The sequence below is a fragment of the Anabrus simplex genome, chromosome 9 (assembly GCF_040414725.1).
Source record: "Anabrus simplex isolate iqAnaSimp1 chromosome 9, ASM4041472v1, whole genome shotgun sequence".
Taxonomy (NCBI): domain Eukaryota; kingdom Metazoa; phylum Arthropoda; class Insecta; order Orthoptera; family Tettigoniidae; genus Anabrus; species Anabrus simplex.
In genome coordinates this window covers 105556904-105628992 of record NC_090273.1, presented here as the reverse complement: position 1 = coordinate 105628992, position 72089 = coordinate 105556904, and the positions used below count along the sequence as shown (strand labels likewise).

Below are 72089 nucleotides of genomic sequence, written 5' to 3'. Positions count from 1 at the left end.
TCTTTGTCAATATACTTGTCGCTACCTGTCCGGCAGAGCTAATCATGTGAACTGGGACTGTTTCTCTGTTCAGGCAGTCAAGCGATCATGGTATGAGGTATCGTCCATCTATTATATTGTAGACAAATACCAGTATTCTGTCTTTACGTTTCATTGTTATTTCTCAGTTAAGTTTTCTTGTGTAGGTCGATCTTTAAGTTATGGATTTAAACTTAGAGTGATAAAATATGCTGAAGAACATAGTAACAGAGCTGCCGGTCGAGAATTCAGTGTGACTGAGTTTAATGTTTTGCTACTTGCATAAACGGAAAGCTGCACTAGAAACCACCAACTGAACACGTGGACTGAAAACTGGTAAGTTTCCTGAGCTGGAAGACAAGTTGCTTCATTACGTTACAGAGTTGCGAAATGATGGCTTTAGTATCTTGCATGAAATACTACATTGCAAGTGCATTAACTAGCGATTAAAGAAGGAATCGCCTGTTCGGATCTCAAAGCGAGCCGGGGTTGGATCCGTAGATTCACGACATGAAAGGGATTGTGCCTCCGAAGGCGAACATCTCTCTGCCAGAGAATACCAAGTGATTTCAGTGACAATTCGTAGATTTTCATCGCCATGTGATAGCAGTACCAATATACTTGGTCCGTTATTGGACATTATAAATTTTCCAGCTAATTCATTCATGGTTGCGAGCATTTTGCCCCAGTGTGCTAAGTTGGACTCATCAGTTGGTAAATAGCACACCTACCAAGACACATGGCTAGTGCATACCGTGGAGGCTACTGCTTAGTCTACTTGGAGCCACCGGCAGTGCCAATGCACTATGAGAGACTTTGTCTCCTTTTCAAATAAGTGTGCTATTTACGGACCAAGTACATTGGTATTATAAATTTATTAATTCGGAACAAATATTTCAGGTTCCCTATGTGAATCAACCTCCATATCATGTGATAGCAATGCGGATGAAAATGAGACAAAGTCTCTCGTAGTGCCTTGGCACAGACAGCCGGTGGCTCCAAATAGCCTACGCAGTGGCGTCCATGGTATACACTAGCCATGCGTCGTGATAGGTGTGCTATTTACCAACTGATGAGCCCAACTTAGCACACTGGGGTAAAACGCTGCCATCCAAGAATGAGTTAGCTGGAAAATTTATAATGTCCAATAATGGGCCAACTGTATTGGTATTATAAATTTACTCATTTAAAACAAATATTTCAGGTTCCCTATGGGAATCAACATCCATATCATGTGATAGCAATGCGGAAGAAAAACAGTTACTTCTTATCTCAAATTGGCAATGCAGATCAAATTCCGATAAACTTCGACACGTCATGCAACACCACCATCAAAAAGAAGGGAGTATCTAGAATGCTTGTATGTACAACTGGGTGTGAAAAATGGATGCACTGTCATGCTAGCAATAACCGCAGATGGAAGAAAATTGCCACCGTACATTATATAAAAAAAAAAAACATGCCTAAAGCGAGGTTTCCCAAAGGGATTCACGCACGAATTCAGGAGAAAGGATGGATGGATACGCTCTTGCCTAGGACTGGGTCTGTACGGTGTGGGGAGCACAGCCAGGGGCACTCTTTCGATGTCCAGCAATGCTAGTATGGGACAGTTTCCGTGGACACTTGGTGGAAGGCACAGAGAAATGTCTTCAGGAAATGAAAATTGATCTTGTTGTAATTCTTGGTGGACTCGCACATTGTCTACAGCCCTTAGATATTTCCATCAACAAGCTCTTGAAGGACAACATACATAAATTGTACATCGAATGGATGGGAGGAGGGGAGCATGAGCTGACGCCAGCAGGCAAAATAAAGAGGCTATCAGTTGAACTCTTGTGTGACTGAGTTATGCGGGCATGGGTTATGGTAAAATTCTTTCTTGAATAAAATTACTGTGTCCACCTATTTAATATAATTATATTTTGTAGTGATTAAAATCTACATATATTATGAACACTGGTTAGGGACATGTTTCACCCTAGTTTTGGGCATCTTCAGCCTAATACTAATCGTAAGGTGAAGTATAAAAACTATGAACATTGGAACTTAATACTAAACTTCTTCAGCCGGTTAAGTTCCAATGTTAATAGTTTTTATACTTGACCTTACCATTAGTATTAGGCTGAAGATGCCCAAAACTAGGACGAAACATGTCCCTAACTAGTGTTTATAATACATGTAGATTTTAATCACTACAAAATATAATTGTATTGAATAGGTGGACACAATAATTTAATTCAAGAAAGAATTTTACTTATTGTATCTTCAATACAGAAAAAAATGAGATTAGTTACTTGTAACAGGGGTTATGGTGTCGACAGACGTTATTGTTTCTTGAAGATGGGCATCACAAATCGTTGGACGGAAGTCAGGATGATGCAGTGTGGGATGGTGACCAGAATGATGCACACGAGAATAGCTCGGAGACTGAAGGCAGTGCCAGTTGTCTTGTTTCAATAGCCTAAAGAAAATTTTACGCTTTTTGGGAATACGATCTTTTGCACACAAATCTCTGCATATATCATGCACCGAAAATGTTCACACTTATTTTTTGTTAAAAGGTGTTATATGCGAGCAAATACGGTAGATTTGTTATTACTTTACTAATGATAATTCTGATACCATCAAGTATTGTAATCAGTGATATAACTCTACATTTTGTGAAATGGCTTATATCGGTTTGTCATTTCTGTGTATATTTATTTTTTGAGTGATTAGGTGATTTTTGAATCTCTTGTTATGTATGTTATAAATGTATCTTGGTGACCTTTGTATAAATTTTTTGTCTCAGATACATGTAAAAACAGTATATTCTTAATAAAGGATTATGTATACTAAAGGAACTAAATGAGTGATTGCATTATCATTCAATGGACAGAAATTGTCAATTAGGTGGAAAACAGCATTTACTTCTATTTTGTTTTATTATGCGATGTTGATTGGAAGCTATTGAACATCTCTATGTAAAAAAATATTAATGCTTGAGACCTATCCATTCCTTGTCATGTCTGTAATGCTTGTAGAAAGGTATATTTTTTTAAAAATACAGCACTTAATAGATGCCTAGTGTTAATGCACAGAATAAGTTCTGCTTGTACTAAGTGGAGCAGTCTTAACCTTTTAAGTGCTGAGTTACGAGTAGACTGTTTGGTACCTCAGTGCTGAGTTTTTTAATTCGTATATAAAAAAATTTGTAGAAGCCTCAATTTTTAACTTACGAGTGGGGTGATTAGCTTAAAATGTGTATAAATGTTGGTTCTTTATAAACCTGAGTCAAATGGAAAATCCTGCACGTATGCTCAATATTATTTTGAGAGAAAACAAAATTACACTTTTTGTGCCCACACGCATATCATCTTTATATAAAGTAAAGAGCCCAAAATAAAAATATTTCTTAAAATCTGTAGGGAACTAATACATTGTAACTCCTTACAAGTACATAAGTTGATATTTTGAAATACTTTTTAAATCTGGAATGTGGTGAGAGCTCAATGTTTTCCAATAGTTGTTTGTGATATCGATTTGTTTCATCAACAACCAGCTGCACCAACTCCACTGGTTCAAAAGTTTTAAGAAATCAATGATTTTGGGGTTGTCATTAAAAATTACGTGGCTCCCAGAGTCTGTCACAGTTAATTGAAAGTCTGGTGGTGAAAAGTCATCTGTCCTCCACGAAAATAGTGATGAAATAGCTTTTGAACTCGCCGTGTTTTTCTTCGTTCATTTAGGAGGCGGCTCTGTTTCTTTCTCACTTACAATATTTTCATTACTCTGTATCAATCTCACTTACAAAATCTCTTATCAATTCATTAAAATCATCATCTTTATCATCACTTTCCACTGTGGTTAATGACTGAAAGATTCTTTGATCCGAAAGAACATCGTTGCGAGAGCAACTAGCTTGCTGTTTCACCATGCTTGTTTACATCACAGATGAGCTCCACACGTCTACAAAAAGCTCTGCAAGTTACTTCCTGAAGCTATAAGCTGCGATCAATTAGTTCTACATAATGCCCAACAGATGAAAAAAGATGCCACAGATTGTATCAGCACTCCAGAGTGAAAACTGACTATTCTCATTTTAAAATCCATATTGAAGATCAAATTAAAGTAAAAACAAATTTCTTATTCCACCTATTCAATACTCAACTAGCTACAAAATTAGGATTTCATCCTTATTTTATTGCTAAATTATTAAAACATGGTACATGTTTTGCTCATTTTCTGAGCATCTCCAGCCACTTTAGAATCTTAAGGCTAATTAGGAATATTGACCTGGAACTTATATGATTGATTTGTCTTTAGCAAGCTCAAAATTAATGCTATTTTTAAGAAAACATGGTTAAATACAATTTTCTTGTATATTGTGTCAAATGGTTATGATGTAAGTTTAACAGTTATTCACATTCAATTAAAACTATTACAGTTTTCTTTTATATAACATCAAAATGGCTGGTCTAAATATAACGGTTATTCACATTCAAATTGAAACTGTTATAGTCATAAAAGTTGTTGTTTACTTAAAATGTTTTAAGTAAAATCTTGAAGAATCATTGTCACTTCTTATAAACTCGAAAAATGACTATATTACACTCTCAAAAACGTTTTATGAGATCAGGCTAAAGAATTACTGTGTTTGCCGTCTAGCTGTCTGCAAACATGAGCTGCAGATAGCAAGGTGACAAACACAATAATTCTTCAGCTTGATCTCATAAAGCGTTTTTGAGAGTGCAATATAGTCATTTTTTGAGTTTATGAGAAGTAACAATGATTCTTCAAGATTTTAGTAAAACATTTTAAGTAAACAACAAACTTTTATGACTATAAGAGTTTCAATTTGAATGTGAATAACTGTTATACTTAGACCAGCCATTTTGACTTATATAAAAGAAAAATGCAATAGTTTTAATTGAATGTGAATACCTGTTAAACTTACATCATAACCATTTGACACAATATACAAGAAAATTGTATTTAACCATGTTTTCTTAAAAATAGCATTAATTTTGAGCTTGCTAATGACAAATCAATCATATAAGTTCTAGGTCAATATTCCTAATTAGCCTTAAGATTCTAAAGTGGCTGAAGATGCTCGGAAAATGAGTGAAACATGTACCATGTTTTAATAATTTAGCATTAAAATAAGGATGAAATCCTAGTTGAGTATTGAATAGGTGAAATAATAAATTTATTGTTTTTACTTTCACTCCAGAGTGAACCGGGAAACTAAACAAAAATAATGTTCTTGTGTATCGTCTATAGACAGGAGTAGCAGTGCTGGACCAGCCGCATCAGCCCGTATGTAGGCGGGCATAGCACTCATCGGGTTAAAGGAATGCTATGTGATGGAAGATTGTCCATAAGAACCAAGAGTAAAATTTGCAAAATGCTGTTTGACTAGGCATGATCTATGGCAGTGAATGCTGAGTGGTTGAGAAAAATACGCCCCAAAAGTTGACACTGTAGAAATGTGTATGCTGCATTGGTCATGGGGAAACAGTATGAGAGACCAAGGAAGAAATAAGTTAGTTGAGAAGTTTCAATGTTGCATTCATCGCTGAAAAGCTAACAGAGATGCATGTAAGGTGATATGGTCATAAACATGCTGATCTAAAGATTAGGTAATAAAAAGGTGTCTCCATTCCCACTCGCAAAAGAGGATGGGAGTAGATCTCTAGCCAGCTGGCTGACAACTGTCTGGAAAGATGTGAAGTCCCTTGGACTGGAAAAATTGGGTTTTTTATGATTAACAAACTCAAAGCAGTACTGAAGAGGATAAACACAATGGCATGTCACTGTGGGAAGAGAGAGCAACAAAGAGACAAGGACAAACAGGAAAACATGAAAGGGCAAGGACAATATCCTTATCTTCCTTTAGAATGGTTCTCTTCCCATCAGTCCCCATTCTTCTACATCCATTTCTTGCCAGCCCTTGCTGAGCTCGTTTCTACTTCCTAGCTTCGTCAGAAAGGCAGACATGAATCTCTCGTTGAGGGGCAATCTTGACAAGATCTTGATGTAGGAAGTGTAGGATGATAAGAAAGCCAGATAAATACAGGAAAAAGGAAGAGATAAATATGAATACAGGCAGAGAAATATTACAAACATTCAACAAACAGCCCAGTGGGTCAATATATGAAGGCCATTCAAAAAAGAAATGAGCCAGAGGCTATAAAATGAGAACCTGTAGTGTTATTTCAAAAGTATTGCTCACCATTGTTGAGGCACTTGGCCCACTGTGGCACAAGGCGGTGATTGGCTGTCTCTTAAAATTCCTGGGGCTGCGTTGTGAACCAGTTCCAAACGTACTGCTTGACGTCATTTGAGATGAATAGTTTGCCTCAGAGCCTTCTTTAGCTCACTAAAAATGGCGTAATCGCAGAGAGACAGGTCCGAACTGTATGGAGGGTCACTGAAGATCTCCCATTTGAATGTCTGAAAGAGCTCCTTGACTGCATTTACTGTATGGGGGCCTTGCATTGTCATGGAGCAAAATGATCCTGCAGGTGAGTTGTCCTTGTCGTTTCAATTTGATCTCTTTGCGAATGGCGGTCAAGGTTTGTGAGTATCCTTATGCATTCACTGTTCTTCCATGCTGCAGAAAGTCCCTAAGAAGGGGGCCCTTTCGGTCAAAGAAAAACCTGAGCATAACCTATCCGGCACTTGTGTGGACAACCTTGGATTTTTTGGGTGGCAGCGACCCTGCACAATTCCACTGGAGACTTGGTCATTTTGACTCGGGTTCGAAGTGACGACACCGTGTCTCTTTTCCAGCGACCACTCTTGACAGGAACTCATTCCCTTCTTGACGTAGCGCAGCGGATGTTCAAGAGAGAGTCCCAATTGATATGCTTCCTGTGCTCTTTGAAGACTGTGAGGCACACATTTTGCAAAATTTCAGTCTGTCCTTAATGATGGTGTGAACACTTCTGACGCTCACTCTGACCTCTGTGGCAATGGCTGTTACCGTAACTCCTGGTCTTGCATAATGAGGGTATCCACCTGCTAGACAATGGCATCGATAATGCGGTGTGACGTTCAAGACCATGCATTATCGACCAACAACATTCGTCCTTCCCTGAATTGCTTGTGCCATGCCTTGACCCTTGCAATGGACATGGAGTGTTCTCCATACACTTGTGCCATTCTTCGATGAATTTCCATCCCCTGCACTCCTGCTGCCAGGAAATGCACACTACCCTTTTACTCTTCTTTCAAAGCCTCCGTTTCACTGTTTTCAGCACAACTGAGTGCAGTGGAGGGTCGATAGGGACATAAATAGGAACACACAGTAGGATATACACATTTACTGGTTAATAATGTGGGAAGATGGAGCGACTGAAATAAGAGATGAGAACAATCTTCTCATCTTCGTTACACTACTGTCTTCACATAGATTGGCTCTGTCCTCATTAATACCTGTTCTTTTACATTAATTTGTTCTCAGCCCCTAATCTGCTCATTTCTGTTTGAGCTTCTTCAGGAGGGTGGGCTTCAACATTAATGCATGCTTTTTGATGCCAACTGAGTTGCTGAGATGATGAAGCACTACCCTTTGGAGCCCAAGTTGGTGGGTTCGATCTCTGCTTAGTCCGGTGGTATTTGAAGGTGCCTATACTCCAGTCTTCTGTCAGTAAATTTATTCAGATATATAGAGTCTCCAGAAATTGGGACTTAAAACCGATATTATTATTGGTTTCATTTAAACCACTTGTTGGTTGTGATTATGTAACCCTCCTGTGGGTGGGGGTGGTAGAGTGACACCCACGGTATCCACTGCATGTCATAAGAGGCAACTAAAAGGGGCCTCAGGGGCACTGAACTTCGGAGTGTGGGTTGGCGATCATGGGGCCCTTAGCTGAGTCCTGGCATTGCTTCCACTTACTTGTGCCAGGCTCCTCACCTTCATCTATCCTATCCGATCTCCCCTGGTCAACTCTTGTTCTTTTCCGACCCCGACGGTATTAGGTTCCCGAGGCCTAGGGAGTTTTTGATTTTTACGCCCTTCGTGGCCCTTGTCTTCCTTTGGTGAATTCCTTCATTTTTCGAAGTGTTGGGCCCCTTCCATTTTTTCTCTCTGATTAGTGTTATATAGAGGAAGGTTGCCTAGTTGTACTTCCTCTTAAAAAAATAATCACCACCACCACCACCACCACCATGGTTATGTAACTTCCATCATTTTCCCAAGTTCTCTATCTCTTTCTTCTTTTCCCAGTACTCCTTCATTTGTTGGTTTACTCATGTTCGTTCTTCTGAGAATATTTTGTTTCTCCGATTCCACACTTTTGTAGATCCTGATGGACTTCTGTCATCCATGGGACTTGCATTTTCCTGTTCTCCTGGAAAGTGAAAATCCTGTTGGTGAGTCTTTCTGGTTCCATCCTGTTAATATGCCCATAGAAAGTCAGTCTCCTTTTCTTGATTGTGGTCGTGATATTTTCAAATTTCTGGGATAGTTCTTGGTTTGTTCTTATGCAGAAAGTAAATTCATCTTTTGGTTTCTGGGTCCAAGGATCTTTCTAAGGGACTTCCTTTCTTTTTTTTTTTACCAAGTCTGCAAGTCTCTTACTGGCTATTGTCTCAGCTGCATTATTATTATTATTATTATTATTATTATTATTATTATTATTATTATTATTATTATTATTATTATTATTATTATTAACTCAAAAGAAGCAGCCTGGCCTGTGGTGTAAGCGTAGCATGCCTGCCTCTTACGTTGAGGCATCAGGTTCAGTTCCAGGCGTGTTTAAGGATTTTAATCCTAATGGCTTGAAGTGCAATCATTCAGCTTCATAAAATCAACCAAGGAGCTGACTGATGTTTGAGGCAAGGAATGTGGTCATGAAAGTTATTATTATTATTTTTTTTTGCTATTGTTATTATTAAATGAAAAGCGCACAATGTGCAAAAACAGTTTTTGTACAGATGGTCAACTATGCTAATGCCATTCTTATTATTGAGGTTGTCCTCATTTTGCAGTTTTGTGCATGGTATCTTTCACAATGATCGTTGCACAGGTTACATATACAGTCTTCGTTCGGCTGGTGGAAGTTTTTGGTTTGGCAGAATCTGTGGTGAAATCCATAAGTGGCGTAACGTGTAATTACGTGCCGTAGCTCGTAATTTGCTTGCTTCCATTCTTCCGTCATTATAGCGTCCGTGGAATAGAAGTCGGACCAAATAGCATTCCTTTTCTCGTTTAAATTTTGGCGCGCATTCTCGTAGGGCTTGGTGTTTGATAGACAAAAACTGTGTTTTGATATCGTCAATGAAATAGTCCTCCTTGGTTAGAACATACGTTAACCTTGAAGGGGCTGACTTCCCAATGCCTAGTATTCTCTTGAGATATCGGGCCTTGACTTTTTCTATTGTCATCAGGTCGCTGAGTGTGAGTTTTTCCCAGGTGATGCTAATCCCATAGGTTGCTATTGGTGATATGGCTGTCCTGAACAGTAGCATTGCTGTACCCAATGATATTTGTTGAGGTTGTTGAATGTTGTAGATGGCTTTTATTGCTGCGGCTGCTCTTTCTTTGACGTGGATATTGTAGGATGTTAGAGTAGTTTGGAGGGTGACTCCAAGGTACTTGAATTTCGGCACTACTTCCAGAGGTTTGTTGTGCATGGTTATTGTATTTTTAGGTGCATGTTTTCCTCCTTTCCTAAAGGTCATTTGTTTAGTTTTGTTGTGGTTTATTTGCAAACCGTTTCTTTCTGCCCATGATGTGAGCCTATTGAGGACCTCTCGGAGCTCTTCTATGTTTTCTGAGCCTATTGCCATATCATCTGCGTAAAGTATAAGCAATGCTGAGGTATCTGTGATTATTTCTGTGATGTCTGCTGTCATGATGTTGAATAAAATTGGGCTGATTGGGTCACCTTGTAGGACTCCGTTTGTTTGGGTTACGTTTTTGGATAGGGTTATGTTGTCTGATATTTGGACATAGTTATATTTGAGGATATTCGAGATTATGATTGCTATCGGATGTGTAGCTATTGGCTTTACGTCGCACCGACACAGATAGGTCTTATGGCGATGATGGGACAGGAAAGGGCTAGAAATGGGAAGGAAGCGGCCATGGCCTTAATTAAGGTACAGCCCCAGCATTTGCCTGGTGTGAAATGGGAAACCACGGAAAACCATCTTCAGGGCTGCCGACAGTGGGGTTCGAACCCACTATCTCCCAAATACTGGATACTGGCCGCACTTAAGCGACTGCAGCTATCGAGCTCAGTGAAAGTTAAGTGATATGTTGTGATGACGGCATACTGACCATGTGATACTCCATTATCTGCTGGCTATCTGGGAAAATTATATGCAAAACTAGGCTTCAGTCATAGCTATAGAATGGAGAATACCATCACTCGTACTTAACAAAAAACTGATTTTACTGAAGAGTGAAGAAAACTCACGATTTGAAAAAAAAAAAAATTGTCAATACAAATTATAAATGAATTTTTATAATGATCATATTGATGTATAAAAAAATTAATTTTTTCTTTTAAGGTTTTCATTTTGAACTTAAAAAGGATCTGTAGACAAAGTACAAAATGGTTATATTGGTTCATTTTAAATAGTTACATAGTATTTACAGAATGATCCAGAGGTTTTGTATTGCCACAACAAAAATTTTTTGGGGGAAAATTGTAGATACGAGGTCTCGGTTCTTAAGTGATGAGTGGATTATTGTTTCACATTACAACTGTCTAATGGCACAGCTGTATTGAAACACTGGATCCTGAGAGTTATAGGCGTAATTTGAGGGTGGCAAGGGTGGCAGTTGCCTCCCCAATATTTTGAAGGAAACCAAATTTTCATAATATTAGACTTAGAAATACATATTTAGAAGTACGTTTTTTGTTACTCTGTTTCATTTAGCTCAATGAAACAAAATAATTATTGCAAAATTTTATAGGCTACCTATATAATTTTGATAGAAATAATTTCTGTTATTGTTCAGTTTTACCTTCGCATATTGTAAAATAAAGAAAAGTTTTATTTTTTGTCCATGTTGTCTGCTTGATATTCTTTACTTCTATGGATAATGACAGGCCAAGTAACAAACGCATTTGAATAAAGTCTACTTTTAAATTCTGTGCTTTACTTTACAGAGAGTTGGTTATTAAATTAAAATGATTAATATAGAATATTAGTAATAATTTTGTGGTTCAAATTGCTCTCAAAAGGGAGAGCCCATGGAACCTCCGGTAATCCCTGCCTTCCCCCAATCAAATTGCTCAAATTACACCCATGCTGAGAGATATCCAATGTTAACATTTTAGGTGGTCACCACTTGGATGGATAGCCCATGTACTGTGAAGGAATGGAAAGGAACCGACTTCCCTACACCAAGTAAATTCTGGCTCAAGATGCCTGATCATTGACCCCTGACGTAGCTGTGTTTTGGGGCATCGACTAGTTTGCCAATGTCCAGTTTTGGAATAAGGCGCATGGTTGATATGACTACAAACTGAAAGTGGAATTACAAATTTCCATAACAGCATTGAAAAAGTATTTCCTTAATTTCATTTATGAACCTGATCTACATAATGGCATACAAATATGAACAGCTTTATTTACCTTCTACATTGCAGAGAAGAGTGTTTATTCTTCCATTTCAGATTTGTGAATGTGAAATATTTCAAAAATGAATTCAAGAAAATGTAACCTTTTACATATTATTACCACTTAGGTCTCTGTGTTGTACAACTGAAATAATAATCTCAAAACCACAAGAGTTTTGAAAATGAGTAGGCCTACTGTTTGTGATTTTGGAAGCAAATTTAGTAACTTTTTGAGAAAGTTTTGATTGGACTTTAGATATGAATATAACCAAATATTAAAACTAAATATATATTTTTTAAAAAATCCCTTTTTTAATATATATAGAATCCTCTACCAGTACTAGCTGTAAATTTTCAGAAGCATAACTCTAAAGTATTGCACTCACACAGCAAATGCTGACCTGAATTTTACTTCATATGAAGGTAGATTTTTCTGGAACTAGGAAATCACTTCATAAATGTTTATTCATAGTTTGGAAAACGATTATTAGATTACCACACTACTAATTTAAGTGGCTTCACAGCTCCTCTTGGTTGCATTCCTGCTTGTTAGGACAATAATTCTTTAATTGCCAATATAATTTAGTTCAAGCACTCTTAATGCAGTGCTGTCAATGGGGAGATCTGAAGATAATTCAAGAGGACGAATTGGAGCAAATATTAGTTTATAAGAAAAGGAATTAGTGATTGGAATAATTTACCAAGGGAGATGTCGGCCTGGTCAACGTACGGTAATAAATATGACAACCGTTAGTTATCAACTTCCGAAATTCAACACGTGAAAATAACGTGTCCATTGGAGAAAATACACTATCGAAATAAATTGTTTACCTGAACAAGTCCAATGTATTCACTTTACGTAATTAACTGTAGATCCTGGCTGATATAATACGTTTTACCTGTAACATAGGACCTACTAACATACGGTAACGTTATTTTGTACAGGGTGTCCCAGTTGTCCTCAGCCCCTGCTTTTCTTTTATAAAAATCAAACTGATGAATTTCTTCCTATAGGGCATGTTGGAAAGGAAGTGTATCGCAAAAAGTCAGTTACGCTACTCTTATGGAATTGAAAGACGATATTCGGCGGGAAATTGACGCTGTGGCTACTGATATGTTGGCGGCTACGGCACCTACCTTCCGTAACTTGGAAGATATTTGTGGAGGTATGCCTTCTTGCTAATGGCGACCGCTTTCAACACTTGTTAGAGGTCACCACACTTCGCATACACTGAGGTATGTCCAAAGCAAATTTTATGAAATTACGGCCATTAGTTTGATTTTTATAAGCGAAAATCTGGGGGCGAGAGTGAGTGGAACACTGTGTATTACAAATCTTATACTCCTATTTTAGGAGACGGTAATTTTTTTTTTGCTAGGGGCTTTACGTCGCACCGACACAGATAGGTCTTATGGCGACGAAGGAGACGGTAATGAGAGAGATCTACTGTATCTTAAAATTGCATTAAAAATGCCTTAAATACAAAATAGACATTGCAGTGTTTCCGAATTACGTGGTAAATTCTCTCCAAACTGCATGGGCTGGCGGTTTGGAAACTTCTGATCTGTGCGACTATTAGATCACGCTTCACAGCCTCATTTTCTGACTCGCACACAAATGAAATTATTTCTTGCTAATTAAAAGATAGCCTAGTTGTGTGGCGTACAGTAAGCTCTCGATTTTCGTGCATCCTAAAAATAAATTTCAAACATAAAAATAAATAAATAGGGTACTGTAGTGTGCATTATTTTTCCTGCTTTTGAATTAGGCTTTCCCTTGATTGAATTGTGAAGATATTTAGCTTTTATGACAGCAATAAATCTCGCCCCGCGTGACAACAGAGTATTATAGTACCATAAAAAAGGGAGAAATTGCAGAAAGGACAGTATCAACTGTCCGTAATAAAAATAAAATCTGGAGGATTATATGCAGAACAATGATAGTGTTGCGGCTTAAAAACGTAAAATTAAAAAAATTAAAAAAAACAAACATAAAAGTTACATGTCGCTCTTCGACAGTGTTCCAACTAAAAAGAGAAGTATGGCAGATGTTTTCATGACATCTACAATATACGGAGAAAGTTCAGTTACCCCACCCCCACATGGGTCTACAGCCCAAATGGGCCTTTCCTACCAAGTGACGGCTGCTCAGCCCGAAGCCATACAAATTGCTTCATGTTTGGGTTAGTGCGATGAATCATCTCGGCGTTATTCTTGGTTTCTAGACCGGGACCGCTAACTCACCGTCAGATACCTTCTCAAGTGTTCTCACATAAACTAAGTGGACCTCGAACCATCCTGCAGATCCAGGTAAAATTCTCTGGATTGATCGGGAATCGAACCCGGGGCCTCGCTACCCCTAGACAACGCGGCCGGCAGAATAAAGTCATTCTAAGGATTTTAACTGAACTGAATTATCCCATATTTTCCCATTTTTCAGCCTGTTCTCCCCATAATTAGCCAGAATAACCGGGAGTTTACTGTAATGCATAGTTGTTGTGGATCTGATATTAATGTCATGGTTAGAATGCAATATTTCAGTTGAAATATAACTTAAATATTTGGCAAATCATACGTGTTATGTCGCTTTTTGCATTTACCTTCTAGTGCTTTTGCAATTTCATCTAATGATTTACCTTTAGTTTCTGGCAGTTGAAATATTATGATTAACATGGCAATAAAGCAGCAGACTGAGAATATCCAGTAAGTACTATACACACCGATTAGATCTGCGATGTTAATGAAGAACTTCGCTCCCAGGAAAGCTAAGAACCATACCAAAGATATACACATAGTGTTCGCTATATACCTCATTTTGGGAGATATTATTTCTGTCAGTACTGTGTATAGTAGTGGTCCCACTCCTATCGATTGAGCTATAACGTATATTGATAAACTTGTAACTGGCAGCCATCCTATACTACTTACATCAGCTTCAATATGTTTGAGATAGAAAAATGCTCCAATGGATATTAAGGAAATCGCCATGATAGAATTAGAAGTTATGAGAAGTATTCGACGTCCTGCACGCTCTACCAAAAATATAGCAATAATATTTCCAAACACAAGAAGGAAACCAACTATTATAGCTGAAAGATTGGGGGAAATATCGCTACCTGATTCTCTAAATATTGTTACAGTATAGCTTAACACTGGGTATATACCGCTGAGCTGCTGATTGGCACCTAATACAAGAACTATAAATAATCCTCGTATTGTAACCTTTGATGTAAACATCTCTTTGAAAGATAATGTAGGTGAAAGAGAATCTTTTGTAGCAAATGAGAGTTTGATTTCATTCAATTCTGCAGTTATATCATACGAATTCCCTCGAAACCACTGAAGACTCTTCTTAGCTTCTTCTATTTTTCCGGAATATACAAGGTATTTTGGTGTTTCTGGTAGCCAAAAGAATAATGCTATAAATATTACTGGTAAAGAAACATTAACGTAGCAAACCTCTTCGTAAGTTAACACTGATCCTAGTACGTACGCGACAGCGATTCCAGAGTTGCAGAGTATGGTTACAAAAGTTCCCAGAACACCTCTGACTTGATCAATAGAAATTTCCACTACATAAATTGGTGCAAAGACAAACACTCCTACAGAACTGATTCCAGAAAGGATTCTTGCTGCATAAAGACTTATAACATTTTCAGCAAATATAATAAGAATCCAACAGATTATCAAGAATGCTGCGATAAGGTAGCCAGTTTTCTTGCGACCGATGCGATCTGGAAGTAACCCAGCGAAAGGTGTTGTGAATGCAGCAGCCAGGCATAATAGAGATGTGACCCAAGATGATTCTTCGGCTGTCAAGGGTATTGGGGAATCTGGACCTTCAAGGTACGGTATCGCTGTGGAGGGCCATCCCATAGAGAAACCACAGGCGAAGGCCATAAGATTCACTGCAACAGATAAAATGTATCACTTACGAGGATGAAAATCCCAAACAGCAACCATCACGGCTTAAAAGCCACATTTTCTAGCCTTACTGGAAATAAAATGGAAGTAATCATAATATTTTTAGTAAAAATAAGGAATGTCAGGAACTCATTGATAATAATGGGAAGGACAGCTGATTCAGAAAGTGATGGAACCAACCAGAGGGAAAAATATCCTGGATGTCGTGCTGATAAAACCAGATGAGCTCTATAGGGAAACCGAAGTAATAGATGGTATTAGTGATCATGAAGCTGTTTTTGTGGTAGTTAAAAATAAATGTGATAGAAAGGAAAGTCTTAAAAGTAGGACTGTTAGGCAGTACCATATGGCTGATAAAGCAGGCATGAGGCAGTTTCTAAAAAGTAACTGTGATCGGTGGAAAACGGTAAATAAAAATGTAAACAGACTCTGGGATGGGTTTAAAGAAATTGTCGAGGAATGCGAAAACAGGTTTGTACCTTTAAGGGTGGTAAGGAATGGTAAAGACCCACCTTATTATAATAGAGAAATAAAGAGACTAAGAAGGAGGTGCAGACTGGAAAGAAATAGAGTTAGAAATGGCTGTGGAAGTAAGGAGAAATTGAAGGAACTTACTAGAAACTTGAATCTAGCAAAGAAGGCAGCTAAGGATAACATGATGGCAAGCATAATTGGCAGTCATACAAATTTTAGGGAAAAATGGAAGGGTATGTATAGGCATTTTAAGGCAGAAACAGGTTCCAAGAAGGACATTCCAGGAATAATTAATGAACAAGGGGAGTGTGTATGTGAGGATCTTCAAAAGGCAGAAGTATTCAGTCAGCAGTATGTAAAGATTGTTGGTTACAAGGATAATGTCGAGATAGAGGAGGAGACTAAGGCCAAAGAAGTAATAAAATTTACATATGATAACAGTGACATTTACAATAAGATACAAAAGTTGAAAACTAGAAAAGCGGCTGGAATTGATAAGATTTCTGGGGATATACTAAAGACAATGGGTTGGGATATAGTACCATATCTGAAGTACTTATTTGATTATTGTCTGGTCGAAGGAGCTATACCAGATGAATGGAGAGTTGCTATAGTAGCCCCTGCGTATAAAGGAAAGGGTGATAGACATAAAGCTGAAAATTACAGGCCAGTAAGTTTGACATGCATTGTATGTAAGCTTTGGGAAGGCATTCTTTCTGATTATATTAGACATGTTTGTGAAATTAATAACTGGTTCGATAGAAGGCAATTCGGTTTTAGGAAAGGTTATTCCACTGAAGCTCAACTTGTAGGATTCCAGCAAGATATAGCAGATATCTTGGATTCTGGAGGTCAAATGGACTGTATTGCGATTGACCTGTCTAAAGCATTTGATAGGGTGGATCATGTCAACCATTTGCCACAGTTGGTCGTCCGTACGAGGCTGGGACAGAGTTTGCAAACGGCGTCCAATGAGATCCCACACGTGTTCGATTGGTGAGAGATCCGGAGAGTACGCTGGCCACGGAAGCATCTGTACACCTCGTAGAGCCTGTTGGGAGATGCGAGCAGTGAGTGGGCGGGCATTATCCTGCTGAAACAGAGCAATGGGCAGCCCCTGAAGGTACGGGAGTGCCACCGGCCGCAGCACATGCTGCACGTAGCGGTGGGCATTTAACGTGCCTTGAATACGCACTAGAGGTGACGTGGAATCATGGAATCATACGCAATAGCGCCCCAAACCATGATGCCGCGTTGTCTAGCGGTAGGGCGCTCCACAGTTACTGCCGGATTTGACCTTTCTCCACGCCGACGCCACACTCGTCTGCGGTGACTATCACTGACAGAACAGAAGCGTGACTCATCGGAGAACACGACGTTCCGCCATTCCCTCATCCAAGTCGCTCTAGCCCGGCACCATGCCAGGCGTGCACGTCTATGCTGTGGAGTCAATGGTAGTCTTCTGAGCGGACGCCGGGAGTGCAGGCCTCCTTCAACCAATCGACGGGAAATTGTTCTGGTCGATATTGGAACAGCCAGGGTGTCTTGCACATGCTGAAAAATGGCGGTTGACGTGGCGTGCGGGGCTGCCACCGCTTGGCGGCGGATGCGCCGATCCTCGCGTGCTGACGTCACTCAGGCTGCGCCTGGACCCCTCGCACGTGCCACATGTCCCTGCGCCAACCATCTTCGCCACAGGCGCTGCACCGTGGACACATCCCTATGGGTATCGGCTACGATTTGACGAAGCGACCAACCTGCCCTTCTCAGCCCGATCACCATACCCTCGTAAAGTCGTCTGTCTGCTGGAAATGCCTCCGTTGACGGCGGCCTGGCATTCTTAGCTATACACGTGTCCTGTGGCACACGACAACACGTTCTACAATGACTGTTGGCTGAGAAATCACGGTACGAAGTGGGCCATTCGCCAACGCCGTGTCCCATTTATCGCACAGCGGCGCATTTCACATCATGAGCATATCTCAGTGACGTCAGTCTACCCTGCAATTGGCATAAAGTTCTGACCACTCTTTCTTGGTGTTGCATTTGCTCTGTCAGTCAGTGTAGATCTCAGAGAGTTAGAGTAGGTGAAGCTTTGTCTGACCCTGTAATAGTTGAGAGGGGAGTTCCTCAGGGCAGTGTAATCGGACCTTTATGTTTTCTTATATATATAAATGATATGAGTAAAGGAGTGGAATCGGAGGTAAGGCTTTTTGCGGATGATGTTATTCTCTATAGAGTGATAAATAAGTTACAAGATTGTGAGCAACTGCAACATGACCTCGAAAATGTTGTGAGATGGACAGCAGGCAATGGTATGTTGATAAACGGGGCTAAAAGTCAGGTTCTGAGTTTCACAAATAGGAAATGTCCTCTCAGTTTTAATTACTGCGTTGATGGGGTGAAAGTTCCTTTTGGGGATCATTGTAAGTATCTAGGTGTTAATATAAGGAAAGATCTTCACTGGGGTAATCACATAAATGGGATTGTAAATAAAGGGTACCGATCTCTGCACATGGTTATGAGGGTGTTTAGGGGTTGTAGTAAGGATGTAAAGGAGAGTGCATATAAGTCTCTGGTAAGACCCCAACTAGAGTATGGTTCCAGTGTATGGGACCCTCACCAGGATTATCTGATTCAAGAACTGGAAAAAATCCAAAGAAAAGCAGCTCGATTTGTTCTGGGTGATTTCCGACAAAAGAGTAGCGTTACAAAAATGTTGCAAAGTTTGGGCTGGGAAGAATTGGGAGAAAGAAGACGAGATGCTCGACTAAGTGGTATGTTCCGAGCTGTCAGCGGAGAGATGGCGTGAAATGACATTAGTAGACGAATAAGTTTGAATGGCGTTTTTAAAAGTAGGAAAGATCACAATATGAAGATAAAGTTGGAATTCAAGAGGACAAACTGGGGCAAATATTCATATATAGGAAGGGGAGTTAGGGATTGGAATAACTTACCAAGGGAGATGTTCAATAAATTTCCAATTTCTTTGAAATCATTTCTGAAAAAGCTAGGAAAACAACAGATAGGGAATCTGCCACCTGGGCGACTGCCCTAAATGCAGATCAGTATTGATTGATTGATAGTAGAGATTTTGTACATTATCAAGAGAAATTCAAAATAAATAATGCTTTATATTAAAAATTTTATTCCCGCTGAAGATAGTTTTCCGTAATTTCTTAATTAAGACCACGGTCGCTTCCTTCCTACTCCTAGTCCATTACAATCCCATCGTCGCCATAATACCTATCTGTGTCTGTACGTCGTAAAGCAAGTTGTAAAAAAAAAAAAAAAAAAAAAAAAAAAAAAGATCAGAGGGCCCCGGTTTAATTGTGTGTGCTTAATTCTTCTGACTAGAGGATAGGGCGTCTGCGTTCGTCTTAATACATTTCTATTCATTTGCACACAACGCATTACAGTAACACGCAATAACAAGTACCTCTCTCCACATAGGGTGGGCGTCATGAAGAGCATCTGGCCGTAAACCTGGACGAAATCCACGTAGAATGCCCACTCCAATAAATTAGAAATATCAGGAAGAAGAAGAAGTAGTATCTACGAACCATTTCTGATACGCCAGTTAACGTCACAACAGGTACTTCCGTTTCCTTTCCCCTCGAGAATAACTATAAAAAAACATATGTCGCATTAGCCCCGAAGGGCCCTGACCTACCAAGCGACCGCTGTTCAGCCCGAAGACCTGCAGATTACGAGGTGTCATATGGTCAGCACGACGAATCATCTCGGCCGTTATTCTTGGCTTTCTGGACCGGGACCGCTGTCTGACCATCAGATAGCTCCTCAATTGTAATCACTTATCACGTAGGCAGAGTGGACCTCGAAACATCTCTCAGATCCAGGTAAAAATCCCTGACCTGGCCGGGAATTGAACCCGGTTCCTCCGGGTAAGAGACAGGTGAGCTACCACTACACCTCGGGGCCGGCTTCGTGAATAACTAACAAGATCAAATAATTTTCATGTATTGGTTCTTACCTATGAAGGCAGCAATGTACTGGGTTGCTCGACTGGGAACTCCTTGATCTTGAACTTTGGCGCTACCCATCTTGAGGCAGTCTCACAGTGTCTCCTTCCTGTTGTCAAGACAATCCTTGTTCGCTCTTTGCATTCCGACTGTTATATATTACAAAAGTGATGTTCTTTATCAGCATATTCTTTGCGTATGTCAGACAAGGCATTCTTTCGTAGTTCTCTATAAATTTTCTATAAGTAAGCCTGTCATCAGAGTTCGCAGTTTGATTTAGGAGTCATACTTCAACATGGTAGCAACTAGTCTTAAAATAGGAGAACTTTCTTTAGTTAACAGCGGTCTTTGTGCTATAACTGTCAGGGGACATACTTCCACAATTATTGTGTTAAATCTTCGAAGGATTAAGAAGCAATTTGCAGTGATGCTTAACTCTATAATATTCTGTGAGAAGTGATTTGTCACTGATTATTTGAAGTTACGGAGGACTTGGTCATGCCCCCTTTTTTCTTACTATCTACTGAGACACTCTTTTGAGTCACTGATGGTAAAGTTATTTTTAACTTCACTGGTAGGTTATTCGCATCAAATTCCTGATGTATGTTAGACGATGTATATAAAAATGAAATAACGCCCGTCTATCTACCAAATCGACATCTAGAATAACTGAATAATAAAGAAACTCTCAAATGACTGTTTCATTTCAAAACATTGACCTGACCGAGCTCGATAGCTGCAGTCGCTTAAGTACGGCCAGTATCTAGTATTCGGGAGATAGTAGGTTCGAATCCCACTGTCGGCAGCCCCGAAAATGGTTTTCCGTGGTTTTCCATTTTCACACCAGGAAAATGCTGGGGCTGTACCTTAATTAAGGCCACGGCCGCTTCCTTCCCACTCCTAGCCCTTTCCTGTCCCATAGTCGCCATAAGACCTATCTGTGTCGGTGCGACGTAAAGCAAAAAACAAAAAAACAAAAAAAAAAAAAACATTGACCTGAAAATATATTATTGGGAACTAGCGAATGTACCCGTGCTTCGCTACGGTATTCTACATTGTATTCGAATATCGAAGTAAATAGTGTACATGCAGTAAATAAGATTGTTTTAAAATTGCATGTCTCTTAGCGTTATCCGAGAAAGAGCATGGGGAGGTCCCCGTACGTTGTTTCCAATGTAAAGTGTTTGTTACGGATTTGTGATATAACGGCAGGCTCACATGCCTACTGGCATTCACAATCGAGTTGGGAAGTTTACATTATAATTGCAGGCCCCATTGCATACTACGCGGACAGAATCGATTTGGGGAGTTTTCGTTAAAATGGCAGCCCCCCTTTCCTACTTCCAGACAGATTACAGTTGAGGAGTTTCCATTATCATGGCAGGCAATTACCCTATCACTCGAAATTGAGTTGCGCAGTTATTATTATAATGCCAGGCCCATTTTCCTACTGCCAGCCAGCTTACTGCAAGTCACATCAAGTTGTTGAGTTTCCATCAAAATAGCAGGCCACTATGCCTAATGCCAGTCACATTTTAGATGAGGACATTTCTTTATAATGGCGGGCACCATTGCCTACTGCCAAACACAATCGGGTAGGGGATTTTTAAACAAAACTGCATGCTTACTTGCCTTCTGCAAGTCAAACCGAGAAGGGAACTATTCATTACAATTGCAGGCCTTCCTTACTAATGACAGTTACACAGGAGTTGGAGAAGGAACCCTTTCCTACTGCCAGTCAAAGTCGGTGTGGGGAGTACTGATTACAATAGCAGACCCACCCTTTCTCGATCGCTAAAAATCGACATCAGTGAATATATATATATATCGACATACGAAAGTATATGGGTGTTTACAATATTGAAGACCTTCATTTACAGATTAACTGCTACTAAACGTACGTCATATCGACAAAGGATTATACCATAAGACACGCCGGATTTAGTGGCCTAAATGGCTGGTCCTATGATATGTCATCTATTCTTGGGTCAGATTGAGTTAGAAACGTGGAACAGGGTAAAGGTTTTGTAAGATTATCTCACATTACATTACTTTTCGGATAATTATGTGACAGCTACATACATAGCATTTGGCTCACATATGGCTACTGGGTGGGCCAATTTTCGTGAAGAGTTTGATGATTCTGTATTTCATATAAGTAATTGAAAGTATGAATTATGCATGTGAAAATTCAAAATTGACTTAACATCGATTAATAGAGAAAAATCAAACATAAAAGGGATACAGATAAGGCAAAAAGTCATAAGACCAAGGTTGTAGATCATTCCAAATTGAACGGAGATTGTGCAATCCGTCATGTGATAGGAATTTCCGAAGGTCTGCACCATCATTAAAATTGCCTGCATATTTCGATATTCTTCGGGGATAAAAAGTGAAAAATTTTATGATCTAGGATGTTTTCCGTTCGTTACAGCCTAAAACGTATAATTGTGTCACATTTCAATTATCTTCTTTTTCTTCTGGCAGATTATGCCGCAATCTGAATTTTGGGCGAGGCGGGTAAAAATTAGGACTTTCAGGAAACTAAACCAAAAGTTATGGAGATGGTCATTATTACCCATTAAACGGAAAGCTGTACGAAAATTACGCCAAAATAGTCAGTGTAGAGGCACACAGTCGTTACGATTTGATTTATATAGATAAGGAATCTGCTCCATGTAAAACACCTTTTGGGCTATGTCCGCTGGACTTAACCTGCAAAAGTGACCATTCATGATATCTCCCTTACTCATCCTCCTGACGAAAAAATGCACATGAAAAAAAATGTTTAGAGGTGGAATTCCATCACGTTTGTTCGATTTCCAGTCAGGTTGGTCTTGTTCTGTATATATTGTGGAAGAGTAAAATCACCATTTCGGTTCCCTATAAACCGCCAGTCCATTCCGGAACATGAAATGTTATTTACGTTTAAAACCTACCTTTGGACAGGTGAATGCTAAATATAAATTTTGGTTCGAATGTCTTCAGTAGTTTTCAAGTTGTAAGGAATACGCTTTACACTCACCCGCTCGTGAGTTAAGTCCGATGGGACTTGCACAGAAAAACGTTCCGTTAATGATATCTCCCTTATTAATCCTCGTATCGAAATGATGCACATGAGAAAAAAGGTTTAGAAATTAATTTCTACCAAGGTAGGTAGATTTCTATTAAGTTTGGTTGTGTATATTTTGTGGAAGTGCAAAATCACTGTTTCGGTTTCGTATAAACCCCCAGTCAGTTCAGGGATTTAGAAACAATATTTGCCCTAAAACCTATCAAGGACAGGTGTATTCTAAATATGAATCTTGGTGGAAATACATCCAGTAGTTTGTAGCACTCGCGTACATACTGCGTAATTAAGGAAGAAAACAATTCAGTTAAGAAAGTTGAAAGTAATAGAAAATGGATTATAACTGAGGACAGCCGGATAACGACAAATATCTAAATGCCAAGTGAATGTATTGGAAAATCAAATGCCCCTCAATAAATTATGCTAGTGTGAGTTATGGATATAATAAAGCGGTAACAGAGGAGAAATTTAGGTCCAGTGATTCTTAGGTAAACAAATAATAAGAAGATGACTAATGGTGTTATTACTTAATCTATTCGAGGGCGGTTATAACATCCAACGATATTCCGCCAATATCCCCCAGATAGGCCGATTGACGCCTCTCTTGCCTTCTACCCAAGGAACAACCACGAATTTAAAAGCATGATGAGGAAAATAGCAATACGTTACTTCCCTGCTGGCATGCAGTCAGAGACGTTGCCATGGTAACCTGTAGGTTCGTTGTCGGTCTGTCGGTCACTCAATGCAGAGCATGATACCAGCGGAAAATTGTAAATTTCTCCGTCATGTGAAGAGTAAGGTAAACTATGAACATAACGAAAGTTGTTTATATTGAAGAGACGTTTCACGTACGGTAAATTAAGTTTACAGAAAATCAATAGTATAAGAGAAAATGGAGGAAAACCATTCTGGTTTTCCTATAAACCCCCCGTCTGTTCAAAGATTTTAAAATAATATGCATATCGAAACCTTCCTCGGGATGAGTATACTCTAAATATGAAGTTTGGTTGAGATATATCCAGCCGTTTCGAAGTGATGGTGGAAAAACCATTGAGGTTTTCCTATAAACCCCCCGTGTATTCAAAGATTTTAAAATGATATCCATATTAAAACCTTCCCCGGGATGAGTATACTCTAAATATGAAGTTTGGTTGAGATCTATCCAGCCGTTTCGACGTGATGGTGGAAAAACCATTGTGGTTTTCCTATAAACCCCCCCGTGTATTCAAATATTTTAAAACGATATGCATATTGAAACCTTCCCTGGGATGAGTATACTCTAAATATGAAGTTTGGTTGAGATCTATCAAGCCGTTTCGACGTGATGGTGGAACAGACAAACAGACAAACAGACACGAAACGTAAAAACCACCAATTCGGTCTTGAGTTGACCTAAAACGGATAAATATCTGAAAAATTGGCAAAACAAAAGAAATTACAGACAGCGGACCCCCTACAGTTTTATTTATATAGATAAGCTTCAAATGAGATCGTATCTGTTGTTTTCTTACTCAGTCACGCCAAAAATGCAGACCCAATTAAGCTGAATGGAATGGCGTATGGCTTTTAGTGGTGGGAGTGTCCGAGGATAAGTTCGGCTCGCCAGGTGCAGGTCTTTTGATTTGACTCCCGTAGGTGACCTGCGCGTCGTGATGGGGATAAAATAATGATAAATACAACACACATACCCAGCCCTCGTGCCAGCGAAATTAACCAGTGATGGTTAAAATTCACGACCCTGCCGAGAATCGAACCCGGGACCCCTGTGACCAAAGGTCAGCATGCTAACCAGTTAGCCATGGAAATTGAGCTGACTGAACTGAAATTTTCTATCATTATATCTCAGATTTATTATTTAATTCGTTTGCCCTCCAGGGTTGGATTTCCCCGCGGACTCAGCCAGGGATTCCACCTCTACCGCCTCAAGTGCAGTGTGCTGAAGCGTGAGACATTTGGCCGGGGATACAACTGGGGAGGAGGACCAGCATCTCGCCCAGGCGGCCTCACCTGCTATTCTGAACAGCGAGCTTGTGGAGGATGGGAAGATTGGAAGGGATAGGCAAGGAAGAGGGAAGGAAGCGGCCGTGGCCTTACGTTAGGTATCATCCCAGCATTTGCCTGTAGAAGAAGTGGGAAACTATGGAAGACCACTTCTAGGATCGCTGAGGTGGGAATCAAGGTCCCCTCTCCTTAGTTGACCTCTCGAGGTTGAGTGGACCCCGTTACAGTCTACGTACCATTTTTCAAATGTCGAGGCAAAGCCGGGAGTCGGACTAGGACCTCCGGGGGTGGCAGCTAATCACATTAACTACTACACCACAGACCCTTAGTACCCAAATCACTTACATCAAATCTATGAAATATGTAATAAATAGGGTTCGGAAGTTTATGAGCTAAAGTAGTATAAAATATGCAAGCAAATATGTCCTAAAAACTAGCTAAATATGACCTAAAATATGGCTTAAACATTTTAAGGTTATGTAATGTTACCGAGTTTTCGTGGATCACAGAGAGGTGAAAGAAGGTGCTGGTTTGAATACGACAGTCAAAGATTGATTTAAAAGTTTAAAAATAAAGGTTATATTTCTTTTCAGATGCTAAATGTAAACAAAACAACAAGATTTTAGGTACAGAGCTAGTTTGGTACAAACTAGAAAAAGAACCCCCAGAAAAACCCAAACGAGGTTAGTTACAATTTGAGCTTCAAGCTCATAATGTACACGGTCCTAACATCACTAATGTTGCGTTTAAACAGATGGTCAAGGAGACGAACCCCCCAATTTCTTTTACAGGATAAAACACAATTTTCCAGAGCACTTTGCTCCAACGATTACAGGTTACGGCCTTCCAATGGCACCACTCAATATTTACATAAATTATAGAAAGAACCTCTATGCTCTACAGTTCTACCAAGGAGACTGCGCTCTCAAACCCTTACAGCCTACTCAAGGCAGCCATTAACTTTTACAATTCCGATTAGAGTGTCTTTGCTCAACAAAATTACACTTTCAGATCTGTCTAGGCACAACCTACAATTTACAAGACCATATCAATTACTTTTTAAATTTACACAGGGGTATCAAGTACCCATTCTTCCGGGCCTTCGTGGCAAATCACAGGTTCAATTACTGGCTCAAAAATATAAATGTATGGAGGCGGACACTTGCTGGTGGCCCGACAATACAGAGGCTAATCCTAAACTACCGAGGTGACTAGATGGAGGAGATTTAAGTTACAAGGCTACGGATAGAAAACGGTTACAAAACTAGGCAATTGGTTTCACCAAGCGTCGACCTAAATTTGGTCATCTAGAGATAGCTGAAAAATAACGTAGCAGTTACTTTGTCCCAGTTACATGCCTGTCACTGTTACAAATGTAACGAGGACGAGAAATAACAGGTTATCGAGTAACGACAACAGAAAAACATACTAGTGAAAACAGTAACTGGGAAGTGGGGACCAGTCACTAGTAGCAGCTTGCACACTAGTAGCACCTTACAGACACAGAATGTGACCTTCAGATAGTACGCATGTCTTCCCAGTGAGAGCGGTTTCGTAGGAGATTGCTTTAAGTTCCTGCTGTCATCTGGTAGTGGTAACTAAAGTGTAAACTGTTATCACACATTCAACTGTTCGTGCAAGGCTACCTACATTATAATATTATAAGTTTCACCCGTATAATTTTTCTTGTACCATAAATAAATTATTATGCTAACTTTCCATACTGAACTGATATTATAGAATGAACGTAGATAAAATGCATTTTGTAATACTATTTCACTTTGACATCATTATAATTGAATAAACCTGACCCCGCCGGGAATCGAGCCCGGGACCGCCAGGTGACAGGCGGGCGCGTTGCCCCCTACACCGTGGAACACAGTGAGCACAATTGTTTGAATATTCATAACAAGTACAATAAACATTTCAGATTGTCATGAATGAAACGAACGTGATAACGTCTCTTCACCCACTTAAGTTTTTATTAATTCATTTCACACAATCCATTATAACAAAATAACACATTATCGGTTCTTCATTTTACTTAAACGATCCTCTTGTACCGGTTTGTGCAAGGTTTGGCAAACAGATCATCATGTTTTCTTGTCTTCCATCCTTAACTGGGGCATTGTCAAACTCACTCGTCTAGATTTCAGCAAAAGATGCTATGTTGTCTTCTCATTTCATCCCCTGTCTGCCTCTTGATAACTTTATAGCAAATTGGAATGCGTGTTTTGCTGTTCAACAGTGTGTGTAGTGATGCGTGCGCGCGTGTGTGAGTGAATGAATGGCAATTTGCAACACAGCTGTAAGGGGACAAGCTTGAAGCCGTGACCAGGCTGTGACCAGTAAAAGGTGAGTAACGTTGGACGTTAAACGGGGACAAGCTTGAAGCCGTGACCAGGCTGTGACCGCACAGAACACCAATGTGTTACCGGTAAAAGGTGAGTAACGGTGGACGTTATTTTTCACTGATACTTTTCACAATTACTTTATTGTAGCAGTGACAGATGTAGCAGTTACACAAAAATAACCGTTTGTCACACCTCTATGGTCATCTCACTATTAACAATGTCCCACTGTCCTGAACCAACAAAATAAACTATCTCGGCTTAATAATGGACCGCTGTTTGCCCTGGACATACAATATAGAACAGGCCTTACAACGAGTTTCGGCACGGGTAGCAGTCCTGAGACCTCGGCTGGAAAATAAATATATATCTTCGAATATTTAGAGAATTATTTACTTAGCATGTGTCAGGCCTATTCTGCTGTATGGTTGTGAGGCCTGGATCTATATCGCCAAAAGTCCGCTTACTAAATTACATTACAAGTTTTCCAAAACAAAACATTGAGAATTATGTCTAGAGCCACAATACTGAAATCTAATAAAAATGTACGACACGAACTTCGTATTCCGCTTATTAGATCTCAGATAAACACAATAGTAATGATGACCAAATCCAGAATCCTCCTTAGCCACTCAACCGACCCTGCCATCCTTCTCTTAAAACTGGTCATAAGGACCACGATTCAAGCATCGATGCCTTTGGCTGACTTATGACCTGTTATAAATAGGAAAACAAAAATTACCTTTCGGTCTATTTCAAATTACAACAATTACGTCAATAAAAGTTAGAAATTTGTTTCTTAGAAAACGAGATTTTCTCCCTGCCACCCCCACTCCAAAATACTCCGAAACTAAAGTGTAAACAAAAATTCAGTGAAGACGGGTTCCTTTTATGACGAGAGGCTAAATACCGCCTCTCAGACAAATCGATTTTACCCCGTCAGTGCAGTAAACACAGATTTTCCGAGTCATCGTGTATTCTCGGAAACAGAGGACTAAAAGAGCGTACTTTTCGCCTTGGGACTCTCATTTACTTTCTCTAAAAAAAAAAAAAAAAAAAAAAAAAAACTAAAACAGGACCGTCTTTCAAAAATCAACTACTTCAGACGGAATTGAACACACAAACTTAGGACGATGGGTCGGACACTCTACCACTGATCGACCGAGGCATTTTTGACGCAGAATACGTCGATAGTTCCGGAACCGTACTTGGGTCGATTAGCGTTAAAAAGCATGTAAGTTTTCTAATCGCAATTACACCTAGATACCACGTGTGGGGAGTGTGTTCAATACTGCCAGTCCGGAAACAGTGTCTGAAGACAACGGACTACACTTCGGCATATTTAAGTACAGGAACATTTAAATAAGGACGGTTGAATACTATTATTATTTGTTAATACTTGTTCATATTTTCACCAAACTCTCGAACATTGACAAGTTAACACAACGTAAACAATATTGTATTTACATATGCATGATTTACGTGATTTGATCCTGAGGATGTTCTTGTAGTTCGAAACATGCCATTCTTTGTTTAATAGTATGTATATTTGTTACAGGTATGTTATAGTGTTTTACAGTATCTTTTATTGAAGTTTGTGTTTGACAGGATGAAAAGCTTTTAAAGTTACATTTCCCTTTTAAAAGAGGAATGTGCAGTGTATCTAGGCTGCCATCTCGAGGTATTAACATCTCCGTGCCTCGCTTTTAAAATGGTCGGCGGATACAGTGTGGCTATGACTGGTCCGTGGTCCAACAGCTCTGCACTCCGACCACCCAACCGAACAAAGGAGGGGTGGCCACGGCTCTACCGTGGCTCTACGCTCCTATATTCGGGAAACGGAGAGCGGCTGGTCCCCACCGTCGGTTGTCCTGAGAATGGTAGTTTTCCATTCTCCTGCAGCAAGACGAATGCCGAGACAGATCCTAGTATAGGCCACGGCCGCCAAACCTCTCACCTTCTCCTCATTCCTCCTCCAATACAAATCTCCTGGCCTGAGACACTGCATCACCGTCTAAGGGGCCCGCCTCACTCATGAAAACATTTAGTAGTAGCTGTTAAAATTTAGTACTGCTCTGGACTCCGGCATAGCAACACGTTCTGTGAAGTGTCATTTGATGTTTATCAATGACTTCAACGCATTTACGTCAAAAAGTCAAATAGTCAACATTTGCGAAGAAGTGTGAAATATTTCTTTCGAAATATGTCGCGACATATGGACAATAAGTGGCTTCCAAAACTATCGAAAATGCATTCGGGAGAATAGAACGACTTGTCAGAATACCAAGAGTCCAAGAATCACCAAAGATGAGCACATCTACTGTTTCAGTGGTGGAAAAGCAGTCTTGAAGATGTGTACATTCATTTTACAATGCTGACTAGTTAGTTTATTTCGACATTACCTATCACACGGTCAATGTTTTACTTCAGAAACTACGGCACCGAGCGAGTTGGCCGCACGGTTAGGACCGTGTAGCTGTGACCTTGCATTCGGGAGGTGGTGGGTTCGAATCCCACCGCAGTCGGTAACCCCGAAGTTTCCAAGAGTTTAGAATATTAGCCTTCATTATGGTCTAGAAATAAACACGAAAAAGACAAAACTAATGATAGTTGATCGGCTAGGTCAAATCCAACATGAATGTCTAAAGGACCTGGAGATAGTAAAGAAATTTGTATGCCTGGGGCCAGTCTTCAATGACACGGGAAGGTGTGAAAAGGAGATCAAAAGGTCGTGTTGCAATGGTTAAACTCACTAAGATCTGGCAGAACCGGGCAATATCAAAAGCTACGAAGATGTGCTTGGTGGAATCACACGTGTTCTCAGTCTTTTTGTACGGCTGTGAGACCTGGACCGTGAATGCTAGAGACAAAAATCGAACTGATGCCTTTGAGATGTGGCGTTGACGGAAAATGCTACGTGTATCTCTGGACGGAAAGAAGAACTAATGTTTCCATTATGGACGAACTGAGGATCAAAACACGTCTATCTTCACGTGTGAGTGAGTGTTAACCTTCAGTTCCTTGGCCACATTTTCAGAAGAGAAGGAGAAAACTTGGAAAAGACCATTTTGCAAGGCAGATTTGAAGGCAGTAGACCACGAGGAAGAGCAGCAAGTAGATGGTTAGATCAGGTGAAGATCACTGACCTAGCTCTTCAGATCATGTTAATGAAAGCTGAAAGCCGCTCTGGATCTCGTCAAGGCTGCAACGCAGAAATGATAGTCTTACGAGGGCACGATACTCAGCAATGAGCAAAAATTATGATGTCATTAGTGTGATCTTACTCATCATTTAATATTTCTGCCTCTTGTCTGTCATCTTATGCACATATTTTTCTTGTCTTCTGATTTTAAACAATAGCATTTGCAATTTGTGTAGAGATTAGACGTGTTTGCTATTCTAGTGTATTCTGCCTCGGTCAAACTACAACTTCCTAGGCAGTGATGGCCAATTTGTAAAAGTTTGTTTATATTTTCACTTGTATTAATAAGTTCCAGTTAGTCCGGCTCTTTGGCTGAATGGGCTGCGTTGCGGCTTTCCGTTTAAAGGGTCCTAGCTTTGATTCCCTGCCTTGGCTGGGAATATTACCATCATCTAGTTATTTTTTCTCGTTCGAAGACTGGGTATGTTTTGATTAAAGCCTTAAAACAAAGCCAAGTCCACGCGTGCGTCCCCAGCAGAGTGTGGGAAAAGTGGAAGAAATAGAAAAGAACAGAATGATTCACTTCCTCCAAACTTCTCACCACATTTTCATAGTTAAATTCGTAACCGTCGCCTTTGGGGATTTTATGAATTTAGTTTCCGATATTTCGTCTTACCTCTCACAGTTTACATTAAAATACTACTCTCGACAGTCTTAAACGTGCATTTTAGAACATTCTGTCCTCAAGTCGCGGCGAATTATTGGGAAGTCAGCGAAAGTATGTCTGACATATGAAAAGAATATACCTATAATACATTGTAGTATGTAAGGAATACAAGTCACGAGGATTCTCTTGACAACGTTAAATTCTTATTATTTAAAGCTTTGCTCAGGACCACGAGAGAACCTCGTGATGAGTAGCATCAAAGTTCAGGTACAAACGCTTTACAGTTGATCAGCACAATGCATTGCTGCCTTCATGGTTAACGACATGCTGTGAATGTTTCCTTCACTACTCTTAATGGCGTCAGAAAATTAAGTTATGTGTCTGTCGTGGTGCTGAATGACATGCATATCGGAAAGGCTACGTATATACCACCTTCAGAGCCTACTCACACTTAAGTCAGGAACATACTGTATTTCTTTCTGGCTTCAAATTCCCTGTCAGACGTCGGTGGATGCAGAGTGGGTTTCGGCCCTTGGGTTTCGTCCATTAAGAGGCTACGGCTTTCCCGTGGTCCAACAGCTCTGTACTCTGGCCGGCCAACCGAGCAGAGGAAAGTTGGCCACGGCTCTACCGTGGCTCTACGCCTCTGGATTCGGGAGACGGCTCTGGAGCACAGTGCCGGACTTCTCGCCTGGGCCCACCCGTCGGCTGTCCTGAGAATGGTTTTCCGTGGTTTTCCATTCTCCTGCACTAAGGCGAATGCCGAGATAGTTCGTAGTATAGGCCACGGCCGCCCACACTCTCACCTTCTCCGCACGTCTCCTTCATCGTAAAAAATCTCCCGGCCTGAGAGACGGCGTCACCGTCTAAGAGGCCCGCCTCCCCCTTCAGGGGAGGAATGAAAACGTTTAGTAGTAGTAGTAGTAGTAGTAGTAGTAGTAGTAGTAGTAGTAGTAGTCCCTGTCAGAGAGTTCAAGTCTGTAACGCACGTTTGTGCATACTTTGCTCTCTATGTTACAAACTGGTTAATGTTCCAATAATCTCCAACGAACTGTCACAGTCAGTAATCACGGATGCAAACGGTTTGATAAATTTTCACGAAATAGGGTATGAAATGTATGTCATTTACTATTAAAAAGCTGTATAATTAGAGTATAATTTAAATGAATGTGAAATATTTTAGAATTTCTAATGAAGTAAAATTGTGTGTCACCCTTACAACGCAATGCTGTTCTTTGGGTCATCAGTCCATAGGTCGTGTCGTTGCAGCTCTCCATACCATTCTAACCTGTGTTAACCTGTTCATTTATGCGTAATTATTACATCATATATCTACTTTAATCTTTGTCATATTCATGCATTGGCTACCCCTATCGTTCTGTAACACCACATTTCAAAATCTTCTATTCTCTTTCTTTCTGAGCTGGTTATTGTCCATATTTGAATCCCGTACAGTGCCACGCTCCAGACGAAACTCTTCAAATCGAGCGAGTTGGCCACGAGGTTAGCGTCGCGCAGTTGCGAGCTTGTATTTGGAGGATGGTGGGTTCGAATCCCACCGTCGGCAGCCATGAAGATGGTTTTCCTTGGTTTCCCATCAGGCAAATGCTGGCTGAGGCTGTATCTTAATCAAGCCCACGGCCACTGCCTTCCCAATCCTTGCCCTTTTTCCGTCGCCGAAAACCTTCGATGTGTTTGTGCGACGTTAAACCACTAGCAAGCAGCAAAAAACAAAACGCAAAAAACAACAACAAAACCAAAACAACAAAACCCTTCAAAAAACATATTTCTAATTTGTATATCAATATTATCAAATTTATTTTCTTCTGCCACCGTTATTCTATTACCCAAATAACAATATTCATTACTTCCTTTAAGACTTCATTTCTTGCCTCACCTGACTTCGTTTGACTGCACTCCTTACTTTTGACTTGGATATATGTATTTTCTTCTTGTAACCTACTCCTTCTCCAAAACTGTGTTCATAGCATTAATCAATTTTGCCAGTTCTTTTGCAGACTCAGATCAAATTAACAATGCCATCCGCGAATCTCAGAGTTTTGATTACCTCTTCTTGGATTGTGATTCCTTTTTCTAATCTTCCTTTCCCGCCTGTTCTACATAAACACTGGAAAGGAGAGGGGACACACTGCAGCCTTGCCTCACTTCTTTCCGGATTGCTGCTTCTTTTTCATAGCCCTTGACGATATAACACTGCAGACTAACTTTTGTACAGATTGTGGGTAATCCTTCTCGGTATCTGATCCCAATAACATTGAGAATCGTAAATAACTTAGTCCAATCAACGTTATCGAAAGCCTTTTCCGTAACATGTGTCAGTTAATTATTAAAATATTGCATAATTTAATTTAAAATTAGTCTATGTAAAACAATCGTAATAATCGTGTGTCTGTACATTGACTATTTTGGCGAAATTTTCATTCAGTTATCCGTTTCAGCTGTAATAATGACCATCTGCATATTTTTTATCTTTGGTGTCTCTTTGAGTTCTTACACTTTGAAAACTACTGGATATATTTCTACCAAACTTCTTATTTTAAATCCACCTGTCCTTGGGTAGGTTTGGGGTAAATATTGTTTAAATCCCTCAATTGACTGGGGGTTTATACGAAGCCGAAACCGTGATTTTGCACTCCCACAAAATGTACACAACCAAACTTAATGGAAATCTACTTGCCGTAATGGAAATCAATTAATAAACTTTTTTCTCATGTGCATAATTTCGATACGAGAATTAATAAGGGAGATATCATTAACGGACCGTTTTTCAGTACAGGTCCCACCGGACTTAACTCAAGAGCGGGTGCGTGTAAAGCGTATTTCTTATAATTTGAAAACTACTGGAGATTTTTCAACCAAATTTTATATTTAGCATCCACCTGTCCAAAGGCATGTTTTTAGGTCAATACCATGTAAAGTTCCCGGAGCTGACTGGGTGTTTATAGAGAAGCGAAACAGTGATTTTACTCTCACATACTATATACAGTACAAGATCAACCTGACTGGAAATCGACCAATCTTGATGGAAATCCATTTTAAAAACTTTTTTCTCATGTGCATTTCTTCGATAGGAGAGTTAATAAGGGAGATATAATGAACGGTCGGTTTTGCAGGCGAAGTCCAGCGGACATAGCCCAAACGGCGTTGTACGTGGGACAGATTCTTTATCTATTTAAATAAAATCGCAACGACTGTGTGTTTGTACATTGACTATTTTGGCGAAATTTTCTTACAGTTATCCGTTTCTGGTGTAATAATGATCATCTGCATATTTGTTAGCTTTAGTTTCCTGAAAGTCCTCAATCCCCCTCCCCCCAAGCATGATTGCTAGACGAGCTAGAATATTGAAATTTAGCAAAATTATATGTCTTAGTCTGTATCCGACGGAAAGCTTCCAAGATCTGTAACTATATCACTTTTTACCCTCGAAAAATATCCAAATATTGAGGCATTTTTAATGTCCGTGCATAGCTTCGTTTCGTGGTATTTCGTGGCTAAACGGTAAGTCGTATCCCAAAACGGAGGCACAATCTTCATTCAATATGGAGTGTTCTACAACTTTGGTCCTATGACGTTTTGTCATATCTCTATTCCTTATACGTTAGATTTGTCCCTATTTCTCGATTGCACGTTGATTTTGCACTTTGTACATGTATAATTCATAGTTTGAATCACTTATACGAAAGATAAAATCATCTAATTCTACACGAACATTGGCCCGCCCAGTAGTCATATGTGAGCCAATTTCTGTGTTTGTAGCTGTCACATAAGTATGCAAAAGTAACGCACCGTGAGGAAACCTTACCCAAATTTCACCCTATTAAACGTTTCTAACTCAATTTTACCCATGAATAGATAGGATAAGAGAAAACATCATAAGACCAGCCATTTAGACAGCAAAATGAGGTGTCTTAGGGTACAGTCTGTTTGTCGATATGACGTGTCGTTTAGCAGCAGTTAATCAGTAAATGGACGTTTGCAGTATTCTAAACATGCATATGCTTCGTATGTCGACCTATAGGGCCTACATATTGATTGAGGTCGATTTGTAGCGATGTAGAAAGGGTGTGTCTGCCATTATAATTACTATTTTACAAATCGATAATGACTCTCAACAAGAGGGCGTCTGCTATTGTAATTGTACCGGGCGGTACACCTCCACGCCGCTAATTCAAATTTTGCGCCAGTTGAAACTCCCCTACTGGAGGAAGTCTGAACGTTATTTAAGGTGTTAATTTTCAAGTTTCTCAGAAGATGTCACTACTTGGAAATTTTGTAGTTTCTGAACTGGGTCGTTTTCGACGTATTTTTGTTTTTCCGGTAGTAAGAAGTGTGAACTTTCTCTTCTAGAGGACACTACTGAAGAACTACAATGGTGCACCCTAGTGCGAACTGAAAGAACTGTTTTTTGGAGAAATTTTTATTTCAAAAGTTTGTTTCTTGTTAAATTTCTTTCTGTTATTGTTTAAGTTGGCTGTATAACCCTTTCTTTCCCCTTGTTTTGAATTTAGCCAGTCCCGAATTTCCGTAATTAATTTATAACCAATCAGGTGTATCTTCTCCAAAGGGGATATGTTGCTTAACCCTAGCCAATAAAGTTTTTGTGGGAGGGTGTTCTCATCATAGCAGGGGGCGGGAAGCGCCTCTTTCTTCGGGCAGCAGTTCAACAACTAGGTAATGGCCGTTTAATAACTTCTTTTCTTGCTAGTTCAGCAGTTTAACTCTCGGGGCGGGTCCGAAGCGTTTCCACCATGTAACTTTTCCCTAAAATGTAACGACTTAGCATCTATTCTCTTTTAAAGTTACATATTGGGATAGAGAGTGCTTAACCCTCTCGAGCTCCCACTCATATTGTTTTGAGGTGAACTTATTTCTCACAACCGATTCTTCCTTAATGTAATGTAAATTGTTCTTTTCTAAAGTCACCTCTGTAGTATGGGATTAGCCCTTGCATTAGCGGCCTAGAGCTAGATTAGGTTTTAAACAAAATGTATTAGGAGTGCAGATCGCCTCCTCTCAAATTGTTATTTTAGAGGTCATGTAATTAACCTTTTCTCACTTAATAGGCCTCAGTAGGTTGGGTATTTTACCCCTGTGTGTATGTCCTTAGAGGACAACTTGAAGGTGGGGTTTGGTGTGGCCTTTGATAGGCTTAAAGTTGAGAGCGAGTGGCTCTTTCTCGAAAATTGAGTGTTGTATGCCTCGAGGAGGCTTTTCTGTGTAATTTAGAGCAAGTGCTCCTGGGCATGAATGGGGTTTTCTGCCCCTCTGTTAAATCTTGTTTTGGGGTAAAGTTGGGCTAGTTGCCCAAGAATTGCGAGTTCGGGGCTCGAAGCCCAAATCCTGTAAATACTGTAATTGTACTTTTGTTGCCTTGCTACTCTGTACCTGCCATTCGTGTTATTTCTGAATTTTGGAAAGAAAATATAACCTTGTTAAATTTTAAATTAACTTTAATTTCGTAGCCTGAGACCTGTTCACCCCCGCACCTTCTTTCACCTCTACCTACCACAAAAACTTGGTAACAGTAATCATTACTCTTCACATCGACTTTGACTGGCCGTAGGAATGGGATCCTTCTCCAACTCCTGTGTAACTGGCATTAGTAAGGAGGGACTACCATTGTTATGAATAGTTCCCTTCTCGATTTGACCGGTAGAAGCCAAGAGAACATGCATTTTTGTTCAAACCTCACCTAACCGATTGTGTTCCGGAGTAGGCAAGTGTGCCCGCCATTATAAACACATTGACCCGTCTAAATTGTGACTGACATCAGGGATAGCGACCTGTTATTATAATGGAAACTCACGAATTCGGTGTGACTGACATTAATTTTTTCTATTTGCTTTACGTCGCACCGACACAAATATGTCTTATGGCGACGATGGGATGGGAAAGGCCTAGGAATGGGAAGGAAGCGGCCGTGGCCTTAATTAAGGTACAGCCCCAGCATTTGCCTGGTGTGAAAATGGGAAACCACGGAAAACCATATTCAGGGCTGCCGACAGTGGGATTCGAACCCAATATCTCCCGATTACTGGATACTAGCCGCGCTTAAGCGAACTTAACTCTTGTACCAAAGAAATGCTCCGAATATCTTGGGTAGAACGGGAAAGTAATATGAATTATCCCTTGACGTATAAGAAAAAGTAAGGCTTCTGTCAATCATCAAAGAGAGGAAGGAAGCTCCAGCATATTGAACACATCATGCGAGGCAAATATTACGAACTTCTCCACAACATCACAACGGGGAAGATACAGGAATTCCTGGTTCAAGTTCAGCGACCTGAAACGTTGGTTTTGATTCGGATGAACATCTTCCGAAATCTTCAGTGCCGTTGTTCAAGTGATTAATGATCATTTGGATCGTCAACCTTCGGAGGGGAGACGACGTCATAAGAAGGAAGAATATATAAAATGGATTTAAAGGGGAAATAAAACAAGTGGGCTGTTTTAAATAACGATCTTTTATTGATGTAAGCATTGGAATTAATAAATAATACACACACTGTTTACACAATTCAGTTATATTGAGTCATTTAGTTATTTTCACCAAACCGTGGAAAAAATCATGGCTCCCGGGCTACTCAACGTCACGGTTGCTAAGCAGCCAATATTACCAAATCTTTGAAATGTCATTTAACCCGTATTATCACTTACAGGCAGGTAAGATATAATTAAAATAAACTTGACCCTGAGCTAAGCACGAAATCTTTGGGCACCGAGGAACTATGGGGAAGTTGCTCGGGCAAACGAAGTGAGTTTTAACAATGTTATTTACTTTAAAAGATATTACGTTAAATAGTCATAGTTCTATATTATTCCTTAATACTCATAAAGAGTTTTCTGAAATTATTAAAAAAAAAAAAGAAATGTTCTGTTCTGGGTTTCTGAACTACAGGGTGACCCGAAAATTACCATTTGACGAGGAAATACTTCACGGAATGTTGTAAGTACAGAGGTAACAATTAACACACATGATTAGCATGACTTGAGATTTTATTGACACCGAAATGTACGAGTAGTACACAAAATGACCAACAGATGGCATTTCGTATGATGCACAAGCAATAATTAGCATAACAGTCGAGGTTTAGCAAGGACGATGTTCTTTATAACACATGCTCAACAAGTCGGCCGTTATTCATCAACAGTACCTGTAGTCGAGGGACAATGTTGTGGACAGTACTGTACAGCATATCCGTAGGTATTGTAAGAAATTGAACTCGGATGTTGTCTTTTAGCATCCCTAATGAGATCGGACGATCTCGGTGGACTTGCAACTATGTACTTATGTACTTTATTTTGGTGTCAATAAAATTCCATGTCGTCAATTTGTATTCACGTACTACTGTTGATACAACCACTTCCATCATTAGGTGTTTCTAAAAACTACTTCATCCATCTGGATACACTCCTTTCACTGGCACTGGGTTGTTACATAGACACTATTTAACTGAAAAACCTGACATTTTCGATTTTAATCTATAGTATTCAATTGTAGCAAGTCCTTTCCTTCCCTTCCTGTTGACAGATATTTCTGAGACATCATTACATAATAAATATAACGAAAACAAAATAAATACTTCGACATAATTGGCCTAGTGGACCGCAAGTCCCTCGTCCGACGACTGCTTTCCTTGAGGTTACTCTGTATATCGTGTACTCGACACGATGGATCTTATCACCCGCAATGCTAACTTACTGCACCTGGGTCATTATATTTCCGGAATTACTTCTGCTGCAATCGCAAGCTGGAATGAATCGTGTTCTGAACACTGAAATCAGTCTTTAATATCTAACAGTATCAGCGACTTGGTTCTTCCCAGACATCTACTTTTCAAACTCACAGAAGACCAGAGTATGATTAATTTTAGTTTCCAGTCAAAGTATACGAGATATTCTTATGATTACTTTTGTTGTTATTTTTTATGTCATGGTAAGAGTGGAAAAATCCACTTAAATATATATTTTTAAACATTTGGCAAATCGTGTATTTTCTCTTGCTTCTTACATTTGCCTTCTAGCAGCCTTTCGATTTCTTTGAGTGATTTTCCTTTGGTTTCTGGCAACTGAAATATAATTACCAACATACCAAGAAGGCAGCAGAGGGAGAAAATCCAGAAAGTGCTATGAACACCAATGAGATCTGCAAGGTTATTGAAAAATTTCGCCCCCAAGAAAGCTATAAACCATACCAAAGTAAGCGCCATTGCGTTTGCTACATACTTTATTTGGGGAGGTATTATTTCTGATATTACGAGATATAACATTGGCCCCACTCCTATAGACAGGGCCACGACGAATATTGACAAGCTCGTTACTGGCAACCATCCTATACTACTAACGTCAGCACCTATACTTTTGAGATAGAAATATACACCAATGCACATTAAAGAAACTGACATTATAGAATCGGAAATAATGAGTAGTCTTCTACGTCCTGCACGGTCTATTAAGAATGAAGCAGTGACATTGCCAACTACAAGAAGGGAGCCGACGATAACTGATGAAAGATTGGGGGAAATATCGCTACCGGATTCCCTAAATATTGTTACCGTGTAACTCAACACTGGATATATCCCACAGAGTTGATGATTGGCAGCTAGAACCAAAACAATAAATAATCCACGTAGTATTGATTTTGAAGCAAATATTTCTTTAAGGGGAACTAAAGGTGCACGTGGTTCGTTATTATCAAATGATGCCTTGATTTGATTATATTCCGCAGTTATATCGTATGATCTTCCTCTAAACCACTGTAGACTTTTCTTAGCTTCTTCAAATTTACCACTATATATGAGATACTTTGGAGTTTCCGGCAGCCAGTAGAATAGCAGTATAAATATCACTGGTAAACAGAGATTGACATAACAAACTTGTTCGTAAGTTAGTAGCCACCCTATTACATACGAGAGGGCGATACCAGAGTTGCAGAGAGCGATCACAAAAGTACCCAGGGTACCTCTGATTTGATCCACTGCAATTTCAACAACGTATGTTGGTGCGAAGATGAAAACGCCCACAGAACATAAGCCAGAAAAAGTTCTTGCTATGTAGAGCATTATAACGTTTGTAGCAAGTGTGATGAGGGTCCAGCAAATTAGATGAGAAACTGCTACAAGGTAGCCAGTCTTCTTGCGACCAATTTTATCTGGAAGAAACGCGGCGAAAGGTGTAGTGAAGGCGGCGACTAGACATAGTAGTGATATTATCCAAGAAGACTGGTCAGGCGTCAGAGGTATCGGTGATTCTGGACCCTCGAGGTACGGTATTGCTGTAGCCGGCCATCCGGTGGAGAAGCCAGATGTGAAAGCTATCAAATTCACTGAAACAAAGTGAATGATATTGCACATTACACTTCAAATTGTGAATCAGATTCCCTGACACAAAGCGCTTAAAATTATACATTAGGCTTAAAATAGAGAATCAGATTCCGTGAAACAAGGCGATTAGCATTGATTTACAATTGTGAATAAATTCAATGAAGCCAAGTAAAATAAGATTGCACATTAGCAAATACAGTAGAGAATGAATGACAATCGCCTGACTAAAAGGATATTTAAATATATAATTGGATTGAGGAGAACAACGAAATGGGTGGAGGATGTTAAGAAGGACTCAGAAGAAATTAAAATAACACCATAATTGATCCTCAACAGAAAGAAGTTCAGAACTCGAGTAGATAACCACAAATGTTATGAAGAGCAACGGAAGAACAGGCCCAAATTTGTAATATCTGAGGAGCAGAGAAAAATAAGGAGTGAACGAATGAAGAAGTTCTGGGAAGAGAAAAGAAGAAGACTGGCCAGAAAACATTAAGTTTCACGCGGTCCACAGTTGGCCAAATTCGGAAGCAAGAAGAAGAGACAATACGCGATACTCGGCGAGATATCGAGGGACAGCTATTAGAGCTCTCTCTAGAGCATTGACCTGAGAACTATTGATTCTGTCATAACATAAGAGCACGTGTATTTGTGTGTGAAGTTTTTGGTGTTATTTTTGCGTTTTCAGTGAGTTGACATAATTAAATAGTAGCGTGTGTCATTCCTTGATATCTCCTCTCAGCATGAGGGGAAAGGTATGTGCTGTGTTTGGCTGCAGTAACTATGAAGTAGAGAAGAATGCGCGGTCTTTCTTCCATTTGCCTCGTGACAAGAAAATGTGTTTGCATATATATTCTTCCAGAGACAAAGAGATCTTTGTAGTACTTAATAATATTCTGACCTGCTCGACCCATATTTTAACTGGCTTAAAATATAATATGCATATTTTATTGTAAAGTGCAGCAGTTAACCTTCAATACCGATGTGTTGTTGTAGGTGTGATCTGTGGGTTTGATTTAATTCAGGAAAATACATATGCATATGAGTGTGGCTGGTTGTGTTCCAAGTTACCCTATTTGGAATGCCGTAATGCGTTGTCAAGCACTGAAGAAAATATGGGTGATTTAAGAAATGTACATATTGTGTTGAAACAATATGATAATGCAAATTTGCTTTACCCTAATGTAATGGCATTATGGCAAGTATTGCTTATAGGGAAAGTTTGAATGTTTTTGAGGCTAAATTTATATATTTTCTTTCTGTTAGTAGGCTTCAAGTTAAAAGGAAAATTGTCCAGCTCTTAAATGTAAATTCATCGAATCATGTGTGTAAGGAATGTGCCGATATTTTTGTTGACAAATGTTTTAATATGATGATACAATGATTTTAAGTGAGAAAAAAGAAAAATGTAGCCGTCAACGTTCAGGCAGGAATTCTAAAGCTAAAAAAAGTAATGCATAAATGAAAGATCAAGCCCTTTCAGAGCAGTCCATTTCACATCTTGATTATGTGTCTAATTTCAGTCTTTAAATAATGTCCTGTTAAATGATTCTTCATCCATTTATCCAGAATTGCTTTAGCAACTTTGAAGTTAGTAACACTTTTTTTTCTAGACGTAATTTATTTATCCATTTCCGTATATACATTTCCATTGATATTTGAATTTAGCGCGAATTTTCAGGTCAAGCCACTAGGAGCGCCACTTGCGACTTGTCTCCCATTTTAACAAGGCTAAATCCGGAAGTGTCGCGTATTGGTCTACTGTATTTGACATTAGTCATACAATTGTGAATCAGATCCTTCCTCATCAGTTCTATACCTTTAAAATGTATACTTGTTTTTTATTGAACGTATAGCTTACACCACACCTAAAATCAGATAATCCAGAGACGACATATTTTCAGCTAGTTGTATGAAATCATCATCATCATCATCATCATCATCATCATCATCATAATCATCATCATCATCATCATTCACTACGGAATCATGTTAACCGCGATTGTTCCTTGATCTATTCTTTGCTGCTACTTGTCTGCTATCAGTTGTTTCAGATCAAATTCAGTTTGATGGATCTATCTGATTCGAGACCGAAGAGGTTTGATCAGTGCTTTGCGGCACGGCTAGTTGTCGCTGCTAGGACTAGTCGGGAGACGGGTGGATTCGTATACCCCGTCGGCTATCCTCGAAATGGTTTCCCATAGTTACCGATTTCAACCCCAAGAAAATTCCGGGATTGTACCTTTCTCAAATCCTCGGCCTTTTCCTTCTCATTCCTAGCTCGTAAATTACATCTACATCCACAGGCAACACAACATGTAGCTCACCCCTATGAGGAGTACCAGGAAAAGAGCCACATAACTGGCGAACCGAACATGTCCTCGGACACCCCCCAGCATTAAAATCCATGCGATAAAGATATTCAAGGTGGTTCAAGTGGTTTTTTAAATCATCTGGAGGGTTTTTTCTGCTAGCGCTTTTCGGATCATAGCTACGATGAATGTAGCCAAGCCGTCGTAGTCTCCGGCTTCTTACAATTGCTACAAGTGTTGATTTTCCGTAATTCTGGCTTATTCTTTAATCTCCACGAACTGTATTCTTTAATTTTACTAACATTTTTATCACATATTTGTTTTTGAAACTGTAAAGCCTGGTTGTACGGTTTTTTTCCATAGAGTCCATGTTTCGGTGCCGTGGGCTGGCACGGAGAGTAGGATGGACTTTTTAAAGCATTTATTTGTGTTTCTTAATGTGGATTTAGATTTTTCTTAGTCACCACCTTTTCCCAATATTAAAGGTCGGTTGCCTTGATGACATTCCTCCGTAAGTTGTACTCGTTTATACACATACAATGAATATTTCTCATGTGTATTTTCATATTCTCTCTGAAGATCCAGAGAAACTGAGAAAAGCCATTATGATCTCAGTTTCAATGACGGTGAAATCCTGACATTCCCCCCCCCCGGGGGGGGGCAAAGGCTGTTTATGACAGTTTTGCTATCTGTAGGCGGCTAACGAATGAAGGGACCGAGTATCTTCCGGTATAAGAAGATCCCCTCTACCAAGTGCCAGTGGTCTTCTTGAGAGTGGATGAGCGGGTAGAGGTTAGGGCACTCTATTGTCCTTGGGACAGGAAATGGTCCCAAGAGGCGGAAGAAACTACAACTGCTCAATGGCATTAGGATGCGGAAGGCAACGGGAAACCACTACATTAAAGATTTTTAGTATATCCCTTTAAGTTTATATGGAATGGCTCCGTTTATCGTAAAATTATCCGGAGTTTCTATTCCCCCATTCGGATCTTCGCGCGCGCGCGCGCGCGCGCGCGCGCGTGTGTGTGTGATTTGAATGCTGCTATGACTAGAAAGGCCGGCAGTTTTTGAAAGATCAAAGTGAGATGTTTTCCATACTGCAACATCACGTTCGGAGCTGGCGATGTGGATCGCCAACCTCCGGTAGGAGAAGGCGCCTCAAGAAGAAGAAGATTTTCATATACTATAATGTTAGTAGCATTTGCATATGGATAAGTAAGTTAGTAATTATAAAATAATATAACAAAGAATAGGAAATAAATACATACAAAATACAACAATAAGATGCGGCGAAACTTTGAGGGGACCTTAGACACACGAAGAAGACGAAGTTGTGTTATTTTATATGAACAGGGATCCGGAAACGCAAATAGCCCACTGCCCAAGACTTGTTAAATTATGTATCTTTTGTATCTTTGACTCACCAGATGAAGAGTTGGACAGTTAAAGTTCCCAAATACATAGAAATATCAGGTGGTGTGTGCCACCCTCCAACCAACACCAACGATGAATGTGGACTCTCTTGTTAAGGTGACACCCGGAGATAAAAATATATTTTTACTTAATGTATGGATTTTCACGAAACTTTGTGGGAATGCCACCTACATAAAAGTAGAGATATCACGAATATATTTTCATATACAATTATTAGTTTTTCCAAAATATCTTTTTGGAATTTTTTAATTCCATTTTTCATGAAATTTAATTGACATATTAATGTAAATTTGTAATTATATACATAATACTTCTTTTAAAAACACTACGCATCGATTTTTCTGTACATAATTTATATAAGGAGATATATCGTACTGAACTTTAGGTAATTTTTACGTTCTAAAATTTTGGACTTAAAAATCCCTACTACTTGAAGAAATTCTGCAATAAAAAATTCCATACGCAGGTTTCTTAATATAGCTGTGATACATAGATACACATTTTGTTACATTTGGGAGAATATTATGGGAGAAAAATGGGATTTAAATGTAAAATTACAACTGGCATACAAAGCATTAATACAGTGATAAATTGTTTGAATTCAGTGGAATACTTCTGTGACAAGAAAGAAAGAAACACAATCCTTTCAATTCCAGTCATAAAAAATATAAAAATGACCAAAATACCGATTTTTTATCTCCGGAAGCCAACGGCTTTAGCCGTGTTGAAACACCGGATCCCGTGAGATCTCCGAAGGTAAGCAACATTGGGCGTAGTCAGGAGTTGGATGGGTTGCCATGCGCTGTTGGTGGGGGGTAAGGGAATGGAGGAGCGGAAAGGAACTGGCCACCCTAGCGCACGTGAACTCCGGCTCAGGAACACCTCTGCGGAGGTTCGGACCTGCCTTCGGGCGGAATAACCCTTACCTACCTACCTTATCTCCGGAATGTCGCTTTAAGTACTTGGAGGGTTACTGTAGGAGGGATGCTACCTCGAAGGTAATCGAGGATTTAAAGGAGACTATGGAGTAGGTATGTGGGAAGCTGGAAGTGAGATTTTTAGATACTAATGGGTGTATAGGAGATAGAGATCTGCGCTCAAATGGCCTGCACTTGAACTGCATCGGTTACGTATAAGTTATGAGATCTGTGTAAAGTGTTATAGGGAGGTACAGTACATTCAGGGAAACGGGGTGGACTAGGGAGCGGTGATAAGAGAACTGGGATATGGAGTCGATCAAGGATGACATAATAATATTAGTGTTAAACTGTAGAAGTATTGTAAAGAAAGGAATTAAATTAAGACATTTATTAGAAAAATATTTACCAGATGTTGTAATAGGAGCTGAATCATGGCTGAGAAGTGATATTATGGATGTGGAAAAGTTTTCACGGAACTGGAGTGTTTATCGTAGAGACAGGATAGAAACAATAGGAGGGGGAATATTCATTCTGGTGAAAGACGAGTTTGTAAGCTACGAAAATTTGAGGATGCGAAACAAAAAATTCCAGATGTATCTCTAAAGATAATAGACAACTTGAAGTTTTTGGGGTGTAGCGACCTGAAAAAGGTGAGTTCTGGCGCCGATGCGGAATTATTTGATAAGATAATTAGCTATGTAGGAAACGATAGGGAAAATAATACGATTGTAGCGGGTGATTTCAATTCACCAAATGCCAATTGTGAAGGAAACATGACCGACAAATCCGGGTACGACAGCTTGATTGAACCAACTAGAGGGAAGAGTATTCTGGATATGTTGCTGGTAAAACCAGATGTGCTCTTTAGAGAAAATGAAGTAATACTGTAAATGGTATTAAGTGATCACGAAGCTGTTTTTGTTGTAGTTAAAAATAAATGTGATAAAAATGAAGGTTGTCAAACTAGGAATATTAGGAAATACCATATTGTTGGTAAGAAGAGCACGAGGGAGTTTTTAAGTAGTAATTTTGATCGGTGAGAAATGGTAAATAAAAATATAAACAGTCTGTGGCATGGGTTTAAAGCAGTTGTTGGGGAATGTGAAAAATAGGCATGTACCTTAAAAGATGGTAAGGAATGGTAAAGACCCGCTATATTATAACAGAGAAGTAAAGAGGCTAAGAAGGAGGTGCAGGGTGGAAAGAAACAGAAATGGTTGTTGAAGTAAGGAGAAAATGAAGGAACTTACTAATTAGGAAATCGAATCTGGCGAAGAAGTCAGCTGAGGATAACATAATGGCAAGCATAATTGGCATTCATACAAATTTTAGTGGGAAGTGTATGTCTAGGTATTTTAAGGTAGAAACAGGTTCCAAGTAGGAGGTTCCGGGATTTGGATTTGATTTGATTTTGATACTAAAGGCAGTGGTGTGGGATATAGTACCATATCTGAAGTACGTATTTGGCTACTGTTTGCATGGAGGAGCCATACCAAATGACTGGAGTGTTGCTATTGTAGCCCCGTTGTATAAAGAAAAGGGAGATAAACATAAAGCCGATAATTACCGGCCAGGCAACTTGACATATGTTGAATGTATGGTCTGGGAAAGCATTCTTCCTGATTATCAGACATATTTGCGAAATTACTAACTGGTTTGAGAATAGTGTTACGAAACCGCTGCAAAGTTTGTTCTGGTAAGAGCTGGGAGAAGGAGACGAGCTGCTCGACTAAGCGGTCAGTGGAGAGATGGCGTGGATTGACATTAGTAGACGAATAAATTTGAGTTGTCTTTAAAAGTACGAAAGAACACAACATGAAGATAAACATTTGGAATTCAAGAGGAGAAATTGTGGGAAGTATTCGTTTATGGGAAGAAGAGTTAGCAATTGGAATAATTTACCATGGGAGATGTTCCATAAATGTCCAATTTCTTTGAAACTATTTAAGAAAAGTCTAGGTAAACAACAGATAGGAAATCTGCCACCTGGGGGTGGGGGGACTGCCCTAAACACATACTTATATGGAGATCAATGGTGACTGATTGGTTGAACGCTTTATTTCCATGTTAGAATTCATTTTCTACAAGTCTACATAGTAAATTAATCATGGGAAACACACAGAAACCGAAAGTACCATTATACCTCATGAAACTCTTTCTTTCATGAAATGTTCAATAAACCGGGTGAGTTGGCCGTGCGGTTAGGGGCGCGCGGCTGTGAGTTTGTCTTTGGGAGATAGTGGGGTCGAATACCACTGTCGGCAGCCCTGAAGATGGTTTTCCGTGGTTTCCTATTTTCACAATTATGGCCACGGCCGCTTCCATCCGACTCCTAGGCCTATCCTATCGTCGCTATAAGACCTATCTGTGTCGGTGCGACGTAAAGCTACTAGAAAACAAATGTTAAAAAATGCCCTCCATTAGCTTTGATACACACATCAAATCGCCGTTGTATTGAATCCCGGATGTGCTGACGTACCCCTGCGACTGCGGGTTGGTGGAAAGAAACAGAAATGGTTGTGGAAACAAGGAGAAAATGAAGGAACTTACTAACTAGGAAATCGAATCTGGCGAAGAAGTCAGCTGAGGATAACATAATGGCAAGCATAATGGGCATTCATACAATACAATACAATACAATACAATACAATACAATACAATAATGTTAACAGAGGGCATTTTGTAAGAAAGAGTTTCATGTGGTACGTTCTGCTCCGGTGTGTCTCCCCATCATTAATGTACTATGTAGAGTTTTACAAAATGAAGAATGTGTCCTGAAAGTGTGAGCAGACCTTATTGTTCCATCCTGTACATAAGGAAAGAAAAGAAAACCGCACGAAAACTGAAAAAAAAAAAAAACCTTTGGCCTACGAATAGTGTAACATGATAATTACAACATATCGCATATTAGAAACAAAACACTGCGATCGCTCAGTCTAAAATTATGAAATACTATATTATTATTCTTTCTTTCTTAATCCGTTTAATCTCCGTGGCTCAGGCGGCAGCGCGTCGGCCTCTCACCGCTGGGTTCTGTGCTTCAAATTCCGATCACTCCACGTGAGATTTATGCTAGAAAAAGCGGAGGAGGGACACGTTTTTCATTCATTCATTCATTCATTCATTCATTCATTCATTCATTCATTCACCCATTTATTTATTTATTTATTTATTTATTTATTTATTTACCATAAATTTATTTACCATAAACCTTTACAGTATCTATGGAAGGCCAGGGGAAAACGACAAGCCCCCTTACACGTAGTGCCCCCTCACCTTTGAAATAATTACCTAAGTCCTAAATTAAACAGTCATATACACAATTTACAAGTAAAGTAACACAGTATAGCTTAATGTATCCATATTTCTTATTTATACAACCTTTCACTCCCTCGTTCATTCTTCCACATATTCACGTGCATTTTCTCACCGCATGTGCTTCCTAACATAACATTTAACTATATTTACATTTCTACATTTATTGTTGGCGGGCAGATCGTTCCAAAGCCGCGCCGAACGAGCAAAGAAACCCAGTTTGTAGGACCCAGTTCGCACAAGGTGGGGGGGGGGTTAAGACACACCCTTTTGCCCCTGCGGACGGAGCTGTAGGATAAGGAGAGTCGAGGGAATGGTGAAAGGTGAATGGCCCCTGTGAGGGACTTGAGTAAGGCTTCGGCCACAGTGCAGGCGGCGAGCGGAGCGTTGCCGCTGTCGAAAAGTTGAAGAGTGGGGAGGAGAGAGCGCCTGTGTGGACATCTAGCGAGAGTCAGTAAGAGGCGCGGTGTCTCCCCTGCACGAGGTGATTAGATAATGGCAGTTTCAAAGGTTTCTCGTTTGTCTCTGCTTTTAGAATGTTTTTAATCTAAACTGAAGAATTCGACTCAGGACTAGGTAAAAAAATTACGTGAAATGCATGCGGAATTTTATCATTTATATAGAGAACTGAATTGATTTCCTGCTAAGATTTTTCAAATATACTTCTATGTCCATTCAAACTTTTGACTTCTTTCTAAAACGTAAAGCGCGACTGCAGAAGCAATTCACCAACTTTCAGAGACCTATAAAAGTCAGATGTAATGACGAACACAAGTTTTCATATTGGCAATATATCACAAAGGATAATAATATTAATTAAGCAATAACAATAGGACGTAAAATAATAATAATAGTGATGATGATAATAATAATACTAATATGATGCGTTAAAGGCAATATTGTTTATGTCCATAACCGTGATTGATTTTTAACTGAATTTATCTCGTACATTTAAGATCGTTCCAATCTCTTTCCAGGCTTCCCTTGTCGCTGTTAGGTTTTCGAAGTTGTTCTCTCTGTCGTTCCAAAGGAAAGTTCAGGTTTGAACTTCAGAAATTAACTCATCTCCTCTCCTGTTAACTCACGAACAGTCATTGCGAGCGGCGCCGCTGAAATCTCAAACAGGAGTAGGCGGCTGGCGGCAGGCAGCGTTGTCCTTGAGCCAACTTCCCCTCCAAAATGACGCGCCGCTGGCACTATGGACACATGCATTTGCTAACGCAGGTTTGAGTCTCATCTTTGCCGCCACACAACGCAACGCTCCGCTCGCCGCCTGCACTGTGGCCGAAGCCTTTAAGAAGGTGATGACGCTTTGTTTACACAAGGAGGCGATTGACGGACGAGAAGGCAGGCAGCTGTTCTTGTTAATTAGTCGTTCAGCGCGACGTTGGATTCCTTCTAGTTTGTGAAGGTTAGCTGCAGTGGTAGGGTGCCAGGCAGGTAGACCATTACTTTAGTATAGGTCTCACTAGTATCAGGTAAGCCGTCCGTATAACATTCGACTTGCAACCACGGAGGCTTCTGTGCATAAAACCGAGCACCCTGGCAGCTTTGCATCTCAGTTCCTCTGTTTGTGTGTTCTATTTTAGTTGCTCAGAAATGGTTATTCATAACAAATGCATGGCTTTAACTCGCTCAATATGCACATTATTAATGTTATATTTACACTGACTGAGCAAATCTCATGGGATAGCGGAGCACTGATGCTCAGGTGTGTTGTCTGCGCACCACACGCCCCCTGTGCCAGCGGCATATGTATAGGACACCTTGTGAGCAGTGGGTGTGCATGTGACAGGTGTAATATGGGACGTCGTCGTGAGCTGACACCGTTCGAACGGGGTGCCCGACGGATGCGAAGTGCGATTTCGAAAGTGGTGCGGGAATTCGGCTTCACACGATCAACCGTGTCCAGGGTTTATCGTGAATGGTTGAATGCGGGTGTCACCGTCCACAACAGACGAACGACTGGCCGTCCAGCCACCCTTGATGACCGTGACCGGCGACATCTGAGACGGATTGTCAATAGTGACAGACGGGCAACCGTGCAACAAATCACGGCTCAATTCAACACAGGCCGTGCTAGACACGTCTCCCATTGGACATGGGTTCTATGGGGTATGGGAGCCGACGCCGCACTCGGGTGCTACTGTTAACCCAACGTCATCGGGCACAACGACGCGCATTTGTTGCCAGTCACCAGGGATGGACACTGGAACAATGGCGTAACGTGATATCGTCGGACAAATCACGATTTCAACTGCACCATGCCGATGGGAGGCACCGTGTATGGCGCAGACCACATGAAGCGATGGATCCTGCTTGCCTCGATGGTGTGGTCCAGGGCGCTGGTGTTTCTGTTATGGTCTGGGATGCATTTTTCTGGTATGGAATGGGCTCCCTAGTTGTTCTGGAAGAGACGTTGAATGGTACGCGGTATGTTGAGCTGCTCGGAGACCATCTCCATCCATTTTTGGCCTTCCAGTGCCCAGACGGTTCTGCGGTGTTTCAAGATGATAACGCGCCGCTACATCGCTCCCACGTCGCCCGGGAATGGTTCCTGGAACGTGCAGCGCAGGTCCAACGACTGCCATGGCCACCCAGGAGCCCCGATGTGAACCCTATCGAGCATATCTGGGATATCATGGAACGCAGGCTCCGTGCCATGGATCCTGCACCCACGAACAGGTCAGCATTGGCGGCCGCTCTGCAAACGATTTGGTGTCAGCTGCGTCCAGAGGACTAGCAGAGACTTGTCGTCTCACTTCCACGGCGTCTCACTGCAGTTCGCAGGGCCAGAGGACGCCCCACACGCTATTAGGTGACTATCCCATGACATTTGTAAGTCAGTGTACATTCTACTGGATGTCGAGACCTACTTAACCTAATGTATTTACATTTGCCAGCATTAATGTCGAGACCGTTGACGTAACGCCACACCGCTAAAGTGTCCAAGTCCGACTGCAGCTTCAGACAATCATCTGCACATTGTATATCTCTGTACATTACAGTGTCATCAGCGTACTGGGCTATGTTTGAGGTCACATATTTAGGTAAATCAGAGACAAATGCATTAAATAATATAGGTCCCAAGACGGCGCCTTGACATACTCCCGAGGTTACTTTAACGGTCGAAGATCGAACTCCATCAAACACAACACGTTGAGTTCGGCCGTCAAGAAATGATCGCAGCCATGCCAGTACACTTCCCCTAATATTCATCTGTCTTAATTTTGACAAAAGTCGTCATCAATAACCTTTGTTAATGAAGTATTACAGGAACTAGGATCTTTCTGGAAGAAAAACCGTGCTGGCTTTCACTTAGCAGATTACCTTGTCGGAAATATTCCCGTATATTAGAGGCTACCAGTAGTTGCATACATTTATATACGTGGGATGTGAGAGACACTGGCCGATAGTTGTCAATGAGCGCTTTGTCCCCTTTCTTGAAAATAGGAACTACATTAGTACACTCCCAATCTTGAGGCAGTGATCCACAGGTTGAATAGTTCGCAGCAACGAGCTAGAATAACATAGAGAGGCGGAAGCGCTGCCTGGGTGAACCTAATAGAACAAACGTCCGCCATGTTTCCTGTTGTCACACAAGCAAGGAGGCATGGCCTTTAAATGACGAAAAGTGTAGAAAATGCGCATTTTAGAATCGCTGGGGGAGAATTAAAGTCCGTTGCCGAAAGCTTGAAGCATGAAAGCGAATACCGCCACTTCATCATATTGCGGCACGAGGCCAACATCACGATCAGTTGATTGTAGGGTAGTTCGAAATCATCGCACACTGACATACGAAAGGCCTCGAAATCGGAACAAGAGCGTTACTCTGCTTGGCTGTTGTGGTTAAGCGTAAATTAGAATAAAAACGATGGACATAAATATTTATGACAGGAAACCTTAAAATCATAGGGACCTATAATAGGTTACAACCTCATTCTGTTAATATTTTTAAAATTATTGCATCCTCATGAGTAGCCTACTGTGTTCCTTCCTTAATCTGTTTACCCTCCCGGGTTGGTTTTTCCCACGGACTCAGCGACGGATCCCACCTCTACCACCTCAAGGACAGTGTTCTGGAGCGTGAGACGTTGGGTCGGGGGATACAACTGTGAGGGAGGGCTGCACCTGATATGCTGAACAGGGGCCTTGTGGGGGGGAGAAGGAAGCGGCCGTGGCCTTAAGTTAGGTACCATCCCCGCATTTACCTGGAGGAGAAGTGGGAAACCACGGAAAATCACTTCGAGGATGGCTGAGGTGGGAGTCGAACCCACTTCTACTCAGTTGACCTCCCCAGACTGATAGAATCCCGTTACAGCCTTCGTGCCCCTTTTCAAATTTCGTGGCGGAGCTGGGAATCGAACCCGGGCTTCCAGGGGTGGCAGCTGCTCACGCTAACCAGTGCACCACAGAGGCGGCCCATGAATACTTTACCACAATAATCGTTTTGTGTAATTATTTATTATAATATAGGGGGGATATCATGTTTCTCCCATTACCATATCATACTGGGATAACTACCTTGAAAGTTGTCCATTATGAAGTGTGGCGTAGTTTTAAAAACCAAGGCAACAGACATCTACAATAAAGGCTGTATACATTTCAAAAATAGCAGTAAAATGCTGTATTTATCATACTTGGTGTACGTTTGAACGAAATAAGTGATTTTTTGTGGTTACGTTTTCTTGGTGGTGGGCGTTCCATTTCCTTTATTTGTAAATGTGAATGAAAATTAAATAGGGCTGGAAATGTACATAGCATAAGCAACTGAATTGAGTGGGATACCATTTATCTCTTTTCGCCCTCACAGCGCATTGTTCAGTTAATTCCTTGTTCTTTAAACGAAATCTGAAACAAAATTCGACAAATAATTACCGTGGCTATCCGTACTTTCGCTAAGTAAACAATAAAATGGATTTAATTACAAACAGAAATTACAAAAACGAATCTCGGCTATAATTCAGTAATACTTACTTAAAGTACGATATACCCTTGGTTTTATTACTCCGATTAGTACAACCATACGCTGAGCTTACGGCTGGCATTCTTGAAAGCGAGAATCTATCTTTTCACTTCTTAAAACTTAGGGAATTAAATTGGCATGCACGATCACCCTGTCACCTCAACATATGCTCTCGCGCCAATTCGCTTTGTTTTGACAACCATTAACATGGCTGCCCCTTATCTTTTTTTTTTTTTCGGGGGGGCCCCCGAAGCCCGCTCCCCCCGCGTGACCAACGACTTAATCTACATGGCCTCCGACATGCTATTATTTCTAAGAAGAAGAAAGAGATAGCAGGGAGGAGTGGGAAGTGTTACAAGGAGTATCTGCCGGTTTCCGAGTCAGACTCGCTACCACGGCAAGAGTTTGTGTTAGGTATATGGTGTTGAAGTATGGTATTGAAGGGTCAGGGAACAACCACATAGGCAGAAAGAAGAAAGAGCCTACATGTAAAACCTGACATCTTTTGATAGCACATGCAAGGATGTGGGCTGGAAAAAGACCAGAGGTTGTGTTAGTTAGGAACAGGTAACATGCACAAAACATAAACCAATTCCTCGCCATTCCATCGCCTGGGGATCAGTCCGTCTGGGCACTGCTGGGACTAGCGCGGTCCTTGCCGGCTGCGGAGCCATGCGTCGAGTACCACTAGGGCCTGCCGCATGGCTCCACCTCCTTGGGGTACCTCGTACCCAGTCTCCGATCCCGGAGAATGAGGCCAAGCCCGCCGAGGCGGGGGCCTCCTGGAATGGGGTGGGTCATGGCGCCGGGCCTCCCTCCTCTCTGCCCGCGCCATGGCCCTGTAGACTGGGCAACTGCGGTGGGAGGCCGGGTGGCCCCCCGCGCAATTGGCGCACACCGGCGCCTCCTTAAATGTTGCGCAGGCCGTGTAGTGGTGATCACCACCACAGCGGTTGCACTTCACTTGGAGTCCACAGCTAACTTGACGGTGGCCCCACCTTAGACAGCGGAAACACTGCAAGAGCTGCTGAGGGGGACGTTTTACTCTCACCTGACTGCCGCTACTCGCTGAGGTCCTCTCCTGATTGGCTCCTCGGTTGACTGCTGTCCTGGGAGCAGTCTTGGGTTGCGGCTGGGCGGCCCTCTCCTGGTGGGCCGGCGTCGCCTTCTGCTTCGTGGTCCGGCGTCGTCTTCTTCTTCTTCCCGGGCGTGTCTTCTCGGCAGGGGAAGAGGCCTCGTCCTGATGACGCTCCTCCCGGCCTGGTGACCCCAGGGTAGCTGATGGCTCCGCTGCGTCGCCGTCTTCTTCCTTCTCCTGGCTGGCGGCGGCGGCGTCGGTCGGTGCTAACGCTTGACTGCGTTCCCTGTCCTGTGGGGCGCACATCGAGGTCTGCAGCTCGATAGACGTGCTGGCAGGCTGGGCCTGGACAGCAGCCTCAGAACGCCAGGGGGCGTCCTCCTCCACTGAAGTCGCACAGTCGCGGCGCCAGAGGGCTTCATGCCCCACCTCCGTGGTGGCGTCGCTGGTCGCCGACTGGGTGGCCAGGACTAGGTCGGTATTAACCGCCCTATTCCTTAGCCTCCTCGGCGTCTCCCTGGTCTCCGTCGCGGCCCTGACTGCGCCGGTGTTCATCCCTGGCACTCCGTCCCTCCCTGGTAGACGGATGACCTGGAACAGAGAAGAAAGCTCCCTCTCTGCGTCGCGCATCCGCTCCTGGTCGTGATGCCTGATGATGAGGCCTCCTGGTAGGAAGCTCTCGGCGGCCATGGTTGTCGAGATGATCCTGCCTCCTCGGCGAGGGCGCCGCATTCTGTCCAGGACGAGGCCCCGTTCAGAAGTTACAGGGCGCCCCGGCCTGTAGTACACGAGCAGCGCTTCGTGCGCCGGGTCGGTGTAGCCTTCGGAGAAGAAGAAGCCGTTAGGGGGGGTCACACCCGTCCCTGTAAGGCTCCGTCTCCACCTCGATCTCCGGCTCCTCCTGCGGCAGCTCCGGCTCGGGTGCCGGGGTCTCCGGCACAGGTTCCAGCGTCTGCGGCTCCGTGTTGCTCTCCGGTGTCGGTGTCATGCCGGTGAAGAGATCTCGGAGCAAGTGCCCGATCGCCACCGCCCGTTCCTGGGTTGTCATCGTATCCGCCTGGTTATCCATCCTGGTCCTCCTGTAACAAACTCTGAAAGAGAAAGAGCGAGCACTGAGAAGTGCTCAGCTCAGACAAATGCTCTTCCGAAGTCGTACTAATAAGTACAGCTGCCTGGTTAGCACTAGAAGTACTGAGCGCCTGGCAAGGAGAGAGAAAGTGAAGCGAGAGGCACGTACGTCCTTTCACTTCGGCAGTCACCTCGTCCTTTTGCCCCTTATCAACTTGCTTCAAGCAGAGAGCGCTGATGTCAGGTATACAGCCCCTCTATGTTATTCTAGCTCGTTGGTTCGCAGAGAGATGGTGCAACTGACTCAGCGCAGTCACGGAGTGTACGCACTGGCGTAGCCAAGGGGAGGGGGCAGTGGCCCCCCCCCCCCAAATATTTCCTGAAACTAGAGCGAAGATCAGCCGTTGTTTTACGTACGGTATGAACAACTTAAAAACGTACGCCGAAATGTTAAGTTAATGTAGCGACAAGAATCTACTAGCAGGGCTCAATACGGCCATACATAATTCTCCATATTTGTACTGCTTGAATGAAAGGAAGACACTTAGGATTTTGATGCGCGGGGATATTTCCCTGTAGAGGCCTCAGTATTGAGAATGTAACCGTGTGTTGACAAATGTCAAGACATGAAGAAAGGGGCAATTAGCAGGGGATTACTCAGTAGGGGGCCGGAACGTGACCACCAAGATAACGGGGGGCCACGTCCAGAAACAGTTGCAGGCTTACAACATCGTGTCAGCTTTTGCATATCGGTTCCAGGAAACAACAATGTCCTAGGGATCCTCGGGTTGTACCGTGGTTGAGAGATGTGCTGTGTTTAAGTTGCAGCGTTGGGAAGACTGTGACAGGATTGTGAGCTTCACGTTAGTTCCTCATTTTGTGCCATATAAGTAACCTTTTTTGAAGAGGGACCGTTTTGTCACTGAGAAGCCAACACTATGTGCATCCGCGGTAAGTTAAGAAAAAGTTTTTTTTTACTTTTAAAATAGCAAGACAATCGCGGAGTCGTGCCTAAGTTCGATAGGTAGGCCTATATATTTTGTCAAATGTCCGGGGACTGATTGGAACCTCAAATGGCACCATCAAAAGTGCGGGTAACTATTTTGTAATTGGCGGGCGTGATAACTCAGTTCCAATGGTTCTATCTTCTCATCAGGACGGCCCAGGCTTGAATCGAAGTCGATACATGAAACATTTTTAAAATGGGAAGTCACGTTCTATCGATACGGCTTCTACTTAAAACACTAGATCCCGTCCCTTACGTTTCCTTACACTTTTGAGCCAGAACCGCATCATTTATGGTGGCGTATTTTGAGTATCCAACCATTCTTCGGACTTACCTTGTACCTTAAATGGTGAGTGGATGCAGTGGCGTACCCACAAAAATTTCAGTCCAGGCCAGTAGTGTGAATAATACTTTTCCTTGGAAGGGGCTGTGAAAAGATTTTTTAATTTAGAATTTGCTTTACGTTGCACCGTAGGTCTTATGGCGACGATGGGAAAGGAAAGAGCTGAGAGTGGGAAGAAACGGCCGTGGCCTTAATTAAGGTACAGCCCCAGCATTTGCCTGGTGTGAAAATGGGAAAACACAGAAAACCATCTTTAGGGCTGCCGATAGTGGTGTTTGAACCCACTATCTTCCGGATGCAAGCACATAGCTGTGCGCCCATAACCGCACGGCCAACTCGCCCGGTGGATATAAAAAGAAAGCCGGTCCTACCGAGTGCGGTGACGGATCTTCAGTAGATATTGTTGGTTTTGATTGTTACCATGTGCAATCATAGCTTCTGTACTCATAACATACACCGGCTGCATTATTGAAACTGTTCGTAAAATTGATAATATCGTTCTTCGTTTGTGAGGAAGCAGAATCTTTATTTAATTTGTCTTCTTAAAAAAGGAACCACTTTGGTACTACACTCCGTGAAGGTGACTACCTTCCAGGCCGTACATATTTCGATTACGGGAAACTCAAGGAAAACTCTACTGCATCCAAAAAGAAGGTTGTATCCTCTCCATCCCATGCCTTTCTTAACTCTGTCAGTGCCGGGAATCGAATGCAGGATGCCTTAAGTCAAATTCGAAAATAAGGAGACCTAAAAGTAACCAGCCGGCCCCACGGTGTAGGGGTAGCGTGCCTGCCTCTTACCGGAGGCCCCGGGTTCGATTCCCGGCCAGGTCAAGGACTTTTACCTGGATCTGAGGGCTGGTTCGAGGTACACTCAGCCAACGTGTTTATAATTGAGGAGATAGCTGACGGTGAGATGGCGGCCCCGGTCTAGAAAGCCAAGAATAACGGTGGAGAGGATTCGTCGTGCTGACCACAAGACACCTCGTAATCTGCAGGCCTCCGGGCTGAACAGCCGTCGCTTGGTAGGCGATGGCGCTTCGGGGCTGTTACGTCATGGAGTTTGGTTTGGAAAAGTGAACAGAGAAGGAAGCGACACCCCTGCAAGGCTCCTTAGCTTCCATCTAGTTCTTTTGTCCGGCCTCGTGCATTTAGGACAGCAAGAAAACGTACGCCTTAATAAACGCTCCTCATAAAACCTTTGTAAAAATACTAACTGCATCTATTTATAACAATAACCACAAACACCTTCTTTTCATGTGGCTCAGTTGGTTGTGTCTCTGTCCTTCTGAGTCCGAGTTCGCAGGTTCAAACCCCGGCTTGGATCGGTAACCCTTAAAACGGTGTTGAAATGGCATCAGTTCAGTGTCGTTGGTTTCTGACACGTTAATAAAAATTATACATACGAATATTAGCGTCACAAAACTCTAACTTTATACTACTGTATTCTGCATCCCAGGCTTGCGAGGAAAGTAATTAACAATTTACTTTACGTCGCACCGACACAGATAGGTCTTATGGCGACGGTGGGATAGGACAGGCTTAGGAGTGGGAAGGAAGCGGCCGTGGCCTTAATTACGGTATAGCTCCAGCATTTGCTTGGTGTGAAAATTGGAAACCACGGAAAAACATTTTCAGGGCTGCCGGCAGTGGGGTTCGAATCCACTACCTCCCGGATGCAAGCTCACAGCTGCATGGCCCTAACCGCGTTGGAAACTAATAGGACAAGGTAAACCCTACATAGCATATGTTGTAACACGTATTTTTCTTTACCAACTAACAAAATACCTATGCCCATACGCTTTACATGATTTATTTATTTATTTATTTATTTATTTATTTATTTATTTATTTATTTATTTATTTATTTATTTATTTATTTATTTATTCATTAGTGCCTTCAGTACAGTGGCGAAGTTAGGGCTCCAGGCCCTCTCGTACACTTAACCACATACTAATCAGAATCTTAAGTAAAATACTGAGATAGTTAAAATAGTTCAAACTACATAAATTAATAGAACTGAAAATAAATTTAAATAAATTACTTACTAAATTAATATTAGAACTAATTAATATTAAAAACTTTTAAAAATGGCTAATCCTCAGGAACGCACACATTCATACTTCAACCATTCAGTCAGCTGTCCTCAGCAGGTAGTCTCGGCAGGTAACCTTAAATCGTGATTTTAAAAAGCTAGTTGCTCTGACCTGAACTGGCAGGGAATTACATAATCTGGCAACAGTCACCACAAATTATCTATTAATTTTATTTGTGCGGTGCAGTGAAATAGAAAGAATGAATCTAGAACGTGTACTTAAGTTGTGAAATGATGATAAAAAGATGAATTTAGAAGAAATATACATTGGCTGACTTTCAGCTACCACTCTGATCACCATCGTTAAAGTGTGTAGCTGCCGACGTTTATCAGACATCAGCCATGAGACAGCCTGATAGTAAGGGATGATATGAACATCGTGCCCGATATTGTAAATAAATCGCAGGCAGGAATTCAGTGCTCGTTGAAGTTTAAGTGTTTCTTCTCTCGTCATCTCAACTAAAACAACGTCACAATAATCAAGAATAGGGAGAATGAGTGTCTGTATTCGTCTGGCCTGTAGCTCAAATGGAAATACATCCCTCTGCCGTTTAAGAGTGTGAAGAACTCCAAAAATCTTTTTACGTATTTGTTTCGTGTGATCAGACCAATCAACTGCTTCATTCATCATTACGCCGGAATTTTAAACCGTTTTACTGTAGGGAATAAATCAGTAGGATAGGCAGGATTGCGACATTGTTTGAGCAGCTCAGTAATTTTCGTGATCCAATTATAATTGTCTGAGTTTTTTTGCAGTTTAGTATAAGAGAGCTTCGTTGTGCATATACAGTACACTGAGTCGTCGGCGATCCCTGTTAATATCTTGTCTTGCAGTGTCGATGTATGAAGATCGTCAGCACAGAGGTCATGTGTGTTATTTCCTGTCACAATAATCAAGAATAGGGAGAATGAGTGTCTGTATTCGTCTGGCCTGTTGCTCAAATGGAAATACATCCCTCTGCCGTTTAAGAGGGTGAAGAACTCCAAAAATCTTTTTACGTATTTGTTTCGTGTGATAGGACGATAGTCAGAGGGTGATTGTGGGTCTAAACTCTTAGGTACCGATATAATATTGGCTGTTTTCCAGACAGTAGGGAAAGTTCCGTTTAGTAAACAGTAGTTCAGTATGTGTGTCAGCATAGGCGAGATAGCACCCATAATGTTATGTATAAAAGTAATAGGAATATCATCTACACCTGTAGTCTTTGATTTAATTGGGCACAAAGCCTTTTAACCTGATTTTCTGTGACACTGTGAAATGTGAATGGTGGATTGGCTGGAGGAGAGGGCGGTGAGTCTGTGCAGTTAATTTGGGTAGGTTGATTATTTATTCTACTAAAGTAATCGTTCAGTTTGTCAAGTGGAATGTCAGGAGTTGTCTGTCTCTGTTGATGTTTTCCTATTCCCAGAGCTCTAAGCTGGTCCCGTGCGCGATTAGAATTTAAGTTGTTAGCTAAATTCCGAAAATATATACATTTTTTAAAATTTCTTATTAACTGCTTTGTGCGATTTCTTAAGATGCGGTTAGATTCGAAGTCTGTGTCATCTAGGGTTTGTTATTAATGTCGAAATAACGAGTCACGGTGGGCCATCATTCTCTTGCCTTCATCATCTAGCCATGGACAAGAAGGACGAGAAACCTGTATTGGACGTGTGTGTATATATCTTTGCCGCATTATTTGTATAAAATGTCACTTCTTTATGGCTTATCACATGACCATTATTACAATAACTTTACCGGATTTATTCTAAACCAGAATATTGCATCCTTACTCAAACTGTTTATTCTTGCATTCATTTCACTTGTACTCGGAATATATCAAATGCTGCAGTTATGTTGGGATGGGAGTGACAGTGGTAGCCGGGGGACGGGGTTGTCGCCCAAGAAGTCCAGACACCCCAGGAGTTTTAACGAATGTACTTTTATTGAGCATTTTATATATAATGTACATTAATATTAGCTTACGGAGTCCGACTCATTGGCTGAATGATCAGTGTTGAGGCCTTCAGTTAAGACGGTCACGGGTTCGATTACCGGCTGGGTCGGGGATTTTAATCGCGTCTGATTAATTCTTCTGGCTGGGGACTAGGTGTTTGTCCCAACATATTCTTATTCAGACAACATACTACACTACCAACCACCAAAGAAACACACAACACTGATTACATCCCTCTATATAGGGTTGGCGTCGGGAAGGACATCCGGCCGTAAAACAGGGCCATATCCACATGTGCGACACAGTTCGCACCCGCGTCCCCACATATGTGGGAATATCTTGGGAAGAAGAAGAAGAAGAAGAAGAAGAAGAAGAAGAAGAAGAAGAAAAGTACTATTAGCTTCCGGAATCCGCACGAATCCACCACTCTTACTTGGATCCAAGGACACCCATTTTCTTTTTCGGTATTCTACACCACCTAAACTATGGAAGTTTGGACACCTATCAAAATAAAATTTTGAATGAATGCCCCCCCCCCCCCCTCCAAACTGAAATCCTGGCTACGCTACTGAGTGTATTGCTGGGTATCTCGGGGTACTCCGGATTTCCCTGTCATCTTTCATTCCAGCAAAACTATCCAATATAATTTCATTTAATCTGTCGTTCATTAATCATTGCCCCACAGGAGTGCGACAGGCTTCGGCAGTCGACACAATTCCTATCCACGCTGCAAGAGGAGGGCTTCATTAATTCCATCCCTGACCCGGTCAATAACTGGAAAACAGGTTGTAGGTTTCATTTTCTTAATCCGATTACCCTCCAGGGTTGGCTTTTCCCTCGGACTCAGCGAGGGATTCCACCTTTCCCACCTTAAGTGCAGTGTCCTGGAGCGCGAGACTTTCATTCGGGGCATACAACTGGCGAGGAGGACCAGTACATCACTCAGGCGGTCTCACCTGCTATGCTGAACAAGGGCCATGTGGAGGAGGGGGGGGGTAGTGGACGAGGGAAGGAAGCGGCCGTGTCCTTAAGTTAGGTACTTCTCGGATGAGAAGTGAGAAACCACGGAAAAACACTTCGAGGATGACTGAGGTGGGAATCGAACGTCCCTCTTCTCAATTAACCTCCCGAGGCTGAGTGGACCCCGCCCCCCCCCTCGTACCACTTCTCAAATTTCTTGGCAAAGCTGGGAATCGAACCCGGGCCTCCGCGGGTGACAGCTAATCACACTAACCACTACACCACACCGGCGGACACATGATGATGAATATTATTATTAATAATAATAATAATATCATCACTTAGGTCAAAATCTTAAAGGTCCGGTAGTTACCATGACATATTACCAAATATATTGGCATACTAGCTATACTGAATTAATATAGTTTATAAAATTCATATTAAATTGTATATGGTCGGAGACACAAAAGGCACATTACATGTTACACATAGGCTATATCCAACCGTAATGCCATCGCACTCGCTTACACACAAACAAAGCAGATCTCAAATATGTATTTCAGATTTACTGCCATGTAAAATAACTCCAGAGGGACAAAATTCCGGTACATCGGCGTTTACAATAGAGTAAATTAATACATTATTTTGGGTACACCTTTTCAATACAAAATGTAAATAGTTTAAATTACATAGGGACTAGTTTCGACCTAATAATAGGTCATCATCAGCCTGAAGTAAATTAAAGCGTAAATATCGAAGAAAAAATAAACAATGTAAACACAAGTACAGTCTTTTTAAAAATACATACCATGAGGGATATTGAGCAGCAATATATTAAAAATAATAACTCTTCCAATTGACGAAGCACTGAGCGGAAGTTATGTTGTTTATTTATGAATAAAGTTCAGTGCGCCGTATAGCATTAAAAGTCCAGTGTGCACTAAAAGATGTTATAAAGAAGAATTATCAGTTGAATGCTGGCTTCTTGAGTTTGCTGACGTAACTTCTTCGAATATACAAAATGTAAATGGTTTAAATTACATAGGGACTAGTTTCGACCTAGTAATAGGTCATCATCAGCCTGAAGTAAATTAAAGCGTAAATCAGTTGAATGCTGGCTTCTTGAGTTTGCTGACGTAACTTCTTCGAATATACAACAACAAACTCAAGAAGCCAGCATTCAACTGATAATTCTTCTTTATAACATCTTTTAGTGCACACTGGACTTTTAATGCTATACGGCGCACTGAACTTTATTCATAAATAAACAACATAACTTCCGCTCAGTGCTTCGTCAATTGGAAGAGTTATTATTTTTAATATATTGCTGCTCAATATCCCTCATGGTATGTACTTTTAAAAAGACTGTACTTGTGTTTACATTGTTTATTTTTTCTTCGATATTTACGCTTTAATTTACTTCAGGCTGATGATAACCTATTACTAGGTCGAAACTAGTCCCTATGTAATTTAAACTATTTACATTTTGTATTGAAAAGGTGGACCCAAAATAATGTATTAATTTACTCTATTGTAATCACAGTTCAATACGGATCTATCATTATGAAACTTATTTCTTTTAATTACATCGGCGTTTCCAAAAACCGTAAAAGTAATTAATGGGATGTAAAAATCAATAACATTATTATAGCATGATTAAGTAAGTAAAATATAATATCTTATTACTAATTGTTCAGCGTCTTGGTTTTCGGCCCTCAGGGTACCGGCTTCGATTTCTGGCCGGATCATTGAAATTTAGCCGTGAACGGTTAATTACCTTGAGTCAGGTCCGGGTGTTCATGCTGTCCGCAACCTTCCTGCAATCCGGACACAACATTACATCCACCACCAGTTTCCTGTTGCGATAGTACATATATCACACCCCCGAATTATATGTAGAAGTTAGAGATATTATTGTCAGTATTCGATTTATTATTATTATTATTATTATTATTATTATTATTATTATTATTATTATTATCGGTATTTCATTTGTATGTTTTGTCATTTATATTTATAAGCTGGAAGATATCCACATATGTAGGTATGAGCAATTTGTTTTGCATGAGTGGGAAAACATTGCTTTAATAACTCTGGTAATTTGAATGAGTCATATGGCTGCCCCAGTGCTTGTTGTGATGTACTTGTGTCGGGAAATTCATGAGTCATGTATATATCCCAGCCTGATGAGATGAGCTTGTTGTTGTATTAGGAAAATTTGGTGATTCATGTAAAACTCCCGAGTGTTTGTTATTGTCTTGGGAGGAAGAAGTAGTTTATAACTTGGGAGAAAGAAGAGGTTTACTCATGATTGGCTGGCAAGCACCAATCCAGACGTATCATCTGAGTGGAGGGGGATGTTGATGTCTATAAAGGTTGATCATACGGCGGCAACCTGGGACATTGTAAGGAACATTGTAAGGGTGATTGTAGAGGTGATTGTAAAGGAACGAGAAGGAAGATAACTGCAACTACAACTACAACTGACGCACTGTACGGGAAGGAAGTGGTGCTGATACACGGTACTGGAGTGACACGGCTGCAATGGACTGGACTTCAAACGTTCGTGGAGCGTAGTCTTGTTATGTTTGTGGAAAGTGGATGATTGTGGAGAGTGCTTGCGCATTAAGTATTGTAGCACTTGTGGCGGCCTAGCATTATATGTTGGTGAAAGCTATCTCAGACTTTCCATAAATTTATGTTGAGGATCGACAGACGTGTGTAAATATCTTTACAAGTGTTAAAATATGTGAACACAGTAGTACAAGGTACAGTATCTGTGTGATGTGATAACTGCCGATTATGAGAATCGGTAAGTCGAATTGATATAGAGACACTGAAGGGTATTTATCTTCATACATGTACAGTGTTCATCGGACTATTTAACTTAGTTCTCGCTTTCGTTTTCCCACGATTTTCATTATTATTATTATTGTTGTTGTTGTAAATATGGAGTCTTCCAGCAATATTTTATGTGTGTATTATATGTATAATGTTGTATGTTGGTGAGGTGCTCATGCACGGAATTTGTTAAGAATATAGTTAGCTATTTTAGAATCAGTGTTATTGATGAACCTAGGTGCAGTTCCTACCTAATTAGTCGTTTTCAGGAGGTTAGGTAAGGCCTGCAGCAGATGTACCAGTACGCAGCATTATGTACACGCCCTGGGATATACAGTTTATCATGCTCTTATCTAAATTCGAGGGATCCATTCTGGTGAACTCTGGCGCCCATACTACGGACATTTCGGTTAATTATGCTTATTAATGTTATTAAGTTTTTGAGTAATTTTATTTATATATTTTTATTTATGGTTTTATTTATTATTATCATCAAAAGAAAGTTACACTGTATATGGCAGCCTCTGATCACACTCCTCGAAAAGTCTGACTTATGGGAGCTGCACCGAAACCGTAATAGCCACATTATCATAATGGTTTAATTCACGTAATAGTGTATCTTCACTTGCATGTGGGACAAATTTCGGTGTTTCTTGGCACACAATGAGTTTCGACAAAAATCCTGCATGTTACGGTACTTAAAAGATTTTTCATCGTTTCCTTCGGGGTGATTTCCATATCGTTTCTCATTTAGAACCCTAATAAAATGACTCGAATGTTAGTCTAAAACAGTGTCCTTGACTGAATGGCCAGAGTGGTGGCTTTCGATTTAGTGGACCTCGGGTTCAATTACCAGCAGGGTCGCAATATTATAACTGCTTATAGTTAATTCCTCTAGCTCGGGGTCTGGGTATTTGTGTTCGTCTTAATGCACTTAATTATTTACAAACAACACATCACACTACGAACCATCGCAGAAACTCGTAGTAGTGAATACATCCTTCCAAATAGATTTAGCGTCAGGAAAGATGTCCGGCCGTAAAACTTGGCTAGGTCCATATAAAGTGCCGACTCCAGGTCATTGAAGAAAAGGCTATGCCGACGATGAAGAAGCTCAGTCTAAAATAACGTATCCCAAAATTTTCCAGTTGGCACTGTCCTTCGTAAATTCTACAAATCCCATGCTCCCCTCATACAGTTATTAATTTTATTTCTCAGGATGACATATTTTAGAGTAACGTAGAATAAATGTCCACCTCTGTGATGTAATGGTGAGTGTGATGAGCTGCCATTCTCGGAGGTCTGGGTTCGATTCCCAGTTCTGCCACGAAATTTGAAAAGTGATACGAGGGCTGGAACGGGGTCCACTCAGCCTCGGGAAGTTAACTAAGTAGCGGGGTGTTCGATTCCCATCTCAGACATCCTCGAAGTGGTTTTCCATGGTTTCCCACTTCTTCTCGAGGCAAATGCCGGAATGGTACCTAACTTAAGGCCACGGCCTCTTCCTTCCCTCTTCCTTGTCTATCCTTCCTATCTTCCCATCCCCCCAGAAGGCCCCTGTTCAGCATAGCAGGTGAGACCACCTGGTCGAGGTACTGGTCCTGCTCCCCAGTTTTATCCCCCGACCCAAAGTCTCACACTCCAGGACACTGCCCTTGAGTCGGCAGAGGTGGGATACTTCGAAGAATCCGAGGGAAAAACCAGCTCTGGAGGGTAAAAAGATTAAGAAAGAAAGAAAGAAAGAAAGAAAGAAAGAAAGAAGTATAATAAATGAGAATATTTAAAAATTCACAGTAATACAGTAACTAGTTTTATCGAAAACTAGGGCGTACGACTGAATAAGAATGTAAATTGGAATATATAAATATAATCATACGTGAATATTAAGCTGCTGCCTGAAATTTAAGGTGTTGGCCTGAGGAGAAGTGTAAATAAATAAATAAATAAATAAATAAATAAATAAATAAATAAATAAATAAATAAATAAATAAATAAATAAATAAATAAATAAATAAATAAATAAATAAATAAATAAATAAATAAATAAATAAATAAATAAAATAAATAAATAAATAAATAAATAAATAAATAAATAAATGTAAATTCAAACATCGGAGAGAAATAATTCAAGAAAATGGTTTAGAAAAATCTATGGATGAAAAACTACATAAAATGGAAAGAGCGTATGGTATCACTAAGAATTTTTACAACAAGGAATTCTTATTTAAAAATCTTAATATAAAGCCCTAAAATACAGTTGTGAAACCAGAATGTCTTTACGCTAGTGAATGTCTAGTATTGAACTATAGTTTAGATTAACTGAAAGTACTAGAAAGAAGAATAATGAGAAAATCATAGGTCCAATGAAAAGAACAGAACAGTAGAAATTAAGAAGTAATAGACTAAGGAAATACACCAGATCATAGAAAATATAACAGAAAGTATAAGGAAAAGGATATTGCTATTTTGTGTACATATCTATAGAATGGATGATAACAGATTATGAAAACAGATATCCAAGTACCTTTGAAAGAAATGTCAACAACGAGCTGGTTAAAAGAGGTCAGGAAAGATTTACAAAGAAATAAATTAAGAAAAGAATAAACTACAGAAAGAGAGATTTTTAAAAAGAAAGTTTTAAGAATGGAAGGAATCCAAGGAAAAATGAAAAGGAAGAATAAAGCATAGTGCAATGATGAAGGAATACTGGAAAGAGAGGAAGAGGAAACAACAAAGAAGAATGAATTGAAATTGACACGTGGTCCCTAGCAGGTCTCATCGTAAAGAAGAGAAATAAAAATAATAAATAAATAAATAAATAAATAAATAAATAAATAAATAAATAAATAATTGGCTCCGGGAATGAACCTGGGGGGAGTCCATGTGACTCCGGACGAAAGGGAGTGGAATGCGTCGTTGCCAGCCATCTGCAACATAACATATTGGATTCAGGAAGAGAATCCAACTAGCCTCTTTCACTCCAACTCCAGCACGTAACCTGCACGAAGTGTCCCTGCTAAACTGAGCAACACAGTGGAGGTTGGGTAACCAATCCCAGCGGAAAATGGGTCAGTGAACCGATCATTGCTGGGGGCTTCAGGGCTTACAACCCTGATAGTTAACAAGTCGTTACCTTCGGGTGACCTAACCTAATCACTTGTGTGATAGACTGTATCAAACATGAAGTACAAACTTAATGAACATAATACCTCAGGCGGTAGACAATCCACAAGTAGGTCATCGGATTCTGGGGGACCTACACCTTCATGTGACCCAGTCGGATCTAAACGAAACTTGAAACGAAATATTACGTATCTAGCCACAATCAATATAAATTCCTTGATCAAGACTGGAAAGCTTAAGCACACACTTGATGTACTGAACGACAAGAACAGCAGTATAGCAGCTCTCCAAGAGACTAGGTTTCCGGACGAAGAAGCCATAGAGTCTCAAGGACATTGTATATATAGAGGGAAACCTGATAATAGAGTAATGGAAAATGCACCATTTCTTGGGACTGGGTTTGCAGTACACCATCGACTGGTTACAAGCATACTTGACTTTTCATCACCAAACGATAGAACATCGGTGCTTTCCTTCAGATGCAAAAATAGGGGATACTCTATTATTAACTTCCACGCTCCTAGCAATGACTCTAACAGGAAAAACCCAGAAATGACAAACCAGTACTGGGATGCCCTTGAGGAAATCCTAGACAAAGTACCAAACCACCATACGACTATATTGTTAGGAGATTTCAATGCCCAGATCGGTAAAGAACAGAAATACTGGAAGATTGTAGGAAGACATCCTGCCCATAAGAGAACCAACACCAATGGGGAACGCTTAATCAGTGTCTGCACCAAGTATGGATTACTTTTGATGTCCACAGATTTCAAACACCTTCCCAGAAAGGCAATGACATGGCGATGCCCAAATAGCATGATGGATAAATTCCAAATCGACCACGTATCAATAGACAAGCTGCAACACAGGGATATTATGAATGTCAAAGTGATACGAGGAGCCAACATTGACTCTGATCACTACCTGTCTCTGGTTAAAACGAACCTGAAACAACTAATGAAGACCACGGGCATGTTAGCAAAAAGCAAGAAGATCCCTAGGTTTGATATCACCAAACTCAAAGAAGACAGCACTACATATTGGATTCAGGAAGAGAATCCAACTAGCCTCTTTCACTCCAACTCCAGCACGTAACCTGCACGAGGTGTCCCTGCTAAACTGAGCAACCCAGTGGAGGTTGGGTAACCAATCCCAGCGGATTAGCACATCTACAAAATGGGATCAACTTAGGGATGCCATAACAGTAGCGGCTCAGGAAACAATCTCCAATAGACCTAAAGGGAACAAGCATCCGTGGTGGTCCAGAAAATGTGATAAAGCTATAGAAGCTAGGCGGCTAGCAGATCAACTGGAATGCACATAAGAACGAAGCTAATTTACAAGCCTTTATTGCACAAAAGAAAACTATGTCGAGCATCATAAGAGGGGTCAAGAGGAAGCACAACCAGGAACTGATTAAGCAAGCAGAGGAGGATTATGTAAGGAACAACTATAGAGATCTATAAAAGGGCCTCAAGCAACAAACAACCCAATTCGCTTCCCCTGCCTTACATCTCCAGAGACCAGATAGATCCCTATGTCTTAATGACAGCGATTGTACCAAGACCCTAGCTAACTACTTCAAAGGACTCTGAAATGCAGAAGAACCTATTGAACGTCTCCAAGTTACAGAACCAACTAACCCTAATACTGAGTTTATCCCTCCTCCAACCTATGAAGAAGTCAGAGATATAATTAAACTCTTCAAGAATAATAAAGCTTCTGGGGAAGACGGGACAGTAGCAGAAATGCTAAAACATGCCGGAGAACACACCTTCAGGAGCATACATAAAGTAATTCTGGACATATGGACTAGTGAGAGGCTCCCAGATGATTGGACGTCAGCCATTATCCATCCAATCCACAAGAAGGGAAGCAAAGCAGATCCCAGTAACTACAGAGGGATATCACTCCTTGCTGTTACCTATAAGATATTTTCCAAGATTCTGGAACGCCATGTAACAAGACAGTTGGATAAAGAGTTAGGAGAATATCAAGCAGGGTTCAGAGCATCGGGGTCCTGTACCGAGCAGATACAAAATATGAAGACCATCCTTCAATACAGCAAGTCAAGAGCCCGACAATGGGTAGCTATATTTGTCGACTTCCAGAAAGCATACGACTCAGTCGACAGAATTACTCTTTATAAGACATTAAGAGAACTAGGACTTAACGAAAAGATTAATAGGCTGGTGCAAGCCACCTTGCACAATACCACAGCCAGAGTAAAGTTTAGAGGACAACTCTTGGAGAGTTTCGCCATTAAAAAAGGGGTGAGACAAGGAGATGGCATCTCATGCATATTATTTAATTGCATTCTGGAAAAGATCATTAGAGAGTGGATGAGTTTCCTTCCAGAGAACACTGGATTACGGATGGGGATTAAATCCGACAACCTAAGGATACCATGCCTAGCCTTTGCAGACGATCTGACTTTATTGGCAAATGGCTTACAGGAGGCTACTACTCAGCTCCAAACACTGCACTCAATAGCGGCTAAAACGGGTCTTGAGCACAGGAGACTGAAACTAGATAAGGCTTACCATGACTGTAGAAAACTATATGCTTCAAAAAATCTATCGATGAAAGTCAAACTAAGACACTACAATGCAGTAATCAGACCTTCAGTCCTCTATGCAGCAGAGTGTATATATTTAACTAAGAAGACCCCACCAAGAGCCCTCGAGGTACAAGAAAGAAAGTTCCTGAGACGAATAGTGGGTCCAAGAATTTTACCAGATGGAAGCCGATGGTATCAACCAAATCGTGAGCTATATAAACACCAAGAAAATCTCATAGAAGAAGGCGACTGGCTTTCTACGGACACCTATCCAGAATGGACTCAAATAGGTTATCCCATAGAATCTTCAAGGCTGCTAACAAGGGCAAAGCTACTGGATTCGTGTGGATTAAGCAAGTGGAGAAGGACCTTTCGGAACTCTATATAAATCAAAATGACATAACTGATCGGAGTAACTATCATACAACTCTTAAAACTAAATCCTTTGTAACATTCCTCACGGAAGTTACCCACAGACCAAAAGACGAGACCAGGAAATGGTCTGAGGAACGTAAGATTGAATTTAGTCGGAAAATGAAGGACTACTGGGCCATCAGAAAAGCTCGAGGTACCAACAAGAAAACAGCTTCCAAACCAACCGTTAAGAACACCAATTGTGGCAAACAACGACGATGACATCAAGAAACAGCTAAAACACAAGCACCGTGGTCCATAGATGGCCCTAACGAAATAAAAAAAGTTGGTAAAATTTAAAATTAACTCTAGTGGCTGTATCTAGTAGGCCTACAGACTATCACGTTTTATTCTACTTCCTGATAAGCAATCGAACGTACGTCCTTCCACGTAAACTAAACACAGCTATATAACATCGGTTAGGTAGCACCCATCACCACCTCAAATCCCCGTAAATTCCTGACCGTTCAGGTAGCAGCTTGGTACTCAACGTGCTTGACTGCTACTCTTAACGATTATCTTTAGAATAATATTTTTTTCAAAAATTTCCTTTTACCTATGAAGGCTGCAGTGAACTGGGGTGCTCGGCTGACAGTCTGAGTCTCCGGCGGTTGAACTTTGACGCAGCTCATCTTGAGGTAGTCTCACGAATCTGTGTGAAGTACGTCATAATATATATCATTCCTATTGTCGTCAAGTGAAGACCGTCTTTTGCTCCGTGCATGTGATGCTGGTAGCGTGATATGATTTATCAGCGTGTTGTGACACACTGTTCTCGTCTCTAAAGCTCTATAAATACGGTAAAAGCCGTTAACTTCTATTCAATGCACATGTTTTTAACTTTTAAATATACGCCGTATTCCCTAATGGCGTGATACATGATGTTTAGCAGGGCTTCTGATTGCTGGACCGCAGAAAATTGGAGCTGGTTTTAGAGTGTGCAGGCCTCTAGGCTTAGGCATGCTGCGCCCTTCTGTACAAAATATCTTTTTCTTTCTTTATTCAAAATTTTTAAAAATATTTTGGCAATTTATCTTTAATTTTAAAAGTAATGCTAAAATTTGAAGGCGATTTATTTTGGAACGTGAGTGCTAAAACTCTAAGACATGAATTCTCTGAACAGTTTATGAATTCTTAGTTAACTGTTTACTGTAGAGTTGTACAGTATTT

At 40.8% G+C, this 72089-nt stretch overlaps 2 protein-coding genes across 2 annotated transcripts; both read right to left on the bottom strand.

The window, feature by feature from the left end:
- Positions 1 to 9327: 9327 nt before the first annotated feature.
- On the bottom strand, positions 9328 to 20078 carry LOC136880995 (facilitated trehalose transporter Tret1). The gene is made up of 2 exons (XM_067153570.2): positions 19978 to 20078; positions 9328 to 15493 (listed from the first exon to the last, which is right to left on the bottom strand). Exons 1-2 carry the CDS (start codon positions 20045 to 20047, stop codon positions 14139 to 14141), a joined length of 1425 nt encoding a protein of 474 aa, XP_067009671.1. The 5' UTR covers positions 20048 to 20078; the 3' UTR covers positions 9328 to 14138.
- Positions 20079 to 37672: 17594 nt separating this feature from the next.
- Positions 37673 to 71627, bottom strand: LOC136881283 (facilitated trehalose transporter Tret1). The gene is made up of 2 exons (XM_067154074.2): positions 71476 to 71627; positions 37673 to 40546 (listed from the first exon to the last, which is right to left on the bottom strand). The coding sequence occupies exons 1-2, from the start codon at positions 71549 to 71551 to the stop codon at positions 39192 to 39194; spliced, it is 1431 nt and encodes a 476-aa protein (XP_067010175.2). The 5' UTR covers positions 71552 to 71627; the 3' UTR covers positions 37673 to 39191.
- Between the last annotated feature and the right edge of the window lie 462 nt (positions 71628 to 72089).

What these genes read in the sequence shown, in the direction of transcription:
- LOC136881283 (XM_067154074.2), bottom strand. Translation starts at nt 71,551, where the DNA reads ATGAGCTGCGTCAAAGTTCAACCGCCGGAGACTCAGACTGTCAGCCGA. An exon ending in GTTCACTGCAGCCTTCATAG is followed by an intron (nt 40,547 to 71,475) that starts GTAAAAGGAAAT and finishes ACTTTGTTTCAG; the next exon opens with TGAATTTGATAGCTTTCACA.
- LOC136880995 (XM_067153570.2), bottom strand. Translation starts at nt 20,047, where the DNA reads ATGGGTAGCGCCAAAGTTCAAGATCAAGGAGTTCCCAGTCGAGCAACC. An exon ending in GTACATTGCTGCCTTCATAG is followed by an intron (nt 15,494 to 19,977) that starts GTAAGAACCAAT and finishes TATCTGTTGCAG; the next exon opens with TGAATCTTATGGCCTTCGCC.